Genomic DNA, 71,844 nt, shown 5'->3' with positions numbered 1-71,844 from the left:
TCTTGTGCAACTTGAGGGTCCTGTGACTTCTGAAGAACTTCCCGCACTGTTTGCACTCGTAGGGCTTCTCTCCCGTGTGGATCCGCTCGTGTAACTTGAGGGCTCTGCTGTACCGGAAGGTTTTCCCGCACTGCTTACACTCGCACGGCCTCTCCTCGGTATGAATTCTTTCGTGTAACTGAAGGGCGCTGAGATACGTGAAGGCTCTGCCGCACTGTTTGCACTCGTAGGGTTTCTCCCCAGTGTGGATTCTTTCGTGCAAATGAAGGGCGCTCAGGCCCCGGAAGGCTTTCCCGCAGTCTTTGCACTCATAGGGCTTTTCTCCAGTATGGATCCTTTCGTGTAACTGAAGGGCGCTAGGATAGCGAAAGGCTTTGCCGCACTCTTGACACGCATAAAGTTTCTTTCCAGCAGCAATTTTCTCTTTCTGAAGGGAACCTTTGTCGCACTGATTACCTTCACAGTCGGTCTCCTCAGCCTGGCCGCCTGCTAGCTCCTTGTAGTCATAGCCGTGATGCCCGTTGTAAGTCAGGTGATAGAGTCCGAAGGTCTTCAGACACACCTCGCACACCGAAGGGCCGCTCGAGGCCTGCGTTTCCGCGCAGCCTTCCGTACTCGGGGGATTATCAGAGTCACGTGGCTTCTCTTCGGGTTCCTCAAGTTCGTGCTGGGTGTACTCAGGGTGAGATATGATGTGCCTGGTAAAAGATGAAAGACACGTGAAAATTCCTCCCCCCACACTGCTGCTCATATGGAGACTGGCGTGTGGGTACGGTTGCTCTACCCTGACGACCTCCGTCAGTATCATCAAGCCTGTAAATGTAACTCCCGTGAGGAGTGACGAGCGTATTAGTGACCGTTGTTCTACCGCTGTGGGCCTATTAGGCCATCCTGGACAGCCTGCCACCCCAAACAAGCAGAATGTGTGCCTTCACATGAAAGGTCTCTCGGTAAGTGGACTGATGTGTCCAGAACATGGTTCCCACAGGCCTAGGATCGAGATGGTGGCATTTGTTAATGCAGTGTCTCAGAATTGGTTCCAAAGGACTATGCAAGATCTGTATCTTATAAGAAGGTATACATTTGGAATACAAATGTTCTACTCAATCTGGCAGCTTCACAGGAAATTTGGAATAGTTCTACCTGAAGACCCAGCTATACCACTCCTGAGCATACACCCAAAAGATGCTCCACCACACAACAAGGACATCTGCTCAGTTATGTTCACTGCGAATGATTTATTGGTACTAGCCAGAAGCCGGAAACAACCTAGATGTCCCTCAACCAAAGAATGGATAAAGAAACTGTCTGATGGAAACAGAGGCAGAGACCCACAGCCAAGCAACAGTACAAGCACAGAGAGTTTTGTAGAAGAGTGGGAGGAAGGACTGAGGGAGCCAGAGGGGTCAAGGACTCCACAAGACCTGCAGAGTGAGCTAACCTGGGGACCCTACACGCATGTAGCACGTGTGCAGCTTGTTCTTCATGCGGGAGCCAGGGCTGTCCCTGACTCTGCTGCCTGCCTTTGGATCCCAGACTCCTGCCTTACCTGCCTCAGTGAGAGAGATGTGCTTAGACCTACTGCAACTTGATGTACCAGGGTAGTTGGTACCCATGGTGGGCCTCCTCTTCTCTGAGAAGGGGAAGGGAAAGTGGAGGGAGGGGACATGAGGGTGGAACTTGGAAGGAAGAAAGGGGCTGCCATCAGGCTGTAAGTGACTACCGTATTTTCCGGCATATAAAACAACAACCCCCATCTTTTCTGTTTGGAATATAATCACCGTATAAGACTACCCCTCTTCCAATGCACACCAAATAAAAATTTAAAAAATCAGACTTGATTCCAATATGGTAATTTTAATTCAAATGCTTATGACATGTACCAGCTTAGCAAACAAAAACAAACAAACAAACAAAAAACAAAAAAAAAACCCTGTCACTTATAAACATTAAGGCTGTTCATCATCAAACATGTAAACATAAATCAGTACCTTAAATTTTTCCTAATTCACTTTAAAGCTGAATGGAAGGATAAGACAATAAACCCACGGGAGCTGTCATGCTGTTTGTTTTCTAAGCTGTCAACCCACTGGAACTGATGATGATAGAAGGAAAAAAAAAATAGAGAGAAAACAAATGCCTGGCAAGTCCCTGGCGAGTTAGCAATGCCCGTTATAACCGCAAGCGACAGTATTTTTACAGATTTAGCTAGCATGACAGTTTCCCTTTAAAAGCCTTCAAAATCCTCCTGTTCATCATCTGATGTCATAAGTACATCGATGACATCTTGTGGTACATCTGTCAGGCAGTCATCGTACGGATCGAACTCCGTATCAGATGGTGACGTCTCAGCTTCCTCTTCCTCTTCCTCTGTGTAGTCATCTTCCACACCATCCAGTGGATTTGATATTCCACATTTCTTGAAAGACCTGATTACTGTTTCTGCATCAATACCATCCCAGGCTTTTATGACAAACTTGCACAGAACATCCAGCTGTGGAGCGCGCATGTTTCCTCCTTTTGTGAAGGACTTTTCGCCGCTGACCATCCATTCGTTCCACTGGTCGCGAATGCGGTCCTTAAACGGCCTGTTTAGGCACACATCCAGCGGATGCACGAGCGACGTCAACCCCGCAGGAACGACGGCGGCGTCTGTCTTCAGTCTCGCCAGCCTTTCCTTGGTGCGGGGAGTTAGGTGCGCCCTGAACATGTCCCACACCAGGAGGCTGCGCTGCTGAATGAGCCCGCCTGGCCGCCTGCTCCACACGTTGTCAAGCCACAGCCCCAGGCCCTCCTCGTCCATCCAGCCCTTTTCATTCACGTGCACAAAGCAGCCAGCGGGGAACGCGAGCTTCGGCATTGTTTTTCTCTTAAAAATAATCATTGGTCTCAGTTTGGCGCCGTCAGCTGTGCATCCTAGCACGACTGTGAAACTGGACTTCTCCCGCCCTGTTGTCATTTTACCTTTTTGACAGACAGTTTTATTTCCAACCATATGAAAATTCATTGGAGTTTCATCCATATTTCCAATACTGCTTAACGCATAGCCATGTTTAGTGCGCTGTCGTATTATGTACCGATGGAAACTATTTACTTTGCTATCAAGATCTGCAGGTAATTTTGGGGCAGTTTTCTTCTTTTGCCTCAGTACCATATTATGCCTTCCCATGAATCTAGTGCACCAGGACACAGTGGCCTTAAATCTGCTGCTGCGGTCGGGGTTAGATCTGGCCCACTGAAGTGCAAACAGACGGATCTGATTTCGGGTCACGACGTAACCGTTTTGACGATGCTCATTCACCATGTCTGCTACTTGTTTTTCGAGTTCCGGCCAATGTGGGGTGCCTCTTCTTAACGCACACTTACCCCTCGGCATACTCTTTAATGTTTTTTCATTTGCTTTCCAGTCACGGACCATCTTTTCTGTCACTCCATATTGTCTCGCAGCAGCGCAGTTATTATGCTCCATGGCAAAGTTTACAACTTTGAGTTTGAAACTGGCTTCATATTTCCTTCTTCTGGCTGGTGCGGCCATGATGGGGTTCTGACTGTTGGACATACGGCGACTATATGAAGCAAGCTTTTGTTTAACATATGGAATTTCCCTTTCTATATAAAATGTCCTCTCTTAAGCCTTCACATAATATACCGTATATTTTATTATACAATCCATCCAGGGATAATAAACACCACACGCTCCCAACTACTGAAATCTCAGCAGAGGGTCAGCATGAATGAGCAGCCACACTATGTCCCAGAGTGGCCTCAGTCACTCCCCTGTGCAGCAGACTCGGGCATGTGTCTATTTGCAGGCAGGGCACAGACACCCAGATGCTCTATTAAATGCCAGCAGCCAGTGCCAGCCTACACTGCCCCTTTAAGGTGCATTCCACACTCAACCCAAAAGTGGGCGGGTTCTGGTGGAGAGCCAGCCCACGCTCACGTTCTCCTCCTCCTGGAGGTACAGGAAAGGGAAGCAGGCTGCAGGTAAGTACTCAGCACATAAGACGACCCCTCACTTTAGCACAGACTCTTTAGGGTTAAAAAGTTGTCTTATACGCCAGAAAATACGGTAGGTGAATAAAGTAATGGAAAAAAAAATCTACTGATGAATGAATTTGAAGTTGGACTTATTTGTTTTGTTAGTTCTTAAACTTTCATAGCACATTAAAATTTCAAGGGGTATCTGCTTTTGCTCCCACTTGTGCATGCAAATTACCTTAGATTTACTCCCGGATCTTCATCATCGTCTTCAGTGGCCTCGTCTTCCCACTCGTACCCTGAAACACAGTCCCACAGTGTGTGGTGAATTACTACCACGCGCGCTGTGACTACACCTAGTTTCCTCACCATTCTTCCCTTTCCACATCCAAATCGCAGCGACCATCCATAACCAGAGACATGTGTCCTCTAGTGTACAGTGACAGGGGACAGCGAGAGGCTCCCTTACCTATGGCAGTGACAGGGGACAGCGAGAGGCTACCCTCACCTATGGCAGTGACAGGGGACAGCGAGAGGCTACCTCACCTATGGCAGTGACAGGGGACAGCGAGAGGCTACCTCACCTATGGCAGTGACGGGGACAGCGAGAGGCTACCTCACCTATATGGTAGTGACAGGGGACAGCGAGAGGCTACCTCACCTATGGCAGTGACAGGGGACAGCGAGAGGCTACCTCACCTATATGGTAGTGACAGGGGACAGCGAGAGGCTACCTCACCTATGGCAGTGACAGGGGACAGCGAGAGGCTACCTCACCTATGGCAGTAACCGGGGACAGCGAGAGGCTACCTCACCTATGGCAGTGACAGGGGACAGCGAGAGGATACCTCACCTATGGCAGTGACAGGGGACAGCGAGAGGCTACCTCACCTATGGCAGTGACAGGGGACAGCGAGAGGCTACCTCACCTATGGCAGTGACAGGGGACAGCGAGAGGCTACCTCACCTATGGCAGTGACGGGGACAGCGAGAGGCTACCTCACCTATGGCAGTGACAGGGGACAGCGAGAGGATACCTCACCTATGGCAGTGACAGGGGACAGCGAGAGGCTACCTCACCTATGGCAGTGACGGGGACAGCGAGAGGCTACCTCACCTATGGCAGTGACAGGGGACAGCGAGAGGATACCTCACCTATGGTAGTGACAGGGGACAGCGAGAGGCTACCTCACCTATGGTAGTGACAGGGGACAGCGAGAGGCTACCTCACCTATGGCAGTGACAGGGGACAGCGAGAGGCTACCTCACCTATGGCAGTGACAGGGGACAGCGAGAGGATACCTCACCTATGGCAGTGACAGGGGACAGCGAGAGGCTACCTCACCTATGGTAGTGACAGGGGACAGCGAGAGGCTACCTCACCTATGGCAGTGACAGGGGACAGCGAGAGGATACCTCACCTATGGCAGTGACAGCGGACAGCGAGAGGCTACCTCACCTATGGCAGTGACAGGGGACAGCGAGAGGCTACCTCACCTATGGCAGTGACAGGAGACAGCGAGAGGCTACCTCACCTATGGCAGTGACAGGGGACAGCGAGAGGCTACCTCACCTATGGCAGTGACAGGGGACAGCGAGAGGCTACCTCACCTATGGCAGTGACAGGGGACAGCGAGAGGCTACCTCACCTATGGTAGTGACAGGAGACAGCGAGAGGCTACCTCACCTATGGTAGTGACAGGGGACAGCGAGAGGCTACCTCACCTATGGCAGTGACAGGGGACAGCGAGAGGCTACCTCACCTATGGCAGTGACAGGGGACAGCGAGAGGCTACCTCACCTATGGCAGTGACAGGGGACAGCGAGAGGCTACCTCACCTATGGCAGTGACAGGGGACAGCGAGAGGCTACCTCACCTATGGCAGTGACAGGGGACAGCGAGAGGCTACCTCACCTATGGCAGTGACGGGGACAGCGAGAGGCTACCTCACCTATGGCAGTGACAGGGGACAGCGAGAGGCTACCTCACCTATGGCAGTGACGGGGACAGCGAGAGGCTACCTCACCTATGGCAGTGACAGGGGACAGCGAGAGGATACCTCACCTATGGTAGTGACAGGGGACAGCGAGAGGCTACCTCACCTATGGCAGTGACAGGGGACAGCGAGAGGCTACCTCACCTATGGTAGTGACAGGGGACAGCGAGAGGCTACCTCACCTATGGCAGTGACAGGGGACAGCGAGAGGCTACCTCACCTATGGCAGTGACAGGGGACAGCGAGAGGCTACCTCACCTATGGCAGTGACAGGGGACAGCGAGAGGCTACCTCACCTATGGCAGTGACAGGGGACAGCGAGAGGCTACCTCACCTATGGTAGTGACAGGGGACAGCGAGAGGCTACCTCACCTATGGTAGTGACAGGGGACAGCGAGAGGATACCTCACCTATGGTAGTGACAGGGGACAGCGAGAGGCTACCTCACCTATGGCAGTGACAGGGGACAGCGAGAGGCTACCTCACCTATGGTAGTGACAGGAGACAGCGAGAGGCTACCTCACCTATGGTAGTGACAGGAGACAGCGAGAGGCTACCTCACCTATGGTAGTGACAGGGGACAGCGAGAGGCTACCTCACCTATGGCAGTGACAGGGGACAGCGAGAGGCTACCTCACCTATGGCAGTGACAGGGGACAGCGAGAGGCTACCTCACCTATGGCAGTGACAGGGGACAGCGAGAGGCTACCTCACCTATGGCATTGATGGGGACAGTGAGAGGCTACCTCACCTATGGCAGTGACAGGGGACAGCGAGAGGCTACCTCACCTATGGCAGTGACAGGGACAGCGAGAGGCTACCTCACCTATGGTAGTGACAGGGGACAGCGAGAGGCTACCTCACCTATGGTAGTGACAGGGACAGCAAGAGGCTACCTCACCTATGGCAGTGAGGTTCCTGCAGGTCTCCAGCATCACATCTCCGTACAGACTCCTCTGAGAAGGATCCAGCAAATCCCACTCGTCCTGGGTGAAGTGCACGGCCAGATCCTCAAAGCTCAGCAAACCCTAAAGCGTTCCACATGTGGACAGAAAAGAGTGGGTGAGAACGACACATCTGTCCACGTCTGACAGCACGGCCACGTAATTCTGTGGTTTCCACCAGTCACTCCATATATACGAGTTCAGTAAGAGCACTGAGAGATGTTCAGAGATGAGACAGACAGATAGACAGACAGACAGACAGACAGACAGACAGACAGACAGACCACTCTCCACACTACTGCACCGGGAGGCCTGCCCCGCTCACTCCCTTTCACCAGCGACCTGCACTTCTTATCCCAGGCACAGCCTGTCATTTCAACACTCGGCAGCGGTGCCACGAGGACCCAGGAGGCTGGCTGTCCTCGGAAGCTCCGAATTTGACCTCTGTGGCCTGAGAGCACATGAACACAGGTGGCCAGGGCAGAAGGCTCGGCATGGCTGTTACATAACCAGGGCAGCCTGCAGCACCTCTGTTCTCCTTCTGACAGCCTATCCATCCATCAGTACTAACACAGAAACACCTAGTGGACCAGTCACATCCTCCCAAAACCGAGTGCGGACAGTGGGGTGGCTTTTCTGCCTGGATCTTCTGTATAAAAACCACGCCTGGACTTTATCTATCCTCTGCTCAAATGACTCTAAGTTTATTTTTACTGGTTTTGTCTTAGTCCTCCCTTATTCCTTTCTCAGTGTTCAGAAATGTCAAATGTCAAATATCAGGAATATTTGAGGGCTCTAATCTTTGCTCTGGTTCCTAAATGATTCTTCACAGGAAGAAGCAGTAGAGTAGCGTTGATGCACCATTAAGGGAAAGCTAGTGTCTTCCAGTCAAATAAAGTCTAACTCTGAGTAGAGAAGCATGCCACTGTGCCTGCCCTTAAGAGTTAATACAGGGGAGCAGGAGACATGGCTCAGAGGTTAAGAGCACTGCCTGCTCTTCCAAAGGTCCTGAGTTCAATTCCCAGCAACCACATGGTGGCTCACAACCAGCTATAATGAGATCTGGTGCCCTCTTCTGGTATTCAAGTGTACATGCAGATAGAGCACTCATACACATAAAAATAAATGAATAGGGGCTGGAGAGTTGGCTCAGTGGTTAAGAGCACTGTCTGCTCTTCCAAAGGTCCCGGGTTCAATTCCCAGCACCCACATGGCAGCTCACAACTGTCTGTAACTCCAAGATCTGACACCCTCATACCAATGCACATAAATTAAAATTAAATAAAAATATTTTTAAAAAATGAATAAAAATTTTTAAGTGATCTAAAAATAATATTTCAGCCGGCACAGTAGCACGGGCCTGTAATTCCAGTACTCAGGAAGCAGAGGCAGGTAGGTCGCTGTGAATTCAAGGGCAACCTGGTCTACAAAGAGTGTCCAGAACAGCCAGGGTTCACAGAGAAACCCTGTCTCGAAAAAATAAAAATAATATTAATACTAATATTTCAGGTGAGCTCATAATAAAAGGAGGAGAACATAGGTGGCAACCGAACAAATTAGGGTCCATTAGCAGAACAGAACTGTTAGAATTAATATCTACCACAATGTGTGCGTATTAGATTGGCTTACCTGATCCGGCCTGGATAGCCCAACGATGGCTCTTTCCATGATGGAGAGGCTCTGCCCACGCAGGCTGGAAGCCTCAGGAGCTTCAGTCTGGTGCCAAAGGCCTGGAAGACACCTGGACAGCTTCTTCAGTGGTCTTCCATCCACACTGGGAGGCACAAGAAGCTGAGTTCCAATGTCAGTGACAGATGACAGCAGCGGCGGCAACGGGACAGATGCACTCACCAGCAAGAAGTGAAGGCAGGCAGGAAAACAAACACTGCTTCTTCTGCTTCTTCTTGGGACTTCTCAATAGAGGCCACCACTCAGAGTGCCACCCACCGTAGGCCAGGGTCTTCTTGCTTCAGTTAATCCTTCCTGAAACTTCGTGGGACACCTGCACAGAGACAGGCCTCTTAGTTGATTCCAGAGCCAATCAAGTCAACAGTGAAGATGGCAGATCAGCCATCACATGAGCAACCAGCAATATTCAGGACCTGGGTGCCCACTGAACACTTGTGTTAGCCTCACAACTTCCGGGTCTGTCTGGCTCCGCCCACAGGCTCCTCCCACACTAGTCTCAGGCTCCATCATGAGCAACTGCACCCTCCCTAACTACGGTTTTCACATCTAACCTTGGCCATTCTTCCCCATCACACTGCTGGCCAAATTCTCAGGCACAGCCTTGCTGCAAGCTCTGCTAATGTCCCTGGACTCAAAAGGGCGCTCGCAGCTGAGTGGGGCTCCTAGGGCTGAGGCCCAAGTTCACTGAAGCCACATATGGGAAAAGTTTCCAACCTGACCTTTTGAAGCGGTCAGCTGTTTTTATTGTTTTCGGCATCTCCTGTATCTTAGGGAGCACAGAGTTTTCTAAAAGCCTACGTGAAGGCGAGGGACTAGGCTCTATCTTTATCTTTCTATTGTCCGGGTTCTCAACCCTTGACTCAATCCCCAGAGCTCCAAAGAAAAATTTTGAAATCAATGTAACATAAAAAAACAAGTTAGACCCCCCCGCAAAAGTCACATGATAATACCAATAAGTCAGGGCAAGGCTATGGCTGTAAGAGGGGAGATGCAGGGATGTTGAGATTGTGGAAAAGAGCATTCTTTACAAAACCAAGGCACTACAAAGAACTACTGACAACATTTATGAAACATCAACATACAAAAGACCTTCACTTTCTTACAACAGAGATGCATACAGCACCTCACATTAAAAAAGAAAAAGAGGGCCGGGCGTGGTGGCGCATGCCTTTAATCCCAGCACTAGGGAGGCAGAGGCAGGTGGATCGCTGTGAGTTCGAGGCCAGCTTGGACTACAGAGTGAGTCCAGGACAGCCAAGGCTACACAGAGAAACCCTGTCTCAAAAAAAAAAAGAAAAAAAAAAAGAAAAGAAAAAGATACAGAAGAGAAAAGCCTTTATGCAAGAACCAAACATTTCTAACAAGAAGTCACCATCAAGGAGGATGAGAAACCTCAGCATTGTAAGAAATTATGTATCTTCCATCTGCAATATAAATCTAACACACTCTTTAACACATTCCGACAGGGTGAGGAGAAAAAATAATGCTCAACACAACGCGGGGGTGGGGGGGGGGGCAGGGGGGATTGTACACACACTGGCACTACTTGACTTTTAAGACTTCCTATAAAATTGATACTATCATGAGTGTGTACACACATCTGGTAAGCAGTGAAGAGATCGCTGGAGCAGAAAACCCAAAAACAAACCCACAAAGATAGAGCCAGGCAGCTGGGCGCAGTGGCACACACCTGTAATCCCAGCACAGGCAGGTGGGTCTCTGTGAGTTCGAGGCCAGCCTGGTCTACAAAGAAACTCTAGGACAGCCAGGGATACACAGAGAAACCCTGTCCTGGGGGAAAACAAAACAACAACAAACCCCAGATAGACCCAATTTTGGACAATGGAGCCAAAGAACCTCAAGGAAGAGCTGGCCTGCCTCAGCGGAGCAACCAGGTTGTTCCCAGCACCCACACGGCGGCTCACAACCACCCGGAACTCAGTCCACGGGCTCCGACACCCTCTTCTGACCTCCTTTGGCGCCAGACACACACAGGACACAGACCTACATGCAGCAAAGCACTCATACACATAAAATAAATATAATTTTTAAAAAAATTATCAAAACATAAACAACACCATGTATAAATGCAGAGAGCTATTGAACTGTAGTAGAGTGATACCCTGAAGGCATGGTGGCATGTAACTGTGACTCCCCGCTGGCAGGAAGCAGGCTCAGAAAAAGGGTTTCAACTTCAAGGCCAGCCTGTGCAACCTATAAATTCTAGGTCAGCCTGGGCTACCAAGTAGGCCTATCTCCAGAAGACAAAAAAAAAAGATTAAAAATAAAAGCAGTAAAATCGGTAATTATTCAGCATCCTGAAATTGAGAACATCACAAATATTGAGAATCAGAATGTTTTATTATCTGTATAGCACAAGAAAAAGAACTTATATATGGACCTTCGCTTGGCTAACAAAGTAGTGGTGTCCGTGCGCTTTTCTGAGCATCCTTGGTTTTGTGACCTCTCCTTCCTTTGCCCTGCACCCCACCCCCATGCATAAACCCCTCATCTCCAATTCTTCCCGCTTTATTATCTGCGCAGCAGCTCCCTGGTGGGCCTTGTCCTTAGCCTACCAGTGCTGCGAGACACACCGATCTAAGGATGCGAAGCTAACACCCGTGGGAGACAGAACACAGGGTGCTCACCTTCTCAGCCCAGTATTTTTATGTGGTTTCATGCACAAACCTGCAAATTTCAGAATTCGGATTTTCTTCACAACTGAATGGAAGCCCTTCGTGTATACGCACCTTCACTATCCCCTCGCCGTCTGGGCTGCTCCCATTTCCCAGGTATTACAGACTAAGCGTGGCTATGAACATGGCTGAGCAAGCATCTCCTGCAGGAGGAGACGGAGTCCTCTGGTCATCTGCCCCAGAGTGCTCCAGCTAGGTCATGTGTAAGCCGAGACAATAACTCAGACAAGTTAGAAGGGAGACAGCTACAGAAAAGATGCTTCTGAAAAAAGATGCTTCCGAAAGCCAGCGGTTACCAAGCCGTAGCTCTAGCGCGGGAGTGAGTTACTTCCTTATTAGCTATTGGTCAGGAAGGCCTCAGAGGGTCCCTCAAGGCACACTGGCTCTTCTGCTCTTCTTGGTGGCCCGCCAGGGCTGGCTGTTATTGCTGCAGACACCACACACACTGGTCACAATGATGAAAGCTGGCGTTCACAGTGCTCACAGGTGCCACGCAGGCTGCTGGGGAGGAATGACATGTAATGTCTTACCAGCTGCGACCTCTATGACACACAATACCCACCTGCCAGCCGGGAGGTGGTGGCGCACGCCTTTAACCCCAGCACTTGGGAGGCAGAGACAGACGGATCGTTTTTGAGTTCGAGGCCAGGCTGGTCTATAAAGTGAGTCTAGGACAGCCAGGGCTATTGCACAGGGACACCCTGTCTCGAAAAACCAAATAAATAAGTAAACACACACATATACACCAACCTGCCAAACAAAATATGTCCACCTGTGCAAGAGTGGTGTGACTGTTCCAAGGGTAACCAGACTGCTCTCTAATTGGGTCTGAGGCTCACTCCTTAAGGAGCTCCGTGCCCAGCCAGGTGTGGTGGCACCACCACTGCTCGGCTCAAAATATTCTTTATACATATGAAATTGTTTTGTTTGTTTTTGTTTTGGGGGTTTTCGAGACAGGGTTTCTCTGTGTAACCTTGGCTGTCCTGGACTCGCTTTGTAGACCAGGCTGGCCTCGAACTCACAGTGATCCACCTGCCTCTGCCTCCCAAGTGCTGGGATTAAAGGCGTGCGCCACCACGCCCGGCTGTACATATGAAATTGTTAAAGAAGACAAGAACTTCAGCTAGGGGTCTTAGTGCGCGCCTGTTATTTCAGCACCTGGGACCAGGCAGGAGAACTAGGGGTTCAAGGTCATTCTTGCCTACACAAGTCCCATCTCAAAAAATACACGCTAATTTTTTTAAGTGAGGCTAGAGGGGTGTGTGGTCCAGTGGTTAGTGACCACTGCTCTTTCAGAAGACCTGGACCCAATTCTCGGCATACACATGGCAGCCCACAACCATCTGTCACTACGGTGTCCGGCCATCTGATGTCCGCTGCTGGCCTCTGCAAGCACTAGGACACTAGTGGTGCACGGACATATATGCAAGCAAAACACTCATACACAGCCAGGGTGGTGGGGGTGCACACCATGAAGCCTAGCACTTGGGAGACAGCCAGGAGGAACTTCGTGAATTCAAAGCCAGCCTAGTCTACAAGACAACCAGGATGACACAGAGAAACCCTGTCTCAAAAAGCCAAAAATAAATAAAAAACATATATAAAAAAATAAGTTAAAATTAATTTTTTTAAATTATAAAAGTATGGTGTCGTAGAGGTGGCTCAGTTAGGAGCACTAGCTGCTCTTTCAAAGGACCCAGGTTCAATTCTTAGCACCTACTTGGTGGATCACAATCAATAACTCCAGTTGAGACCCTGTCTAAAAAAACAAAAACAAAACAAAACAAAAAAACCCTAAATGTATAAATAAAAAAAAAAAACAACAAACAAACAAAATCCCAGCACTGGGGAGGCAGAGGCAGGCAGATCGCTGTGAATTCGAGGCCAGCCTGGTCTACAAAGTGAGTCCAGGACAGCCAAGGCTACATAGAGAAACCCTGTCTTAAAAAACCAAAAAACAAACAAACAAAAACCTAATATAAATATACCACAAGCAAGTAGAGGTTCAGGCAGATACAACGGAAACCTCAGGACTGGAGCTGCAAGTGACCCTCACTGGTAGAGCACATGCCAATCCCCACACTCAGAAAGAAGAAACTAACAATCAATGGAATCCACCATATTCACAAGTAAAAAAAAAAAATCGTATGATCATACAAACACTTGGGGAAAAAACACAAACAACAAAACAAAACCATATATCAAGGGAAGGTCACAACACCATCGTTGCCCACAGAAAACCCCAAGACTAACAGGAATTCAAGGAACAAAGCCCCATTTCCCTGTACATCAGCAATAAACACCAGATGTGGAAATAAACATATTACACTGTTTTGTACCAGCAAGGAGAGAAACAGAAATACATAGAAACAATGTAACAGAACTGCAGACATTAACTACTATGTAACCCTAAGTGTATTTATTATGTATACAGTGCTCTGGCTGCATGTACACCTGCAGGCCAGAAGAGGGCACCAGATCTCATTATAGATGGTTGTGAGCCACCATGTGGTTGCTGGGAATTGAACTCAGGGCCTCTGGAAGAGCAGCCAGTGCTCCTAACCTCTGAGCCATCTCTCCAGCCCTAGCTACAAATGTGTAATGAAAACAACTGACTCAATAAAGGGAGAGCTAGTGCAGAATTGCCAATACAAGTTCCAGGTCACCTAGGGCTACATAATCCCCAGCAAAAATTAATTTAAAAATAGATATATATATAAAGATATTTCAGACAAGGATGCAGCTCCCTCACCTGGCCTATAAAGTGATGGACATCTAGCCCTAGGATGGGGCACGGCCCAAAGCCAACCTATCATCTGATAGCCGATGTAAATGCCACTGTTCCAGGCAAGGACTCCTAACTGTCGCCGCAGCTCAGCTCAACTGGGCCTTGTCTGTCCATAGGGACCAGGACCTCATCTCGGACTCCAGTCTGCTTTTGATCTCACAGCTGGACCCACCACACTACACTTTCAAACCTGACTCTCCCCGCAGGCTTCACTCAAAGTCCCGTCCGGTCTGGTCCCATCCCGTCCCCGTGCCCCACCCCCACCCCCGCCCTTCGGTTCTAATTTATCTCATCAACTCAAACACGACCTGCTTTTCTCTCAGGACTTTTAGGACTCTGAACTGTGCTGCAGCCTCCTTAACTTACAATTCTGCAAACGGCATGTGTGCATATAACTATCTATTTCCTGCCTTAGCCTCGGCCAGACTACCAATGGCGGCATGACATGTTTTAAATTTCTATCCAATAAATTCCGATATTGTGGAAAGACGCAAACATGCTTGTCTGTTTCTGGCACAACATGCTCATGACAAGAAGCCACAATCCTAAAATGTCAGTTCCCAGTTTCAATTATAGATTTAACGTAATTCCCATTAAAACGCTAAAAATGTCTTATCAGTAGCATCAAACAGATGACTAAAGATGCAGATGCTTACAACAAAACAAAGTGGTTAGCACGATACAGATGCGCCCACAGCACACACTTAACATTTCCAATCAAATAACAAGACAACGCACTGTTTAGGATGAATAAATAGATCCACAAACAAAATAAAAAAATAAGGAGACGAACTGACCTTTGATAAATTAGCAAAGGAAATCCAATGAGCACAATCTTTTCTAGAACTGTTCCTGAAACACCATTTCAAAGAGTCAGCAGAGAAGTCCTCAAAATTAACTACTCAGACTTCATCCTAGACCTATATATGTGAAATACAAAGTCCAGAACGTCTAGACCACAGCGCAGAGAACAGCCAGCCATAAGTGCGACAACAAATGCACAAACAGGGCGCCAGCACCGGCGCGGTGACGTCACCAACCCGGAAGCTACCCCCGCACAGGGCGGAGCCTTCCGCTCCCCGCGCTCGGCGTAGACAAGGCCGGAAAGGGGGGAAGTGACCAGAGTCCTCCGAGGCGGCCCAGGCTGGTGATGGGGCCCAGGTCGCCGCACGGACCTCATAGGGCCAGTCCGCTGGCCGGCGCCACCCCTCCGCCCAGCCCCGGGGAGGATGCATCACACCGGCTCCCGCGGCTCAGCCGGCCGCTCCTCCCCGTTTGGGGACAGCAGCCCCGCGCTCACCATGGCGCGGCTGCTGAGCATCCCAGCTCCCGGCAGCGGCGGTCACAGCGCAGCACACGGGACCACGCGATGCCAGCTTAGGACACGGAGGAGAGCCCGCAGCATGGCGGCGGGAAAGACCCCACCTCTCGCCTCGGGCTGATGCTCTGGATTGGACATCATACCCCGAAGCCCTGATTGGCTAGAGCTGCGCCACAAGTCTGATTGACAGGAGTCCCCTAGACGCTACTGCAGGGATGACCCGAATCCATTGCCCTAATTGGCTAGCAAGGCCTGAATGATGAAGCAGTTCCTTTAAGCGCCCCTGAGTGGCCTGGCCTGGAGGTCCTGATTGGCTAGCACTGCCCCCACGAGGGCCTGAGTGACAGGAGCAGGTTCCTTTGGTATTTGTGAATGAATGGCCTGCCCCAGGGCCCTGATTGGCTGGTGAGACTGAATGACAACACCAGCTCTCTTAGGTGGGCGAGCTGAAATTAAAAGACGCGGACCACTCAGCCCTGGCTTCTGCCCAGGTTCGTGCAGATCAGCTCCAGGGAGATTTGCACTGAGGCTGAACTTGCTTTTGCCTTCCCGAACTGTCAATACTGGCTTGCACTCAGTAGATACTTAACCGTTCTTCTTGGACATAGGCTTGTTTGTGCGCACAGTCCCATTACACACAATGCCCTTTGCCTCACAGCTAGAGCAGCGCCCAGTTCACCCTTTACCACACTGAAACAGGACTTGATGTCCTGGGGGGGGAGGGGGGGCGGGAATCAGGAATTTCAGCAAGTCACGCCATAAATTGTTCAAACGTTAACAAGTTGCACATTTTTTCTTAACCATAAAACCCATTCCAAGCCCGACTTAGTGTTGCTTTTCCTGCAATCCCAACACCAGGGGGTGGAAGAAAAAAACAAAACAGGAATTCAGGATATACTTCATTAAAAGCTCCTCCTAACAATCGCAAACTGAACGAAATCCGCACCACTATGCCAGGACAACATAAGGTATTTGAGGAAGCCTTACACACTGAAAACACACACATCCATGAAGCCACAGGAATGCTTAAACTACACTATACACCAGAATGGAAGAGTGAAGGAAGACAGGAAATAGTTGATTTTTTTTGTTGTTGCTTTGTTTTTCTGTTTTTGTTTTTGTTTTTCGAGATAGGGTTTCTCTGTATAGCCTTGGCTGTCCTGGATTCACTTTGTAGACCAGTCTGGCCTGGAACTCACGGAGATCTACCTGCCTCTGCCTCCGGATCGATGGGATTAAAGGCGTGCCCACCACACCCAGCTCAGCCAGGATTTAAACGGGGCTGACAGGCCTCAAAAAAGATAGAGGCGTAGCTACGACTTTCCCATAACAAATATGACAGTTAGTCATGTGATTGCCCTCAGTCAAGATGGTGACAAAGCCATGGCTCCATCCCCTTTATCCCAAAATCAGCATGGAGATCAGCCACAAGTTGTGAGCAGCCAGCAGTGGTGCTGGGGCCACCAAGGCGCCCAGCCGCTGCCACCGCTGCTGCCAGGGCCACAGTCACTGTCATCAGCACCCAAAAAACCACGCATGGGTGTGGGGCAGTGGGAATGCGGGAGGCAGGACCTGCAGCGGCACGAAGTGGAGGGCAGCTGGAGCCAGAGCTACGTGGAAGGCTCTCTAAGTAGAATTTAGGATCAAATTTAACAAATGGTCGAGGCATACCTGTAAAAGTGGCAGAAGCAAGGGGTGAATGGGCCAGAGGCTGCTGTGCCGTGCTGTGGCTGCAGCGATGGTGGCGGCACAGAATATGTAGCCCTGAGGTTCCTGGGCTGTTCGAGAGTGGTCAGATTCCCAGCTTGGTCTGTAGCTGGTGGTGGGATCGGGCTGCCTAAACCACGGTTTAGAGCAAGAAAAGGGCATAGGAAAGAAACGTTTTTTTGTTTTTTTTGTTTGTTTTTTTTGTTTTTTTTTTTGGTTTTTCGAGACAGGGTTTCTCTGTATAGCCTTGACTGTCCTGGACTCACTTTGTAGACCAGGCTGGCCTTGAACTCACATCGATCCGCCTGCCTCTGCCTCCCGAGTGCTGGGATTAAAGGCGTGCGCCACCACGCCCGGCAGGAAAGAAACGTTTTTAATGCTCCCCTTCCTTCACGTGTGCCGCGTCATTTAGAAGATACACATCTCCAAAAAAAGCTTGGAGGTCTGAGCTGGGGGACTCTGTTCCCATGGGTGGGTGAGGAAAGAAATAAATCAGTCACAAGACTGACTGCTCGGGGGACTAGAAATGAGTTGGCACCATCTGGACAAACCTATGGTCACACCGTTTGCCAGTGGCCAGGGCAGACGCCTGAGTGGGATGATTTCACCTGGTACCAGGATTTTTGGCGTGTGAGAAAGAAGGAAAGACTACCGTGCCAGTAGAAGAGTCTCATGCTGGGCGTGGTGGTGCACGCCTTTAATCTCAGCACTGGGGAGGCAGAGGTGGGTGGATCACTGTGAGTTCGAGGCCAGCCTGATCTACAAAGTGAGTCTAGGACAGCCAAGGCTACATAGAGAAGCCCTTTCTCAAAAAAGAAACAAAGAAGAAGGAGAAGGAGGAGGATGGGGGGAAGGAGGAGGAGGAGGACAAGGAGGAGGAGGAGGGGGAGGAGTCTCGCCTGAGAGGTGACCATATTAAGGTCAGTAAAATGGCGACCTATTGCAGCTTGCACTGGCCAGGAAGGAAAAATATACCAAGTCAATCAGTGTTGCCTAGCAATCAGTGGAACAGAAGGCAAATTGTTGTGGGCAATGTGGCGGGCAGAGTCTAGCATGCCGAGAATTTACTGAAAGAGTTCTTCCCAGCCAATGTACCAACTGTTATCATTTAAAATGAGATGCCAGGGGCTGGAGAGATGGCTCAGAGGTTAAGAGCACTGACTGTTCTTCCAAAAGTCCTGAGTTCAATTCCCAGCAACCACAAGATCTATAATGAGATCTGGTGCCCTCTTCTGGTCGGCAGGCACACATGCAGGCAAGACATTGATACTTAATAAGTAAATAAATCAATCAATAAACAATGAGATGCCAGGCAACACATAAGATATGGAGAGATTTTACTTGAGAGAAGGTAAGGGGAGAGGAGTTAGGCCCCACCATGAGGGTGATGAGGGACAGAGACAGAGAGACAGAAATGGAAAGGGAAAGGGAACACCCTTTAAAAAAAAAGTGCAAGAGAGAAAGTAAGAGAGAGAGGAAGTGGCATGTTTGTCCTTTTACATCTGGTGCATGCCTCTGGCACACACCTGGTGGTAGGTGTCGGATGATGAAGTCAGAGGTTGCTAAGCAGCCTAAAGGCCGATCAGACAGGCTAGCAGGTTGGCTTGTGAACTCACACATGGTGCACATACATACGTGCGGACAAAACAAATGAAATAAAATGATTCAGTCAAGTATGGTTGGCGCGTGCCTGTAATCCCAGCACTCGGGAGGCAGAGGCAAACAGATCTCTGTGAGTTCAAGGCCAGCCTGGTCTACAAAGGGAGTCCAGGACAGCCAAGGCTACACAGAGAAACCCTGTCTCAAAGAAAGAAAGAAAGAAAGAAGGAAGGAAAGAAAGAAAGAGAAAAAAAGGGAAACAAAAAAATGGTTCACCAAGGACACAGAATTCCCTTTCTGGATGCCACACCCATCTGTGGTAGCAGGTGGCTTGGCTCTGTGTAGGCCTGTGCTTTTTATTTATTTATTTATTTATTTTAAATTCACTTTACATCCTTATCACATCCCCTCGCTCCTTCCCTCCCAGTCTTGCCCACCCACTCCCTTCCCTCTTTCTCCTCTTCCCTTCTGCTCAGAAAAGGGGAGCCCCCCACCTCGATCCCCACCACCACCACCAACCTACCTAGTATAGCAAGTCCCAACAGAATGAAACAAGTCCTCTTCCACTGAGGCCCAACAAGGCAGCCCAGCCAGGGAACAGGGGTCCATGTCCGAGCCAGCATCCACTCCACCTCCCAGGGGACCCTCCTGAAGACCAAGCTGCCCATTGGCTACACGCGTGCAGGGGCCCACGTCCAGTCCAGGCATGCTTTTTGCCTTGTGGGTCAGTGTCTGTGAGCTGCCATGGTCCCTGGTTAGTTGACTCTGTTGGTCTTCTTGTGGGAGTGTGCTCTGTGTGTGTGTGTGTGTGTGTGTGTGTGTGTGTGTGTGTGTGTGTGTGTGTTTGATTTTTCGAGACAGGGTTTCTCTGCATAGGCTTGGCTGTCCTGGATTCACTTTGTAGACCAGTCTGGCCTTGAACTCACAGCAATCCACCTGCCTCTGCCTCCAGAACAGCCAAGGCTACACAGAGGACAGAGAGAGGAGGGCGGGGAGGGAGAGGAAGAGAGAGAGAGAGAGAGAGAGAGAGAGAGAGAGAGAGAGAGAGAGAGAGAAAGAAGAAGAAAAAGAAGAAGGAGGAGGAGGAGGAAGAGGAAGAAGAGGGAGGGAGGGAGGGAGGGAGGGAAGGAACACAGTTTCTAAAGGAGGAGCTCACAGCTCAGGGCTTCCTGAACTGACCGACCCCAGCAGAGCAGCAGGCCTCCAGTTGGCTGCAGAACAACAAAACCTGATACAAACCCCAGAGAGGCAAAGCAGAGGCAGTTCCTTTAAGTAGCCCTTGATAAAAATAAAAATAAAATAAAAAATTTTTAAAAAGTTAAAAGTGGCTCTGTAACACAAGCAAGCTCCTCAGAGCCAGACTTTGTCAGTCAAGGCCGAAACCTCAGTCCCTGAGAGGGGGCTCTTGCTGGCCTGATTCTTGCAAGCAGAAGAGCAAACATTTGTGGAGTCAATAACTTCCCAGAATGGAGCTTCCTTCCCTTGAGGAAGGGGGAAAGAAAAAGCTTCTTCCTAGAAGCAGGAGCCAGAGGCTGAGAAGCCTCCAGCATCTGACCTGGTCAGGTCTAAAAAGGAAGCTGGGTCTAAGAAAGTCAAGTCCTAAAAAAAAAAAAAAATAATAATAATAATAATAATAATAATCCCAGCACTTGGGAGGCACAGGCAGGCAGATCGCTGTGAGTTCGAGGCCAGCCTGGTCTACAAAGGGAGTCCAGGACAGCCAAGGCTACACAGAGAAACCCTGTCTCGAAAAACAAAAAAAAAAAAACAAAAACAACAACAACAAAAAAAAAAAAAACAAAAGAAAGAAAGAAAGTCAAATCCTTAAAGACAAGTTTTGAGATGAAAGATTATTGACTATGGTGAAAATGGAGGACAACACAGTAACACAGCCCTCTGGGTTCCATTTGAGTAGGTTGTTTTTTGTTTTGTTTTGTTTTGGTTTGGTTTGGTTTTTCAAGACAGGGTTTCTCTGTGTATCCTTGACTGTCCTAGACTCACTTTGTAGTCCAGGCTGGCCTCGAACTCACAGTGATCTACCTGCCACTGCCTCCCAAGTGCTGGGATTAAAGGCATGCGCCACCACGCCCGGCCTTTGAGTTTGCTTCTTTCAGCATACAAATAATTTTCCAATGACAGTTTCATTTTTGTATGTCCTCTTTGGGAGAGATCAAGACAAGACAGACTTGAAAAATGAAAAGGCTAGTAAATTAGATGCTAAGTTAAAGGTCTTGGAACCAAGGTTAGAGAAATCTCTAATCAAAATAGAAAACCTGGGCTGGAAAGATGGCTCAGTGGTTAGGAGCGCCGCCTACTCTTCCAGAGGTCCTGAGTTCAATTCCCAGCAGCCATATGGTGGCTCACAACCATCTAGAGTGAGATCTGATGCCCTCTGCTGGTGAGCAAGTGTACATGCAGACAGAACACTGTATATGTAATAAATAAATACATCTTAAAAAAAAACAAAAACAAAAACAAAATAGAAAACCAGATGAAGAAGTAAAAATACAGTAAAGTAAAGTAAAAATACAGATGCTGTTTGTTGTTGCCTTGGAACAAGGTCACACCGTGGCATGTGTGCTCTACTTTGCAGAGATTAAAGAGCTGAGATCCATGCACCGTGCCATAGGTTCAGTGCAGAATCCCAACGGGCCTTGCCTTAGATTCTGGAAAGCAGGATTCTAAGGTTATACATTTGTTAGGTGACCGGACCAGCTCGTGGGACAGAGACATCTAAGGACCCGTCCTGCAAAACGGATTCCAGAAGGTTTACTCTTCTGTCCCTTTAACCTTTTTTTTCCTTCTTGTATATGCTAGTTGGGTTGTATAATAAAGTTTAATTGTTAATAACAGAGCCAACATCTGGCGCCCAATGTGGGGCCTGATGGGTTCACAGTCCCTAATGATATGAGGAAAGATTCAGTATTCCAAGGGATAAAAATGTTGTTTCAGGCTATTGACAAAATTGCAACTGCTGTTGCAAAACTCTTTCCTACCTTATACTTAGAGGGAATTCTTTGTTTTCTCGTTGTCCTTTTATTACAATATTTCGTGCTTAGAAGGATTAGAAGACAGGCTAATGGCATAGAAAAGCTGGAAGGGTCAGTAAGTTCTATCCTTTTGGAAAAGATTGCAGATTTGACTGGACAGATAGAAAGGCTGAGGTATGAAAATGAAGGGATGGGAAAACAGATAGAATTTTTGGCATTTGGTAGTGATGAAGGACAGAAAATAGAGAGACCGAAAAGCCAAAAAAACCAGGAAGAGTCAATAAGCTCTATCCTTTTGGAAAGAATTACTGACTTGACTGAACAAATGGGCAAAATGCAGAGAAAACTGGAAGGGCTGGAAAAGCAGAAGGCACCTTTGGTTAAAAAGGGTGGAGAAGGTCAGAAACCAGAGGCAAAGGAAGCCAGACCGACCAAAAGGTCTTTGGAAGTAAATGTACCAGTGGAGGATACCTCCACAGTCACCCAGGCACCTTCAGCTTTTCCAGTCACTGTAAGACATGTAATCGAGCCAAACGGTGCTGAGGGTCATGACGAAATAGCCTGGTGTCCTGTAGACATGATGGATTTAAAACATTTTAAGGAATCCGTCGTCAGATATGGTATGCATTCTAACTTCGTTAAACAAATGTTAAACAGCTGGGCCTATCAAAATAGACTTGTTCCCCAAGATTGAAAAATTTAGTTTCAGCGGTATTGGAAGCGGCACAACAGTTACAGTGGTTATCATGGTGGCGAACAGAGACAATAAAAATAGAACAAGAAAATATCACACAGGGAATAAATATTAATAGAGATCAATTACTTGGTGATAGACCATATACTAACATGGCCTGTCGTAAGGCAGCCTTGAGAGCTTGGGAGCTGGTAAAGGAACCTGGGAAAACAACTATTCCCTTTACTAAGGTGTTCCAAGGACCTCTGGAGCCCTTTACAGAATTTTTGCAGAGATTAGGATCTGCTATAGATAAGGCGATGCCAGATTCTGATAACAAAAAGGCATTAAAACTTATCATGGCTTATGAGAATGCAAATACTGAATGTAAGAAGGTGCTTAGACCGTTAAAGGAAAGAGGCGCTCCATTAGATGACTGGGTAAAGGAGACAGTTAATATCAACTCTCAGGAATATCAGAATAATATTGTGGGACAAGCTTTAGTCAGAGAGCCCAGATATCATAATACTCGGTGCTTCAATTGCGGTCAAATTGGTCATGTGCAAAGAAACTGTAGAGATAGAAGGTGCAATAACCCAGAAGAAAACGTAACTCATAGAAGAGAACAGGGGGGTTCTGGTTATGATAGTAATGAGGTACCAAGACTCCCAGGGTACTGTAGTTGCTGTGGAAAAGGGAAACATTGGGCACGGGATTGTCAATCTAAGCGAGATGTGCAAGGCAATATCTTGCCGACGGGAAACGGCAGGAGGGGGCCATCGGCTCGGGCCCCCGTAAACAATGCCAGCCGAATTCCTTTGGCCAGTCAGGAAGTGACAAACCCGCAAGAAAACGGGAACTGAGTGTCAGCGATCTAATGCATGCTACTGAAGGCAGTGCAGCCTTGGATCTGGCTTCAAATATGTCTCTTATCCTAACTCCTCAGGTTGAATGTTACAAATTAAATACTGGTGTTTTCGGACCTTTGCCTTCAGGCACAGTAGGATTGGTTCTGGGAAGAAGCGGGCTGACTTCTCAGGGTTTTATTGTACATCCTGGTATTATAGATGGAGATTCTAAAGGGGAAATAAAAATCTTGGTATGTGTGAAAAAGGAGATGAAAATCGATGCCGGGGATAGGATTGCTCAACTCCTACTGTTTCCTTACATTAAGGGCAAAGCCGCTCCAGTGGAAAGGACTGGTGCGTTCGGGAGCACCGGGACACGTGTGTTCTGGCAAACAGTAATTAATGATCAGAGACCTAAGTTAATTATACAATTGAATGGTATTAAAATAGAAGGCTTGGTAGACAGTGGAGCTGACGTCTCCATCATTTGCCAGAAGTCTTGGAACCAAACTTGGCCACTTAAAAAGGTTTATACGGAAATTGTAGGAATTGGCAAGTTATCTCAAATAAAACAAAGTGTACAGTGGCTTGAGTGTGTGGGACCAGATGGGCAGATAGGGAGGCTGAAACCCTATGTGGCTGACATTCCTATAAATCTATGGGGAAGAGACCTTTTACAGCAATGGGGTACTCAGATTACTATTCCTGCAAATACTGAGATAAACAAGGTTGAAACAATGGGTGAATTGGTATGCGCTTCTAGGGAAGAGATTAACGTAAGTGATCAGAGGCGACCACAAGCTATGCCCATTGTCCAACCTCAGAATTCTTCAGATTTAGAATGTCAAAATTTATAAGAGGGGCCACTGCTAAGATACCAACCGCCTTGCCCCTAAAATGGATTTCAAACAGACCTGTATGGCAGGAGCAGTGGCCCTTAACAAAAGAAAAGTTACAGGCGCTTCAAGGTTTAGTGAAAGAGCAGCTGGAGGCTCAACACATCAAAGAATCTTCCAGTCCCTAGAATTCCCCTGTGTTTGTGGTAAGAAAGAAATCAGGTGGATGGAGAATGATAACAGATTTGAGGGCCATAAACAAGGTGATTCAACCCATGGGTTCGCTTCAACCTGGAATTCCTTTGCCTTCCTTGTTACCTCGGTCTTGGCATATAATTACAATTGATTTAAAAGATTGTTTTTTTTTTACCATACCTCTACACGAGAAGGACAGGAAAAGGTTTACTTTCTCAGTACCTACTCTAAACAGTAATTCTCCAATAAAGAGATATCATTAGAAGGTACTTCCACAAGAAATGTTAAATAGCCCAACTTTATGCCAGTATTTTGTACAACAACCTTTAAAAATACTTCGTAAGCTGTTTCCTCAATCTATCATATACCATTACATGGATGATATTCTGCTAGCTGATTCTGATCCTAATATTGTAGAAAAAATGTTTCAGGAAGCACAAAGAATTCTGCCATGCTGGGGATTACAGATTGCTGTGAAAAAAATACAAAAAGGAGATTCAATTACCTATTTAGGCTATAAAATAACTGAACAAAAAATTCGACCACAAAAGGTACAGATCCGTAGAGATCAATTACAAACTCTTAATGACTTTCAAAGATTATTGGGCGATATTAATTGGTTAAGGCCTACAATCGGGTTAGCTACCTATGAGTTAAGTAACTTGTTTCAGGTTTTACAAGGGGATTCGGATTTAAACAGTCCTAGGTGTTTAACTGCTGAAGCAGAAAAGGAGTTAATTCTGGTGGAACAAAAACTTCAAAAGGCATATGTGGATAGAATTGATCCTAAACTTGGTTGCATTTTGGTTATTTTGCCTTCAAAACATTCTCCTACTGGGCTTCTCATACAAAGGGAAGACAGGATTATAGAATGGATATTCCTGACAAATAAACAAAACAAAAAATTAAAAACATATATAGAGAAAATTTCTGAATTGATTACAAAGGGAAGAATAAGGTTGCGTCAACTGTCAGGGATGGACCCGGCAGAAATTGTAGTGCCTCTTACTGATTCTGAGATTATGTCACTATGGGTAATTAATAAAGATTGACAAAAAGCTTGTAGTGATTATTTGGGAGACATTAACAATAGATACCCAAAAAGCAAACGTATACAGTTTATAAAAAGAACTAATTGGATCCTTCCAAGTATTGTAAAGAGGTCACCAATCTCAGGGGCACCCACCTTTTTCACTGATACAAATAAATCAGGTATGGCTGGTTATAAGTCTGAGAAAATGACCAAGGTGATTAAAAGCCCCTTTACATCAGTTCAAAAATCAAAATTATGTGCTATCCTTATGGTATTGTTAGATTTTCCTGAACCTCTTAATATAATTACTGACTCTCAATATGCTGAAAAGGTTGTTTTGCATATAAAAACTGCTGAATTTACTCCTAATAACACAGAATTGACTACTTTATTTATAGAACTGCAACAGGTCATCAGAAGCAGAAATTATCCCTTGTATATTACTCATATTCGATCCCATACAGGTTTACCAGGTCCATTGGCACAAGGAAATGAAGAGATCGACAAATTATTGATAGGTAATGTATTCAAAGCCTCCAAATTTCACGAAAAACATCATGTCAATGGTAAGGGGTTAAAGAAAAGATTTTCTATCACTTGACAACAAGCTAGAGAAATAATTAATAAGTGTCCTACATGTTCCTTATATAGTCAACTACCATTACCCTAGAGGTAACAAAAAGAATAAAATTTGACAGATGGATGTGTTTCATTTTGCGGAATTTGGAAAAATGAGATATGTACATCATACCATTGATACCTATTCAGGTTTTCAATGGGCAACTGCCTTAAGTTCTGAAAGGGCTGACTGTGTGATTACTCATTTACTAAAAATAATGGCATTTATGGGAATATCTGCACAAATTAAGACTGACAATGTTCCTACATATGTGTCCCTTAAGATGAAAAACTTCTTTATGTATTATAATATAAAACATGTTACTGGTATACCTCACAACCCCACAGGACAAGCAGTTGTGGAAAGAGCTAATCGTACCTTTAAAAAAATGCTTATTAAACAAAAGGGAAGGGTAAAGACACCCAGGAATCGATTAAATAATGCTTTGTTGACTCTAAATTTTCTTAATGTAAATGATAAAGGGACATCGTCTGCGGAGAGACATTGGATAATAAAAAAAACTGAAGAATTGGGGCAACCAATATTCTTCAAGGACTTGGAAAGTATGAAATGGAAACCTGCAGTAGTTTTGAGATGGGGTCGTGGGTATGCGTATGTTTCCACAGGGAGTAAAAATATATGGCTACCAACTAAACTTATAAAGATTAGATCTGACCATATAACAAATAAATCTTAAGAGCTACCTGGTTCTTTACAGCTTGACATTGTTCCTTACAGCTTAGAAAACTAATGCCCTCTTCTGTCCTATTGGTGTATATACAGGTAGAGCCCTATATTTACAAAAAACAGGACAATGCTAAAGACAGCAGGCAGCATGGGTGATTTAACCCCAAAAACATGCCTCTGGCACCTAGAGCAAGATGCTTCAAATGATGTTCCCTTAAAAAATTATATATGTACTAACATACCTGTACTAATAATTTCTAAAGTCTGCTTACTTTCAGAACAAAAAACAAGACAATTATGAAGATCGAACTTCTGCCTTTGGCACTACTGCTTCTTCCAAAAATTGCATACATATTAACAATAAATCGGCTAGCCGAAAGGATCGATCCCAAAAAGACTGAACAAAAACAGCTAGCTTTTCCAGCGCTTGGCCAATATATTATTTTTCTTGGGTACCCAAAAAATATTTTTTTCTCTTAAACAACATCAAGTAATTTTGAGAACATGACGCCCCCATTCCCAGTAGGTGGGATGAGTGTTTTTGGTGGGTTACCAATGCTCATCTTTGCCTAACGGGGTTATTTACAATTAATAAAAGTTCATTTGGGGATTTCTTTCTTCTATCTTTCTTTCTCTCTTACTTTCTATCCCTTTTAATATTAAGGAAAAGGGGGGAAGGAAGGGAGGATACAGGGTTGTAAAATAAAGGTAGATTATTGACTCTACTAACTTCAAAAATTCTACATTGGTATTGTAGATTGATGGAAATTTAAGACTTTTGATTGATGGAAATTTAAGACTTCAACTTTTGCTTCACATTGATATGAACTTAAATTGTATATTCCTTTCATTTTTACTTTATGTATTATATGTTATATGTTGACAAAATATTGTATATTGTATGTTAAAAAATTTACGTTCTTTTTATTCAATGTTTATTTGATGTATTATTCATATACCATTAATGTCTTATAAAAAACTGTTTGGAATCATCGGGGATAAAAGTTGGTATTTAGTTACGTAGAAATCCTATTAGATACTCACTTTGTTATAGAGCAGGTTTGTTTAATAGCTCGTATATGTCTTCAAAGGAATAGATTGATAATTGTAAGAATAGATAGATTTGCTCTTCAAACTCTTCAGAGATCCACAGAATATGACATTTAATGATGAGGGCTTTCCTGACAGAGAGAGACATCCGCTCCTGGCCACCTCTCCATTTACATCATTAAAGATGGGGGCTTCAAGAGACGCTGGTGACAGAATGGTCACTAGACGAAAAAACTGCTCTACTACTGCTCTTATCTCTACTGCTGATGACAGGATGATTGTCTGCAATGATCAACAATGATGCTGAAAAGATGACTGTCCAGCTTTAAAGAGAATAGATGGACCAGACCGTCGGATTTCCTGCTTCAAAAAGCAGTTCATTGGATGTTTTGGGCCGATAAGGCTGAAGACTGATTGCCCCAATAAAGGAGAGAATTCGGTGACTATCCAGGCAGTCAGCTCTCTCTGTACTCTGCAACTTGAAAGTTGCCTGCCAGCACTTCCTTTATTAGCTAGATTTTCCTTCTTGGGTCTCTGATGGGATTGAAGACTAGATAGCCACAGTGCTACTAGAAGCTTTAGTAGATTAATAATTACAATTTCTCATGAAAAAAAAAAAAGACTCTCTTTGGTAGGATAGTGGTATACTTTCCCTTAGGTTAACAAATATAAAAGGACTTTGTTATGTCTTTTTGTATGTCCTGATGAGTATGTATATATGTGTATATAGTTCTTAATTTTTTAAAAGAAAAAGGAGATGTGTGAGAAAGATTAAGCTTTGTCACAAGTGGAAACAGTCTTAACAGGCTTTACCCTTGGGGCAAGCCATAAATACCTTGTGACAGACTGTTTGGAGCCTTCCTGAGCTTGGAATTCAGGAAGCCGACCTGGGAACCCCACCGTGGCTATTGTTTTCCTAATTGACCCTCGAAGGGAGAAGGAGACTGCCCTTTGCATGTGACTGGGAAGGTGGTGAGGAGAAAAACAAGAGGTAGAGAAGAAAAGGAGAGGCACGGAGAGAACAAGGGACCGGACCAGCTCGCGGGACAGAGACACCTAAGGACCCGTCCTGCAAAATGGATTCCAGAAGGTTTACTCTTCTGTCCCTTTAACCTTTTTTTCCCTTCTTGTATATGCTAGTTGGGTTGTATAATAAAGTTTAATTGTTAATAACAGAGCCAACAGTTAGGGATGGGGACTGTCTTGGAGACGCCTTTGTAAACTGGGGCTGATGGTGCTTTAGCATGTGTATCCATTGGAATACAAAAGTCTTTTAGATAGTATGACATGAAACCTGTTACAGGGGCTGGAGAGGTGGCTCAGAGGTTAAGAGCACCGGCTGTTCTTCCAGAGGTCCTGAGTTCAATTCCCGGCAACCACATGGTGGCTCACAACCATCTATAATGAGATATGACACCCTCTTTTGGTCTGCAGGTGTACATGCAAGCAGAGCACTGTATACAATTTAAAAAAAAAAAGCCGGGAGTGGTGGCACAGGCCTTTAATCCCAGCACTTAGGAGACAGAGGCAGGCGGATTGCTGTGAGTTTGAGGACAGCCTGGTCTACAAAGCAAGTCCAGGACAGCAAAGGCTACACAAAGAAACCCTGTCTCGAAAAACAAAAACAAAAACAAACAAACAAACAAAAAGAGATACAGATAAAAATTGTAATCCCATAGGTCAAACAATTATAAAAATATTTAACAATAATTTTAAAGGGGTGGTCATAAAATAGAAGGGAAATATATCTCTAAAAAGAGATTAAATAATGATTTATTGATTTTAAATTTTTCAAATGAGACAAATACCACACCTGCTGGAATATACTGGATTTTAGGAAGGACTGTTGAATTGGATCAACGGATAAAGGTCCTAATTCCAAAATGGAAGACAGAAAATATGTTATGTTGGGGAGGAAAATATGCTCTTGTGTCAACAGGAAACAAAAAGCTATGTATTCCATCTAAACTGTTGGAAATAATATTTGACCGGGGGAGACCTCCTAAAGATCGTGGTTCCAGAAAGAAGGTGAGAAATCAAGAAAATCAAAACAGGACAAGTAACATCATTTGCTGAACAGCTCTGAGACTGACTGAGGCAGGGTTTCAGTTATGCATGGCCAGTAAGTCTTTGGCTACAAATTCCTCAGGACTTCTCATGTTATGTTTAAATGGCAGAGATTTTGGTATATTACCTGATCAAACAGAGAGCAGAGGATCATCTTTCATTGAATTGTGCTCAGTGCATAGCCCATACATATATTAATACGAGAATGTTTAATACCTTTGAACATTTATATATTTTGCAGAGCAAATGGACCAGACACACACACACACACACACACACACACAGAGAGAGAGAGAGAGAGAGAGAGAGAGAGAGAGAGAGAGAGAGAGAGAGAGAGAGAGAGAAGTAGACCAGGTGGCTAAACCTCACAAATGGCCTAAAAAACTGTTTCCACAAAAATCTACATCCAGGAGGCTGGAGAGATGCTTCAGAGGATAAGAGCACTGTCTGTTCTTCTAAAGGTCATGAGCTCAATTTCCAGCAACCACATGGTGACTCACAACTATATTGTAGTGTGCAAGCACACGTGGGCAGAATACTGTTCAAATAATATATAATGACATTGTTTATTTTATTTTATTTCTGGTTTTTTGAGACAGGGTTTCTCTGTGTAGCCTTGGCTGTCCTAGACTCATTTTGTAGACCGGGCTGGCCTCGAACGCACCGTGATCCGCCTGCCTTTGCATCCCGAGGGCTGGGATTAAAGGCGTGTGCCACCATGCCCGGCTAATTACATTGTTTAAAATCTGCATCTGGGAGAATTTCAAATGGCTAGCTAGACTGTCCATCATCACAGACTGTTCCTCAGGACTTCAGTTAAGTTTTGAACTTTCTCAGCATTCAGAGACTGGACAGCAAAATTTACAGCTAACTTTCTTTCTCTTTTTAAATTTTTATATTTATTTATTTATTTATTTATTTAGGTTTTTCGAGACAGGGTTCCTCTATGCAGCCTTGGCTGTCCTGGACTCACTTTGTAGACCAGGCTGGCCTCGGACTCACAGCAATCCACCTGCCTCTGCCTCCTGAGTGCTGGGATTAAAGGCATGCGCCACCACTGCCAGGCTTTTTTTTTTTAAGATTTATTTATTTAATGTATATGAGTGATCATCTGCATGTACACCTGCAAGCCAGAAGAGGGCATCAGATCCCAGTATACAGATGGTTGTGAGCCACCATATGGTTGTTGGGAATTGAACTCAGGACCTCTGGAAGAACAGACGGTGCTCTTACCTGCTGAGCCGTCTCTCCAGCCCCTAGCATCAGGCGTTATGCAGGTTGCAGACAGAGAATTTTCACTAGCAGTGTCACTCGGCTGTAGACCCTGTGTGTTATGGTACCAAAAAGCTAAGCAAGCTATGCCTGTTGGTGCAATAGTGTCATGTCTATCATGGGTACAACAAGCTTTCCCATTGGATTTAAGGCACCTCTATTGGAGGAAATTCATGTCTGATACCATAAGCCAGGACAAAGTCTTATGGTTGGCGGCATCACAGGCTCCCGCTGCAAAGTAACTGCTACTGTCTTAATTGATGGAAATGCTGTGTCCGGCAAACTGCCTTATAAATGTCCACATTTTTGCACACGGACCTCTGTTACTGTCATCTGCAGTTCATCCTGGGGTTACGCTCCTTTTACAATGATGGTGTACCCCAGAACCTCATAACCACCTGTGAAGTTTCTGACATCAACATCACCGCCTCCACGGCTCAAAAAGTAATTAAAAAGAAAGGTAAGAGTCACAGAAAGAGGGGGATTGCCGTCCAGCTGTATCCTCTGAATTGAAAGTGCTACTCACTTTCCTAGTAGGGTAGCAAATGGCCCATCAGACTCAGGAAGTAAACAAATTAACTTTTTTGTTGTTGTTGTTGTTTTTGGTTTTTCGAGACAGGGTTTCTCTGTGTAGCCTTGGCTGTCCTGGACTCACTTTGTAGACCAGGCTGGCCTCGGACTCACAGCAATATGCCTGCTTCTGCCTCCCGAGTGCTGGGATTAAAGAAGTGCGCCAACACACCCAGCCAATTAGTTAACTTCTAAATTCCAGAAAGCTGAAGCTTAAAACCTTCAGAGCACCTCCCAGGCTATGGAACAGTAATCAATTGCTAGGAGACTCTGGCTGGCTAAGGTCCCTCCAAGCTGTGCAGACCTACAGGGCTGTAGTCAACAACGCCAAGGCTGTCGGGTGGTGGGGTGGGGTGGGGGCGTGGCTGGCGACTTGTGTGCTTGTGAGCTGTCCATGGTCCTGTAAGTAACGCCAAGAAAGTCAACTGGTTCAGCAAGCTCGGCTTTGAAAGACCCATTTTTTGGTTCTCATCTGAGGTAAGTAAACATTTTTTCCATGTTTCCCCCAATTAAAAGTCCCACACAAGACTGTTGATGAAACCATGACAGGTGACGGATGCCTTTTCCACACTGTTTACATTCTTAGAAATTTATTGAGTATGAAAGAACTGAAAAGATCTCTTGTACACAAAGGAGAAATATATAGATAGATAGATAGATATTACATTTATAGGGTTTTCTCACATACAGGCTATGCCTTGTCTGTGGTGGGTGACCTTTTGGCCACACTATTTACATCCAGAGGACTTCCTTCCGGGATGCGTTCTTTTCCTGTCCCTTCTCCGGCATAAATGTCTTTATGAAACTGAAGATAGCGGTCACATCTAAAGGCCTCACCACAGTGTCTACTTCAGGGTTTGCACCTAATATGCTTGACTTCGTGTAAGTGCAAGGCATTCTCACACTGTTCACACTGGCAGCAGGTTTCCCTCCAGTACGCACTGTTTCATGTAACGGGAGCTAACTGTGCCGTGTAGAGGCTTTAGCATGTTATTTACACGTGTAGGGTCTCTGCAGCGTGAGTCCGCTCGTGCCGCTGAAGGTGGCTGTGCCGCCTGAAGGCCTTCCCGCACTGTTTGCAGTCGTAGGGCTTCTCCCCGGTGTGGATTTTCTCATGTAACTGGAGATGGTAATGCCGCCGGAAAGCCTTCCCGCACTGCGAACATTCATACGGCTTTTCCCCGGTATGGATTTTCTCATGTAATGGCAAGGAACCAGGGAATCTAAAGGCCTTCCCGCACTGTTTACACTCATAGGGTTTCTCTCCGGTATGGATTTTTTCATGTAGCGGCAAGGCACCAGGAAATCTAAAGGTTTTACCACATTGCTTACATTCATAAGGTTTCTCTCCCGTATGAATTCTTTCATGCAGCCGAAGATACTTGGGATATCTAAAAGCTTTACCACAATATGTGCACTCATAGAGTCTTTCTGTATGAATTATTTCATGCCTCTGAAGGGAAGAGGAAGAACTCAAGGCTTTACCACATATATTACGTTGATGAAATTTCCCCATAGCGTGTGTTCCTCCAGTTGTATACACAGAGGCCTTTCCACACTCCTTGTGTTGATGGGGCGGTTTTCCGCCATGAGCCTCCTGATGTATTCCTAACGACTTTGGAAAACAGAAAGATTTTAAACATACCTCACATCCACAAGGCCCATTCCCAGCGTGAGCTCCCACACACCTCCGGAAGCTGGCGAGAGAGTTCAAATCATGTTGCTTGGCCGCACATGCCTCATGTTCACGTGATTTATAACGAGGGTGAGATGTGACATGCCTATCTGAGGATGCGTGACACATGGAAACCTTTCTGCACAGAGTGGCGTCACATGGTGTTAGCCCAGGAAGGGCTGTCCCGCTTGGGTGGAGATGTGCTAGCCACGCCATGGTTTCCTCACCCCGACCATCGTCTGTGCTCCCACAGGGGGTCCCTAACACGGAACTGAGAAAGGACAAGCACGTTAGCGACAGACGCTTTACTACTAACTGCGTATTAGACTTACGTCATACACTGCTCCCGAAATCAGCTAAAGTGTGTGCTTTCTGACGCCTCTGAACAGTATAAAACTTAATGGGTTGATGGCTCTATAGCGTGGCTCCCACAGAGCGATAATCAGAAGAGTTGCATTCACCGATGCAAGTTCCTAAGAGCATTTGCAAGGGAAGGCCCCCTGCAACCCTGCAAACACTGATTGGTGCCCTTACATTTCAGCACAGATTTTTTTGTTTGTTTTGTTTTGTTTTTTTCAAGACAGGGTTTCTCTGTGGCTGTCCTAGACTCACTTTATAGACCAGGTTGGCCTTGAACTCACAGCGATCCTCCTGCCTCTGCCTCCCAAGTGCTGGGATTAAATGTGTGCGCCACCACGCCCAGCTCCAGGACACATATTTTTAGAGCCATAATTTAGGTACAATTTTTGTTTTTTGTTTTTTTTTTTTAAGATTTATTTACTTATTATTATACAGTGCTCTGCCTGTGTGTACATCTGCAGGCCAGAAGAGGGCATCAGGTCACATTATAGATGGTGGTGAGCCAGCATGTGGTTGCTAGGAGTTGAACTCAGGACCTCTGGAAGAGCAGGCAGTGCTCTTAACCTCTGAGCCATCTCTCCAGCCCCAGGTATAATTTTTGTAATAATGAAATAACTTAAAAGCTTTTTGGTTTTGTTTCCTTAAATGTCCATGGGACATTAAAATTCCTTCAAGTACCTTTGCTTCAACTTTTGATAGAAATTACCTCAGATTTCTCCCAGGAATTTTATAATGGTCTTCAACATTCTCCTCTTCCCTTCTGTTTCCTACAAGGCAGGCCCAGAAAATTAAGGGTAAATTATTAGAGATTACTGAAGGAAAAAAAAAAACAGTTTCTAACCTCACTGTCTATAGAAAACATGTCTGGTTTATTCACCACGTTCTTCCTTTCAGTAGCCTAAATCCTCGAAGAGCACTGGTACCAAGAGACACTTGCTCCCTAATTTATGAAGAGATGGCAGAATGATATCCGTACCTACGGCAGCGAGGTTCCTGCAGGTCTCCTGCATCACGTCTCTGTACAGACTCCTCTGGGAAGGGTCCAGCAGAGCCCACTCCTCCTGGGTGAAGTGCACAGCCACGTCCTCAAAGCTCACTGAGGCCTAAACATGGCACATACTTGATTGACAACAGGTTCACTCGGCTCTGTGGGACCCACACATCTCTCCCACGACAGGGAAGTCGGCACGCAAGCACTGAGGGATTGGAGAACAGCACTGCAGCAGCGCTGCTCTCACTGCGGGGCTCAGCACAGGATGCACGGATGCTCTGCCCTGTCCTTTCTACAGCGCATGTCTACTTCCTGTCTTAGAGGCCTCCCCCTGGTGTCTGGAATAGGTTTAACACCAGCATGCCAGAACCCGTTTGTCTTTAGAAATTCCTCCTACATTTAAATTTTGATGGCATGAGGAAATTAGTATTTTGATAGAGTTTGCGTGAATATAAAGGATAAATCACTCAACATAAATGATTTGTGCAGATACTATGGAACTTTCTAGACTTCCATTGTCCTTCAGAAAGAAAATAGTTGGTAATGAGTCTAATGAGCTTCTCTAGCGGACACGTCACAGGTGCTATCACGACAGTTAAAACAGGTGAGTATGTGAGACTGGCTGTGGCAGCACAGGCCTTTAATCCCAGCACTCAGGAGGCAGAGGTAGACAGAGCTCTGTGAAGTCACGGCCAGCCTGGTCTACATAATGAGTTCCAGGACAGCCAAGGCTACACAGAAAAAATGCTACCTAAAAAAAAAAAAAAAAAAAAAAAAAAATAATAATAATAATAATAATAATAATAATAATAATAATAATAAATTTTAAATGATGAAATCATTTATTTATAGGCTGCCAGGTAGCCACTCTCTCCAACGTGAAGCATTTCTTTCTGACGGTGGATGAAGCTCGGGAGAGTTGGGAAATGTCACCTCTTTGGGGAAGCAGGAACCTACAAGACTGATGGGCCACTCCCCAAATTTATAGCTGTGGCAAACAGGACTGCCAGGAGGAGACCCGCCCAGCTGCCCTGCAGAGTGCTCTGGGGAGGCGGCTTTCTTCGGCCACCGGCTGTGTGGGGATGGGCTTTTCCATGACCCTGCTGACCTTTACTCATCCCCACTCCTCTAGGTAACCCCCCTGCCATACGCCACTAAGGAAACTCAAGAGGCTCACTAAGACACTGGTGGAGCCGGGCGTGGTGGCGCACGCCTATAATCCCAGCACTTGGGAGGCAGAGGCAGGCGGATCGCTGTGAGTTCGAGGCCAGCCTGGTCTACAAAGTGAGTCCAGGACAGCCAGGGTTACACAGAGAGACCCTGTCTCAAACAAAACAAAACAAAACAAAACACTGGTGGAACTGGTACTTTGGTCCGTCCTTGGTTCCCTATCTGGGGAGGAACAGAGTTTGTGTCATGTCCCTGCAGTCTCACATAACACGCTTGGCGACAGCACAGGGGATTGAAGGAGATGGTGGGTTGTGGGAGAGCTGGCCTCACGGTCTCGGTGACGGGTGACAAGGCCTGCGGCTGAGGCTTTCCAGGCTAGGGAGGCGGGGAAGGGAGCTCTGACATGCTGTCCCTCCCCGCGTGTTATGTGGTAGTGCACTCTCTTGCTATGGTGGACTTGACTGTGTCGCAGGACAGGCAGTGACAGCCGTGAGTACAATGGAACCCCTGAAGAACATCTGGCAGAGTCCCAGGCTGGTGGTCTTCTGCCATGTGACAGAGTGGCATGCCTGCCTGATGAGTGGTGAGCGGGGTCTGCCATCTGAGTACATACACTCTCTAAGAAAAGTTGCCAGTCTGCCGGGGGGGAGGGGGGGGTGCGCCTTTAATCCTAGCACTCGGGAGGCAGAGGCAGGCGGATCAATGTGAGTTCGAGGCCAGCCTGGTCTACAAAGTGAGTCCAGGACAGCCAAGGCTACACAGAGAAACCCTGTCTTGGAAAAAAACAAAGAAAAAAGAAGAGTTGGCAGTCTGGAGCGAATACTGCACAGCAGCATGCAGGACAAGGTTGCCAGCGAGCTGCCCTCGAAGTTGCCCGGCTACTGCTTTGCCTGTGTCTGAGGCGGAGATGGCTGCTCGAAGTGAACATGCCGTGGAAGAGGAATAGTACCGGAAGGACATGTGTTTGCAAGCCTCTGCATTAGCCTCTGACGTGGAAAAGAAAGTAGAAAAGACAGAATGTGGGCCAGCCGACGCCTCTTAAAGTTGGCTAGCTAGGGGGAAAGAGCATACATGTCAGATCGAAGCTAAAGAGCCCTTTCCGGGACCGAAACACTGGAACCCATGAGAAGAGTCCGAGGAAAACTCCAGGGAAAGTGCTACTGAAAGCAAAGGGAGTGACAGGTGCTCTATGATGCCCGCGCACCAGGCAACGCGGGCGCTGAGTTCACCAGAGTTAGGAAGTTAATTCACGGAGGACCCTGATACTGGCGCGGGGCTTTCGAGAGCTGCTCAAAGGGACACGAAAAGTTCTGATGGAGCTAGAGGTGGGTTACAGTGGGTGTGTAAGGCATTAAAGCCACGTAGAGACCGGCAAAGCCGAAGCCATGGTCTACCCACACCACTCAAGGAAAATGAGGCAAGACTGTGGAGCTGGAGCTCCTGAAGCGGACAGAGAGCCAGATGCTAAGCTAGTGAGCTTCTGGAAGGCTGTAAAGCCTTAAGAATGTTCAAGAACGCAAAAATGACAAGATAGCACAAATGAAAAGCAGAAAAGAAAACTAAGTTGGTCCCATGGGTATGAAATGATAGCCCCACAAGTGAGCTGTGGCCTTTTGTTTCCAGTGTGAAAGCATGCCACAACTGGAAATTGCTCACCTAGCCAGAGTCACAGAAGCTAGGCATGACTAAGGGAGAGACAGCGGAAGTGGTGTGGCTACCAGAGCCCACAAGGGCACAGGCAGGCAGACCCGGTACAGCCAGGCAGACGGGGCACAGCCAGGCAGACTGGGCACAGCCAGGCAGACAGGGCACAGGCTGGCAGACGGGGCACAGGCAGGCAGACGGAGTACAGCCATTGTTGACTGGCCTTGGGTTAAACCAGTCAGCTTGAGCCACACCACACCAAGCTCACGGGGGCTAGGAAACGCATGAAGGCTAGATGAAGATGACACAACTAGCAAAAGAACAGGAACAAGGGAGCCATTGAGATTTTTAAAAATACAAGTCTTGGGCTGGAGAGATGGCTCAGAGGTTAAGAGCATTGACTGTTCATCCAGAGGTCCTAAGTTTAATTCCCAGCAACCACATGGTGGCTCATAACCATCTATAAAGTGATCTGGCGCCCTCTTCTGGCCTGCAGGTGTACACGCAGGCAGAGCACTGTATATGTAATAATAAATAAATAAATCTTTTTGTTTATTATTTTTTGTTTTGTTTTGTTTTTTGAGACAGGATTTCTCTGTGTAGCTCTGGCCAACCTGTACTTGCTTTGTAGACCAGGCTGGCCTCAAACTCACAGCGATCCACCTGCCTCTGCCTTCTGAGTGCTGGGATTAAAGGCGTGCGCCACCACATCCAGGCTAGTTCCGTGGGGTCTTGTTGGTCTTGGAATTTTCTGCTTGGTGAGACATGTACTGTACATTAAAATTTTTTAGTTTTGAGATTATGATAGAATTAAACATTTCTCCCTTATCTTTCTCCCCTCCAAATCTTCTTCCATATCCCCCTCTGTCCTCCTTCAAATTCATGGCCTCTCATTCGTTGTTATTGCACTACAGTATTGCACTACGTTGTTATATATACTACATATATGCCCAAATACAGCCCGCTCGGTAGTAGCCCTTGTGTGTTTTCAGGGCTGAGAGCACAGCTCTCCCACTCCCAGCCTGCCTCAGTTTCCGGCAGCCCTTTGTGGAGGGCTAAGGCTTTGGCTTGTCCTTGTCCATTGCTGTTGTGTTGTTGGTTCAGCTCATGTGGGGTAGACTTTATGAGTGTAACTTCTCACATCACTAGGAGACACAGTCTCATAGCAAACCCTCTGATCTTTCCCCCCAAGGCTTGTTTTTTGTTTTGTTTTGTTTTAAGATTTATTCATTTAGCTGGGCGGTGGTGGCGCACACTTTTAATCCCAGCACTTGGAAGGCAGAAGCAGGAAGATCCGCTGTGAGTTTGAGGCCAGCCTGGTCTACAAAGCGAGTCTAGGACAGCCAAGGATACACAGAGGAAAAACCCTGTCTCGAAAAAACAAAAACAAAACAAAAAGAACCCAAGGAACTAATAAGCTACTAAAACAAACTTTTGGAATAAAAGATTAATACAAGAAATCCAGTATAACTAAATGGTTAGCAATTTCAGAGTATATAGACCACAAATCAAAGGGGACACAAAGAAAACATATAATAAGTGTAATAAAGATACATTTCATTTTCACAAAAAGAACCAAGCAGGGCATGGTGGCACAGGTCTTTAATACTAGCACCTGGGAGGCAGAGACAACAGATCTCTGTGAATTCAACCAGCATGACCGACACACCAAGGGCCTGAACAGCCAGGTGTTGGGGGATAATCTGCTGTATTTTGATGCTAATTACTGCTTGCTGTCTGACCCACCATTTGCTTAATAAATAGGTAGGGCTTAGAGAGAGAGGAATTCTGGGAAGAAGAAGGGCCACCACCAGGAGAAGGAGAAAGACCTAAAGTGAAGAGCGGAAGGCAGCCATGGTTAGCTGGAGGAGAAGCACATGGCCTGCAGCGTGGATGGAGAATCCAGATGAAGAACACTAGCACGTATTTGGGATTATGGATGGGAGGTAGCTTGATAGAAATTATTAGAAGCAGGTGGCACAGGATTGAGGCAGGGATCCCATGCCTGCCCCACTATGGGAAGTAGTTTAGAGGATTGATATCTGCCCTGCCCCACGTTAACTAAGGCTATTTTAAAATATAACAAGTGTCTTGGGCTGGAGAGATGGCTCAGCGGTTAAGAGCATGGACCTCCTCTTCCAGAGGTCCTGAGTTCAGTTCCCAGCAACCACATGGTGGCTCACAACCATCTATAATGTGATCTGATCATATTGTATACATAATAAATAAATCTTTAAAAAAAAAACAAGTGTCTTGATTGATCGCTAGCTGGGCCTATAGATAATACAGATAATTAAAAAAAAAAAAAAAACAAGAGCCAGGACTACACAGAGCAGTGGTTTCAACCTTCCTAGTGCTGCAACCCTGACATAGTTCCTCAGCCTGGCAGTGGTGGCGCACACCTTTAATCCCAGCACTCGGGAGGCAGATGCAGGCGGATGGCTGGGAGTTAGAGGCCAGCCTGGTCTACAAAGTGAGTCCAGGACAGCCAAGGCTATATTATAGAGAAACCTTGTCTCCAAAAACCAAACAAACAAAAAACATAGTTCCTTCCTCATGTTGTGGTGAGCCTCAACCATAAAATTATTTTCATTGCTACTTTGTAACTGTAATGTTGTTACTAAGCAGTGTCTCAGTTCACCAACAGAAATACAAGTTTCCCATGGCCTCAACCTGAGTCTCAAAAAAACTGTTTTTCAAATAAGTCAAAAAATTTTGAGGGGGCAGTGGTGGCGCAGGCCTTTAATCCCAGCCCTCGGGAGGCAGAGGCAGGCGGATTGCTATGAGTTCAAGGCTAGCCTGGTCTACAAAGCTAGTCCAGGATAGTTAAGGCTACATAGAGAAATACTGTCTCGAAAAAACAAAACAAAACAAAAAAATTGAGATATTCAATATGCAATGGTCCTGATAAAAAGCACATTAAGATGTTGCTTCCCTCAATTTAAACTATAAATTCCAAACACAATCCCAGCAAGAATCCTAACATCTTGTGTAACAGCAGAAAGTTGCCCTAAAGTTTATATGTAAGGGGAAAAATCAATATTCAACACAATTCTAAATAAATAGCACACAAATTAACACTAATTTAGCCAGGCGTGGTGGCACACGCCTTTAATCCCAGCATTCGGGAGGCAGAGGCAGGAGGCTGTGAGTTCGAGGCCAGCCTGGTCTACAAAGCGAGTCCAGGACAGCCAAGGCTACACAGAGAGACTCTGTCTCGAAAAACCAAAAAACAAAGAAACAAACAAAGAAACAATCAAAAACCCCACTAACTTTATCTTTACAAAAATTTTAATAATCGTGATAGTGTACGAATATTTGTAAGCAAATCTATCTACAAAACGTTACAAAAAGACCAAAACCAAACCTACAATATGGTCAGTTTTGGTTTTTTTAAGAGCAAATGAAACTTAATGAGTACGCGGTCTTCACAAATATCCAACAACCTAGGCATGCGTAAACAAAAAAAAAATTATAGAGTTTACAACTTCCACAGAATCAACTCAAAGAGGACTCTCCACCAAAACGCGAAGACAGCTCAGGGAGCCTACAGGACCTTTGGGGTTAACAACCTGCCTCCCGGTACAACAAAAACCGCTTTGTGGCCGTGACGTCAGCGGCACGGGGGGCGGGGCCTGCTCTGGGGCGCTCTGCGCAGACGCGGCCGGGGGGCGGAGCTGCGCGGCCGCAGCCCAGGCTGGTCGCCGCCAAGCGCGGCGGGTCATCATAGCTGCCGCTTCCCCCGCGTCTGCGGACAGCGGCCCCGCGCTCACCATGTCGCGGCTCCCGAGCTCGCCCGCGCTCCTCACAGGCTCGGCAGCGGCGGCCGCGGCGCAGCGCAGCACACGCGCCTGGAGGCCTCCCTCAGCCGCGGAGCTCTAGCCACAGCATGGCGGCCGGAGGGAGCCCGCCTCCCGCCGCCCTAGGGCGCTTTTGATTGAGCAGTGAGAGGGGAAGCCCTGATTGGCTAAGGCCGCCCAGCGACTCCTGAGTGACAGCAGGAGCTGAAGTGATGGACTGGCACAGTCCCCTGCCTTTTGCTCCAGCCCAAACTTGGCTCTGTTCAGGGGAGATTTACATTTAAGCAGAACTTGGCCCTTGGAGAGCTGGGCCTTGCTGGCGCGATAAACTCAGCAGGCACTGCCTAGTCTAACCGGCCACCAGACTGTTCTTGTTTTGTTTTGTTTTTTTGGTTTTTCGAGACAGGGTTTCTCTGGGTAGCCTTGGCTGTCCTGGACTCCCTTTGTAGACCAGGCTGGCCTCGAATTCACAGCGATCCGCCTGCCTCTGCCTCCCGAGTGCTGGGATTAAAGGCGCTTCTTGTAAACCATCCAGGTACCAACACAGTGTCCAATATAATGTCCCCCACCCCCCACCCCTTGCCTCAAACCTAGGAAGGCAGCCAGCCCATCCCTGGTTCCAATTGGTCGTGGAGGTAGCTGTAGAGATGGCTCAGAACCCATATTAGGTGGCTCCCAACTATCTGCGACTCCAGCTCCGAGGCATTCTCCGCCTTGGGTGGGCACCTGCACGCGACATGTTGTCCTAGTTCGGGTTGTTATTGCTGTGATGAAGCGGCATGGTAAAAGCAAATTGGGGGCGCTGGAGAGATGGCTCAGAGGTTAAGAGCCCTGACTGCTCTTCCAAAGGTCCTGAGTTCAATTCCCAGCCACCACATGGTGGCTCACAACCATCTGTAATGTGATCTGATGCCTTCTTCTGGCTTGCAGGTGTACATGTAGGCAGAGCACTGTATACATAATAAATAAGTAAATATTTAAAAAAAAAAAAAAAGCAACTTGGGGAGAAAAGTGTTTGGCTTGCACATCCTGAATCACAATCCATTGAGGGAATCCAAGGCAGGAACTCGAACATGGCAGGAACCTGGAGGCAGGAACTGATGCAGCGGCCATGGAGGGTGCTGCTTACTGGCTTGCTCCCCATGGTAGATTTGCTTAGTCTGTTTTCTTTTTTTTTTTTTTTAAAGATTTATTTATTTTATTTATTGTATATGAGTGCTTTATCTGCTGAAAAGGGCATCAGATCACATTATAGATGGTTGTGAGCCACCATGTGGTTGCTGGGAATTGAACTCAGGATCAGGACCTCTGGAAGAGCAGGTGGTGCTCTTAACCACTGAGCCATCTCTCCAACCCTAGTCTGTTTTCTTAATAGCCCAGGTATGGCCCCAAACACAGTGGGCTGGGCTCTCCCCCGTGAGTCACTAATTAGGAAACTGCCCACAGGCTTGCTTACAGACCAGTCTCATGGAGACATTTTCTCAGTTGAGGCCCCCTTCTCTCTGTGATTCTAGCTTGCGTCAAGTTGACATAAAAATAGCCAGTAGCCTGGGCGTGGTGGCGCACGCCTTTAATCCCAACACTCGGGAGACAGAGGCAGGCAGATCTCTGAGTTCGAGGCCAGCCTGGTCTACAAAGCGAGTCCAGGACAGCCAAGGCTACACAGAGAAACCCTGTCTCTAAAAACAAAACAAAACAAAAAGCCAGTACACATATACATACCCATTGCAAACGCGTGCTCGCGCGCGCGCACACACACACACACACACACACGCACGCACACACACACACACACACATAATTAAAGATAGGAGCTAGAGAGCCGGGCGTGGTGGCGCACGCCTTTAGTCCCAGCACTCGGGAGGCAGAGGCAGGTGGATCACTGTGAGTTCGAGGCCAGCCTGGTCTACAAAGTGAGTCCAGGACAACCAAGGCTACACAGAGAGACCCTGTCTCAAAAAAAAAAAAGATAGGAGCTAGAGCCCAGGTGTGGTGGTGCACACCTTTAATCCCAGCACTCCGGCAGAGGCAGGTGGATCTCTGTGAGTTTGAGGCCAGCCTGGTTGCTAGTCTAGGACAGCCAATGCCACACAGAGAAACTCTGTCTCAAAAAACAAAAACAAACAAACAAACAAACAAAAAAACCCAAGAACAAAAAAAAAAGGAGCTAGAGAGAAACCTCAGTGGTTAAGAGCACTTGCTACCTGACAAGGCTACTTTTCTATTGCTATGACATTCATAATGATCAAGCAACTTATATGAGTTTAACCGAGTTTATGGCTTGAAACTGTAAAAATTCATGTTGGTTGAGTGAAAGAAGGCTTGGCCACAGGCAGCTGGAGCCGCAGCTGAGAACTCACAACCATCTATAATGAGAGCTGGTGTCCTCTTCTGTCTGATGTTCTCTTCTGTCACGCAGGTATACATACAAACAGTGTTCGTATACATAAATGAATAAATCTTTAAAAAATCAATTTAGTCCAGCTTCAAAAGTCCCCATGGACTTTCATAATCTCAACACTATTTAAAGGTCCAAATCTCTTAAGACTCGAGGCAGTCTCATGTAAAAAAGCAAATTACATGCTTCCAACATACAATGGTGTTCCCTTGGCATCTCCGGTTGCCCTCCCCTCCCAATAAATCCCACCCCTTCCTCCAACCCTGCTCCTTTGAAGGAAAGCCTCCATTGCGGCTTTCCTGAGGACCGACGTTCTTGGCTTTCCTGAGGACTGCCCAACCAGCAGCCACCAGCTCTCCAAGCCCAGCAGGTGGCAGACTAGTCATCTTCCCGAGTCATCTCCCTTCGGCAAACCTTTTTTTTTTTTTAAGATTTATTTCTTTATTATGTATACAACGTTCTTTCTGCATGTACAGAGGGCACCAGATCTTGTTACAGATGGTTGTGAGCCACAACGTGGCTGCTGGGAATTGAGCTCAGCTCTGAGCCATCTCTCCAGCCCACCTGCAATCCTTAAAAACCCCTGCCCACCATAGTTGAGGTGTGACTTCTGGCCTCGTCCCCTGAGGCTGCTGAACTCACCCGCGAGCCTCAGTTCCCAAATAAACCTGCCCTTTTTAATACTTTTCATCTGGCTTGCTTGGTCAGCGGAGATAATCCATCATCTGGCACAGAATACAAATTATCTGAAGATGGAGGAAAAGGGGGCACCGTGAGGAAATGCTGGGCCAAAGCAAGAACAGAGCGAGAGACGCAGAGCAAGCCCAGGCCCTTCCGCTCTGTGTGCAGTGTCCAGAGAACCTAGGTGGCGCCACCTTTCCGGTGTGGCTGCTGGCAGCGTAGCTCCCTCTCCTGGGCTGGGTCCTCTCCCTATCTTCATCTCATGGCTCTGGCATCTCCCCTGAAATCCAGGCTTCGCTTCCACAGCTCCTCACGATGGCTTTCCGGGGCCTCCATGCAGGGACCACCCTGGCACACGTGTGGCCTCCGTGGCGCTCCGTAACTACAGAGGAAGATTCCACGAACACTTTACCAATGTTTCCTTCATGACTCTAAAACAAGGAGCACGTGGACAACATGGCCACGACCTGCTGCTTTCCTGGGACGGGGCCGGGGCCCACTGAGTCACGTTTGCAGCAGTTTTCCTTGTTGCTGCTTTTTAGGAATAAAGTTACTCCGACTTTTCATTTTTACATGCCAGAAGCTTAGGTGGGCGGGGTCTTGTCCTGAGGCAACTGCGGGAGCTTGAGTGAGAGGCCCTCATAGGCTCGTATACTTAAATGTTTGGTTCCCAGTCAGTGGACTGTTTAGGAAGGATTCGTGTGGCCTTATTAGAGGAGGTGTGTCACTAGGGGTGGGCTCTGAGGTTTCAAAAGCCTGTACCAGGCCTATATCTGTCTGGCTGCCCCCAAAAGACCCGCAGAAAGTGGGTGTGTGGTGTGCGCCTGCCTGGTAAGACGTAAGCTCTCAGCTACTGCCCCAGCACCAGACCTGCCTGCCTGACTGTTGCCACAACCGTCACAGACTCTAACCGTGCACCATACAGCAAGCCTGAATCCAGTGCTTTCTTCTACCAGTTGCCTTGGTCACGTGTCTATTCACTAGAATAGAACAGTAACTTTGTCCCAATACAGAAAAGGATTTGCCTCGATCTCCCCACCCCCACCCCCACCCCGTCTCTTGGATTTTTGAGACAGGGTTCATCTGTGAACCCCTGGATGTCCTGGAACTTGCTCCATAGTAGACCAAGCTGGTCTTGAACTCAGAGATACACCTGAGTTCTCTGCATCAGCTGACTCCCCACCTCCTCTCTCTTGGGTTATTTGAGACAAGGGTTTCTCTGTGTAGCCATGGCTGGCCTGGAACTCACTCTATAGATCAGGCTGGCCTCAAAGACATATTTTCACTTTATGTGTGTGAGGGTCTTGCCTATATGCGTATCTGTGCGCCACATGTGTGCCTGGTGTCTAGAGGCCAGAAGAGGGCACGAGATCCCCCGGAACTGGGGTAACAGGTAGCTGTGAGGAAGCCGGTGGGTGCCGAACTGGGTAATGTGTAAGAGTCGCCCGTGTGGTGTTAGTTTTGGCAGATGGAAGCTGCAAGGTTGAGGGAGACAGAATTAGCGCCACGTGGGAACCAAACCTGAGTCCTCTGCAAGAGCAGCCAGTGCTCTTCACCGCTGGAGCGTGTCCCCCGACCCCAGCCTGGTCCTCTGCAAGAGCAGCCAGTGCTCTTCACCGCTGGATCGTGTCCCCAGCCTGGTCTCCTTCTCCCTTTCAGCACAACCCTTGACTCCAAAACTAGATTTCCTGGTGCTCTTTTCCTCTTGAAACTGCATTTTTAAGTTTTCTTTCTGCCCTAGTTGCTCTTTTTCATTGTATATCTAAATAAGAGTGATCACTAATAACCATACAACAGAGTCAATAGTTTATTATCTTTTTTGGACCAGGCATGGTGGCATACCTTTAATCCCAGCACTCAGAAGGCACATGCAGACAGAGCAGATCTCAGAGTTCAAGGCCAGCCTCATCTACACTGTGAGTTTCAGGTCAGCCACAACTACACAGAGAAACTCTGACTCAAATATATATTTTTTATTGTAATCTGCATAGGATATAATAACCACATAACAAAGTCATTATTAGGCTGTCTTGAAATCTCCTCTGCCAACAAAATTAGCTGAATTTAAAATTTAGTCTCAGGCGAATTCTTAGGACAAGGGCACAAAGCAACCACAGTCTTTGCTAAAATATCTCAAGAATGGTTCCTAGCCCACGCACCAATATTGCTCCCTCCTGACACCTCTTGGGTTATGCCTGCACAGTCTGCAGCGCGCTCAGCACTGCTATTTCGCAAGCTCCTGTGTTAGGACCCGCTATTGAGCCCTGCTTACAACATACAGCCACTTTCCCACTCCACAGTGCCAACGTCTTCTGCATTCCTCCAAAACCCAACGTGGTCAGGGCTGTCACGCTAGTAGTATAATTTCTGGTACCAATTTTCAGTTACTATTCTATTACTGTGACAAAACACCGTGACCAAGGCAGCCTTTAGAGGTGAAGAGGGTTAGAATCTACGGTAGTGGAGCAAGGGCAAAGTGACAGGGGAAGTGGACGAGCAGCTTAGAGTTCACATCTTGCTCTGCAAGCAGGAGGTAGAGAACGGACACTCGGAATGACTTGCGTCTTTGAAACCTTGAGGCCCATAGTCTCAATCTGTAGCTCAGGCTGGCCTAGAACTTGCAATCCTCCTGCCTTAACCATATCCTAGAACTGTACCACCACGCCCATAGAGAAACCACCTTATTTCTCTCTTTCTTGAACTTGTTTTGTAGACCAGGCTGGACTTGAACTAAGGGATTCACCTGTCTCTGCTTCCCTAAGTGCTGGGATTACAGACATGCGCCATTGTGTCTACATGCTGATTTTGGATTTTTTATTTTTATTTATTTATTTATTTTGCACAGGGGTTGGGGGTGCCGGGGTAGACAGGGTTTCTCTGTGTAACAGCTCTAGCTGTCCTAGAAGTCACTCTGTAGACGAGACTGGCCTCGAACTCACAAAGATCCAGCTGCCTCTGCCTCCCAAGTGCTGAGATTAAAGGTGTGTGCCACCACTGGCCAGCACCTGACTAGATTTTTAGGTTTTGTGGTTGTTGTTTGGGATTTTTTGTTTTGGTTTTGGTTTTTTGAGACAGCCTAGCCTAGCCTGGAACTCACTAGCATCCACCTGTGATGCCTATCTTCTTTTACTTTTTTTTTAACTTTTAAAAATATTTATTTTGGGGATGAGGAGATGGCTTGGAGGTTAAGGATATTGACTGTTCTTCCAAAGGTCCTGAGTTCAATTCCCAGCAACCACATGGTGGCTCACAACCATCTATAATGAGGTCTGGTGCCCTCTTCTGGCCTGCAGGCACACACTCTGGTGGAATACTGTACAAATAATTAATAAATAAATTAAAAAATAAATAAATAAATAAATCTTTTTAAAAATTTTGTATTTTTTGAGACAGGGTTTCTCTACAGCTCCGGTAGTCCTGGACTCACGCTGTAGACCAGGCTGGCCTCAAACTCACAGCAATCCACCTATCTCTGTCTTCCAAGTACTGGGATTAAAGGTGTGCGCCACCATGCCCAGCCTAATTTTGGATTCTTAAAGAGAACTTGAACTTAATGTTTTCTTTTTCAGGGCTGCAGAGATGGCTCAGCTGTTAGGAGCGCTGTCTGTTCTTCCAGAGGTCCAGAGTTCAATTCCCAGCAACCACGTGGTGGCTCATGACCACCTATGTGGTCTGATGCCCTCTTCTGGCATGGACGTGTACATGCAGACAGAGCACTCATACATAAAATAAATAAATAAATCTTAAAAAAATAAAAAAGTTTGTGGGGGAAAAAGAAAAAAAGGGGGCCATGGTGGCATGCCCCTTTAATCCCAGCACTTGGGAGGCAGAGGCAGGCAAAGGCAGGCAGATCTCTGTGAATTCGAGACTAGCTTGGTCTACAGAGTCCAGGACAGCCAAGCTGTCTGTGAGCCGGGGGGAGTATAAAATTAAATAGAGGATACTTAAGATTTTAACTCATTTCTTTTTTTTATTTTTAAAGATTTATTATTTATTATTATGTATACAGAGCTCTGCCTACATGTACATCTGCAGGCCAGAGGAGGGTATCAGATCACACATTATAGATGGTTGTGAGCCACCATGAGGTTGCTGGGAATTGAACTGAGGACCTCTGGAAGAGCAGCTAGTGCTCTTAACTTCTGAGCCATCTCTCCAGCCCTGGTTTTTTGTTTTTGTTTTTGTTTTTTTGAGACAGGGTTTCTCTGTGTAGCCTTGGCTGTCCTGGACTCACTTTGTAGACCAGGCTGTCCTCGAACTCACAGCAATCCGCCTGCTTCTGCCAACCAAGTGTTAGGATTAAAGGCAGGAGGAGCCACCATCACTGGCTGTTTTTTAATACCCAGAGCCAGCCTCCTTCAGGATAGAAAGGATTAGAGAAAATTTGAGATAAACATGTTTGCATCTGAAAAAAGGGAAGGCGTGTTCCCTCTTAGTGTCAAGTAATGCCTGTTACAGGACAGCTGTGTGAACTTTCTCTACGGTCTCAATATCTGTTCATCTCAGACAAGGGCGCCACACACAGACACAAAAGATCTGACACCAGTACAGAAGCAATTGATGAAGCAATTACTTTAATTAGGGTTACTTACAGGAGCATCGGTGACAGAAACATGGGACACTTGTGGGGGGGAAATCCGCTGAAGAAAACGTTTCTCCCGCTACCAGCAACAACCATCTGCTTTACATGCAGAGGACCAGGAGGCCTTGTGAGACCCTCCTGTCTAAGGACCATTAACCATCTCAAGACACTCAGAGATAAGCTGGGTGTGGTGGTGCACACCTGTAATCTCAGCACTCAGGAGGCACAGGGAGGCGGATCGATCTCTGTGAGTTAGAGGTCAGCTTGGTTAGTGAGTTCTAGAACAGCCAGGGCCACAGAGTGAGACTCTGTCTCAAAAAAACAAATATATATTCAGGGAAAGGCAAAAATCCCTCAGAATATGAACTGTGAGTACATCGTCAGAGAAGGGGCCAGGGCTCCACGCCCACGCCTCCACAGGAACACTCAAGTTCTCAGCTTCGCGAAGGGCTCCTGTAGGTCATCACAGGCACTGAGATTTCACAAAGGTTGGGAACGGCATTCCAACACACGCCATCCTTTCCTCTGGCATTCCACCCCCTTTCCTAGATGTGCCAAGACTAGGAGGGGGTGGAAAATCTCATCAGTGACTATTGCCTACAGCAAAAAGAAGCTTCTCTGTCCAAAAGTGACTCAAACAATCACCCATAGGCATACACACAGAACTTGAGAGCCATCTCACAGAAATATATCCATCCAGCAAATCTCGAGGGCCTTAGGAGTGCCCGGGCCTGGGTTGAGAGTGAGCCTTCAACCCAACCAGGAAGCAGGTGGCCACTCTGAGTCAAGCTACTACAGTACTAGATCGTATTGCACGTCTCTGTATGTTGTGGGGAGGTGCATGCCATGGCATGAGTGATGTTGTGGGGGGAGGTGCATGCCACAGCATGAGTGAGGAGATCCCAAGACCACCTGGAAGACTTGATTCTCTTCAAGAATCTTGTAGTTTCAAGATCTAAATGCAGCTGCCAGCCTTGGCGGCAAGCGCCATCACACCAGCCCTCGGAGGCACATCTTGCTTGGCATTTTAGTGACACACAGGGTCCACATGGGGTAGTGCTGCATAATAGCCTGCACCTACATATTCTATGACCGCTGGCCAGCGAGATAGAAGCTTCCAGCTCAGTCTCAGCTTGTTTTCTCCACGGTCAGCAACCAAAGCATGTGGTGTCTCCAGGAAGCTTAGATCTAGTTCTGAGGACACTTAACAGCGCTGGCAATAGCCTGTGCTGCTTGGGGGACTTCACGGGCATCCACAGCTAACAGCTCCTGGAGAAGCGCTCCACCTTGACACTGCATTTTCACTAAACAGCCCATCCTATGAAACTATCATTCCCGTCCGTGCTTATGGAGTGCCGTCACTCAAGCTCTCTGACTCATCTCTTAATGTTTAGTGTTAGCCACAGGCTGTAGAGGCTTCCCCTCCTTGCCTTGTGTGTCACCTGTGACAGTCCACCATAAAAATCCCCAGAGTTCCACGTGGGCCTGCCCTGTGCACATGTGTACCCCTTTCTACAGCCACTCGTTCAGCTCACCTGGATACTTTTCGAAGCCTGTGGGCCACTCACAGCCTGGCAGTATGCCAGCATGAGAAGAGGTTGGTTTTTTTGTTTTTGTTTTTGTTTTTTAAGATTTATATACAGTGCTCTGCCTGCATGTGCACCTGCAGGCCAGAACAGAGCATCAGACCACATTATAGATGATCGTGAACCATCATGTGGTTGCTGGGAATTGAACTCAGGACCTCTAGAAGAGCAGCCAGTGCTCTTAACCTCTGAGCCATCTGTTCAGCCCTGAGGAGAAACCCTCTTTTTTTTTTCTTTTTATTTTAGGTTTTCCAAGGCAGGGTTTCTCTATGTAGCCTTGGCTGTCCTGGAGTTGCTTTGTAGACCAGGCTGGCCTCGAACTCACAGCGATCCGCCTGCCTCTGCCTCCTAAGTACTGGGATTAGAGGTGTGCGCCATTACACCTGGCGGAGAAACCTTCTTACAAAGGGGTCTTAGGATCACTGAAGGGCCCCGCAACCTACCATCCCAAACAAATGCCAGCTGAACCGGAGTCAGCAGCTAAGGGGGCAATGAATAAACCCTTAGCAAAGTCCAACCGCATGGAAAGACTGTCACTTGTACCAAGTGTTTGCTTGGTACAGTGTTAACCTGATGACACAGTACAGCTGAAAGGGCATGTACACAGCCTCGGTTTGTCTCCGAGCACAGGAGAGCGACTGGGGAGCCCCACGCACACATCCCCAGTATCGGGGAAGTGCAAGCAGGAGGATCAGGACTTCCAAGATCATCTTCAGCTGCACAGTGAGTTTTAGACCAGCCCGGGCTACATAAGAACTCAAGAAAACAAAGACGAAGATCAACACTGGACACGGAGGTGTAGACGGGAGGTTCACCTTAGCCTGCGCCATCTGGTCCTCTCCGTGAGCCGTCCTGCGCCCTCATCCTGAGTGCAGCCATGCCTACTCCTCACCTCCAACAGGCCTGGTGGGGAGAGAGCTGGCTCTTGCTCTGATTGGTGTAGGGGGCCAAGGGAAGCCAGACACGCTCACCTGCTAGAGCCCCATGGACTGCCTGGGTCTGACCGTCTCTGGGCCCAAGCTGTAGCACACTGCTGCCTCTTCAGTGGATGCCCCTGGGCTGAACAAACAACTTAAACACACAAGCATCCTTTCCTGCAGGAGAGTACACAGCTTATTCTGGGGGAACAACTCTGGGGCAAACTCAGACTCTACTGGCTGCGCTGATTTACCGTATCTTCCTTCAAGGATGTTTTCCTCAAGCTTTTCAGCCTTCCAGGGGCAGACTATCTGCTGATCCTCACAGCTTCCTCACTGGGCTACTATTTAGGGCTCCATTTACGTGCAGAAGCACTGCTTCCTATGCCTCTGTATTAAGGGGCAGCCTAAGGCTGGATCGCTTCTCCTTCGCTCCCTGCCAATAGAGCATCCTCACGGCCCAAGGCTTTCCATGGGCTTCACGTCCCGGGTCCTGAGGGACTACTTGGTACAACTTCCAGCGCGCTCCTGTTATGCCCTCGCCAGCTGTCAGACACTGGAAGCCAGGAGCTGCATCTCACTCATCCCCCCACCCCCACCCCAGACTCCTTCCTCTTACTTCTCCTGCCAGTTCAGAGGCCAATACGGTGGGCAGCATGTGCACATGTTTTCTTCAAAGTAATTCTTGCGTTAGAGGGGAAGTCTGTGTTAGCAGACGGCTAAGCCTCACTTGCATGTCTTATTACCCAAAGTCAGGGCCGCGAGTGCACCTGATGCCTACTTCATCCTGTTCCACCCTGCTACTTACAGCAACTGGAATATGCGCACTAACCTGACGGCTGTATGGGGTATCTGTACATTCTTGTGGCGAGCCTCACCTGCCACCAAAGTAAAGCCCTCCGCGCTACCTGGAAGTGGTGTGGTACAGACCGTGTAACTGGCACTGCAAGAAGAAGGCACGCCGGTACAAGGCGTCCCGGAAAGGACAACTGTCTCAAAACCAACTCTGCAGATGCTGCGCCCACAGCGGCGTGCGTCATCACCCACAACAGCGGCGGGGCAGGGGCTCCTCTCAAACTCGTCTTTGGTTCCACTGTGCCCGACATTCAGACGTCAAGTGCCGTGGGAACATTTTCTGGCCACATGTGAACAAATGTCTATTCACCCTAGATAGGGCACCAAGGCTGGACGCAAAGGGATGAATCCACCCACGTGTAGCCTGGGGAACCAACGACTTTAATTGGGCTTATCTGAGCGCAGGCAACTTACAGGCAGCTACTCTAGTGATGAAATGCCTGTCCATCTCCCGGCAATCAAAACCTACCATATTCTTTATATGTATAAATAAGGCTTCGTGCCACCATTAATCACTGAACATCTTTGTAAGGAACCGTGAGCTTGAGGCGTCACTGCTTTGTTTCCACTCATAGATAGTGTTTCCAATAGGAGTTCATTCCAGGAATCTGAGACTAATGACATCTAAACATCCTGGGGTTTTGGGGTTTTTTTCCCTCTAGTAAGATGTCTTTCACGTTATCAAAAGGACCCGCAGCTCCTGGAGGCTTCAGCATACTGTTGACATTCACAGCATTTTGCACCCTAAAGGTTTTCTCATGCGTTTGAAGCAAGTAGGGATAAAAACTGACCGTATTCTTCCCATTCCTAAGGCATTTCCCCAGCAGAAGTCAGTGTCTGTGAACGGGAGAGCGGCAATAAAGGACTCAGCACAGGACGGCAGGCACTGAGCCGCGCCTGAACTCCTCTGCAGTCTAAACCGTATCACTAACGTGACTAAGGTTTACCGCATGACATCTTCGCTTCTTACGTGTGTTTTAGGTAGATAAGGACAGACACTGTAACACGCTGTTCATAGTCACGGTGGGTTTTACCAGTATGCACTGTCTGATGTATTCGGGGGAAACAGGGATAAAGGAATTAGATACTGCTGACAGTCATAGGGGTTCTCCACAGCATGAATAGACTTGTGTCTCTGAAAGGAACTGTGGCGGCTGAAGGCTTTCCCACACTCTTTGCACTCGTAAGGTTTTTCTCCTGTGTGTGTTCTTTCGTGTAGGCGAAGGTAACTGTAACGGATGAAGGCTTTGTCACACTGTTTGCACTCATAGGGTCTCTCCCCACTGTGAATTCTTCCGTGCAAGCGGAGAGAAGAATGATGTCTGAAGGCTTTGCCACACTCTTTGCATTTGTAAGGTTTCTCTCCGGTGTGAGTAATTTCATGTAAGCGGAGGGAAGTGTGGCGCGTGAAGGCCTTCCCGCACTGCTGACACGCGTAGGGCTTCTCTCCCGTGTGCGTCCTCTCGTGCAGGCGAAGGGAGGAGTGGTGTCTAAAGGCCGTGCCACACTGTTTACACGCGTAGGGCTTCTCACCAGTGTGAGTCCTCTCGTGCATCTGAAGTAGGGAAGGGTAAAGGAACGACTTGCCGCAGTCTTTGCACTTATACGGCCTTTCGCTGGTGTGAGTCCTCTCGTGCATCTGCAGTAAGGAGGGGTAGATGAAGAGGCGACTGCACTGCTTACACTCATAGAAGGTTTCTCCACCGTGAATGGTTTTATGCCTGTGGTAGGACGTCTGGCACCTGAAGGCCTTCCCGCACTGCTCGCACTCATACGGCTTCTCTCCGGTGTGCGTCCTCTCGTGCAGCCGAAGGTAGCTGTGGCACGTGAAGGCTTTCCCGCACTGCTGGCACTCATAGGGCTTTTCACCGGTGTGAATTCTTTCGTGTAACTGAAGGGCGCTGTGACATCTAAAGGCTTTGCCGCACTGGTTGCATTTATAGGGCCTTTCTCCCGTGTGGATTCTCTCGTGCCTTTGGAGGGAAGTGGAGGAACTGAGAGCTTTGCCGCACTGGTTACATTTATAGGGTCTCTCCCCTGTGTGGATTCTCTCGTGCCTTTGGAGGGAACTGGAGGAACTGAGAACTTTCCCACACTGGTTACACTCGTAACATTTCCTTCCAGTGTGAGCGCCTCCATGTGCGTACAGTGAGCTATGGTAGACAGAGGCCTTGCCACAGTCCCTGTAGTCACAGACGTTCTGTCCACTGTGAGTTGGGTGATACATTCCAAACGCACTTGGAAAACCTAAGGATTTTAAACAGACCTCACACTCACAAGGTCCATTGACAGTGTGAGCTCCCACGTGTCCCCGAATGCTTGGGAGAGAGCTGCAATCATACGGCTTGCTTCTGTCCTCCTCCTGCGCATACAGTGCATAGTCAGAGTGAGACACGATGTGCCTGGTAAAGGATGAAGGACACATGAAAAGCCTTGTCACAAACATGACAGTCACAGAGCTTAACTGCTGGTATTGAGGATTGGCATAAGGGTTAAGGTTTTTTCCCACCCTGACCACCCTCACCCTGACCACCCTCACCCTGACCACCCTCACCCTGACCACCCTCACCCTGACCACCCTGACCACCCTCACCCTGACCACCCTGACCACCCTCACCCTGACCACCCTGACCACCCTCACCCTGACCACCCTGACCACCCTCACCCTGACCACCCTGACCACCCTGACCACCCTCACCCTGACCACCCTCACCCTGACCACCCTCACCCTGACCACCCTGACCACCCTCACCCTGACCACCCTGACCACCCTCACCCTGACCACCCTGACCACCCTCACCCTGACCACCCTCACCCTGACCACCCTCACCCTGACCACCCTGACCACCCTCACCCTGACCACCCTCACCCTGACCACCCTGACCACCCTCACTCTGACCACCCTCACCCTGACCACCCTCACCCTGGCCACCCTCACCCTGACCACCCTCACTCTGGCCACCCTCACCCTGACCACCCTCACCCTGACCACCCTCACCCTGGCCACCCTCACCCTGGCCACCCTCACCCTGACCACCCTCACCCTGGCCACCCTCACCCTGACCACCCTCACCCTGACCACCCTCACCCTGACCACCCTCACCCTGACCACCCTCACCCTGACCACCCTCACCCTGACCACCCTCACCCTGACCACCCTCACTCTGGCCACCCTCACCCTGACCACCCTCACCCTGACCACCCTCACCCTGACCACCCTCACCCTGACCACCCTCACCCTGACCACCCTCACCCTGACCACCCTGACCACACTCACTCTGACCACCCTCACCCTGACCACCCTCACCCTGACCACCCTGACCACCCTCACTCTGGCCACCCTCACCCTGACCACCCTCACCCTGACCACCCTCACCCTGACCACCCTCACTCTGACCACCCTGACCCTGACCACCCTCACCCTGACCACCCTGACCACCCTCACCCTGACCACCCTGACCACCCTCACCCTGACCACCCTCACTCTGGCCACCCTCACCCTGACCACCCTCACCCTGACCACCCTGACCACACTCACTCTGACCACCCTCACCCTGACCACCCTCACCCTGACCACCCTGACCACCCTCACTCTGGCCACCCTCACCCTGACCACCCTCACCCTGACCACCCTGACCCTGACCACCCTCACCCTGACCACCCTGACCCTGACCACCCTCACCCTGACCACCCTGACCACCCTCACTCTGACCACCCTCACCCTGACCACCCTGACCACCCTCACTCTGACCACCCTCACCCTGACCACCCTCACCCTGACCACCCTCACCCTGACCACCTTCACCCTGACCACCCTCACCCTGACCACCCTCACCCTGACCTCCCTCACCCTGACCACCTTCACCCTGACCACCTTCACCCTGACCACCCTCACCCTGACCACCTTCACCCTGACCACCTTCACCCTGACCACCTTCACCCTGACCACCCTCACCCTGACCACCCTCACCCTGACCACCCTCACCCTGACCACCCTCACCCTGACCACCTTCACCCTGACCACCTTCACCCTGACCACCTTCACCCTGACCACCCTCACCCTGACCACCTTCACCCTGACCACCTTCACCCTGACCACCCTCACCCTGACCACCCTCACCCTGACCACCCTCACCCTGACCACCCTCACCCTGACCACCCTCACCCTGACCACCCTCACCCTGACCACCCTCACCCTGACCACCCTCACCCTGACCACCTTCACCCTGACCACCTTCACCCTGACCACCTTCACCCTGACCACCTTCACCCTGACCACCTTCACCCTGACCACCCTCACCCTGACCACCCTCACTCTGACCACCCTCACCCTGACCACCCTCACCCTGACCACCCTGACCACCCTCACCCTGACCACCCTCACCCTGACCACCCTGACCACCCTCACCCTGACCACCCTCACCCTGACCACCCTCACCCTGACCACCCTCTCTGACCACCCTCTCTGACATCACATGCTCATGGTCTCTAATATGCAACTTCTGTAAAAAATTACAAGCAGCCAGGCTTTGTGGTACATGTCCTTAATCCCAGTATTTGAGAGGCAAAGGCGGTGTATCTCTGTGAATTAGAGGCCAGCCTGGTCTACATAATGAGTTCCAGGCCAGCCAGAGTTACATGGTGAGTTCCTGTCTCAAAACCAAAAAACGACCAAATTAAGTTTCTACTGATTGCTTATTATTAAGGTGTAGGTCAGACACTGCTCTCAAAATTAAGCCAACTATATACTTTCTGCCATATCTGAACGGTGTGAAACTAAACAGACTGATGTTTGTACAATATGCCTCCCACAGAGCAATAAACAGTGACATGCACTAACACTGTATCCAAGTGAAATGTGCTGCAAACGTTGAATAGCATTCTTACGCTGAGTTCATATTTTTTGGTGAGACGTTTCTAATAATGAATAAACTAAAAGTTATTTCTTTTGCTCATTTTAAAATTTATATGGCACATTAAAGTTTCTACAAGAAGGTGGGCATGGTGGCACACGCTTTTAATCCCAGTACTCAGGGAGGCAGAGGCAGGTGGATCTCTGTGAGTTCAAGGCCAGCCTGGTGTATAAAGTGAGTCCAGGGAAGCCAAGGCTACACAGAGAAACACTGTCTTGAAAAAATAGAACAAAACAAAAGGTTTCTATAAGAGACATTTGCTTCCATTTACACACACAAATTACCTTTGATTTCTTTCAAAATTTTTGCAGTCATCTTCAACATCCTGTTCTTCCCATATGTATCCTAAAAAAGCAGTTCCAAAATTTATGATTATTAGAAATGAATGAAAACAAAGCTGGACAGGGTGGCAAAGGCTTTGCTAGTTGTCGTTGTTGTTGTTGTTTGGTCAGTTTTTTCTTTTTTTCAAGACAGGGTTTCTGCGTAGCTTCAGCTGACCTGGACTTGATTTGTAGACCAGGCTGGCCTTGAACTCACTGATATCTGCTTGCCTGCGTGCTGGGATTATAGGCATACACCACCTTACATAGCTGACAAATGTTTTTTAACCTCAGTACTCAGAAGGCAGAAGCAGGTGATCTCTTATGAGTTCAAGGCCAGCCTCATCTATATAGTGAGACCCTATCTGGGAAAAAAGAAAAGGCCAGCAATTTCTGAAAACCAGGAGTTGGAGATAAGGCTCAGTCCTTAAGAGCACCCACTGCTTTTGCAAAAAACAGCTTTGATTCTTATTGCTCACACTAACCTATACCTCCAGCTCCAGAGAAATTTGAAGCCTCTGCCCTCCATGGGCACCTGCACTCATACACACACACACACACACACACACACACACACACACACACAATTTTTTTTTTCGAGGCAGGGTTTCTCTGTGTAGCCTTGGCTGTCCTGGACTCGCTTTGTAGACCAGGCTGGCCTCAAACTCACAGCGATCCACCTGCTTCTGCCTCCCAAGTGCTGGGATTAAAGGCATGTGCCACCACTGCCTGGCCACACACACAATTTAAATAAATTATTTTTTGGTTTCTAGATCAGGCTGGCCTTAAACTCATAGACATCCACCTGCCTCTGCCTCCCAAGTGCTGGGATTAAAGGCATGTGCCACCATGCCTGGCTTTTTTTTTTTTTTTAAACATGTGTGCCTGCTCACCAGAAGAGGGCACCAGATCTCATTATAGATGGTTATGAGCCACTATGTGGTTGCTGGGAACTGAACTCAGGACCTCTGGAAGAGCAGACAATGCTCTTAACCTTTGAGGCATCTCTCCAGCCCCTCTCCCCACCTTTTTAATACATGTGTGCCTGCTCACCAGAAGAGGGCACCAGATCTCATTATAGATGGTTATGAGCCACTATGTGGTTGCTGGGAACTGAACTCAGGACCTCTGGAAGAGCAGACAATGCTCTTAACCTTTGAGGCATCTCTCCAGCCCCTCTCCCCACCTTTTTAATAGAAGAAAAGGGCTGGAGAGACGGCTCAGGAGTGAATATGCTTACTGTTCCTGCAGAGGAACTAGTTTGGTTCCCAACACCCACATGGCAGATAAAAGCCAGTTCCAGAAAATCTGATGCCCTATTCTGGCTTCCCAGGGCTCCTACATGCATAAGGTACAAATCTACTCACAAAGGTGTATGCAGACACACACACACACAGTTGTTGAAAAAAAATCACTGGAAGTAGTTTCTAATTTCAAAGTATATTATAATCATGTCATTTTTTTCTTAAAACATAAACTCTGTAAAAGCAGAGATCTGCAGTGTGTGTGTGGGGTGGGGGAGGTCTGGTGCACATGCCACAGCACACCTACACAAATGACAGGACAACTAGACGCGCTGGCTTGCCCCTTTCACCCTGTGGTTCCACCAGGCCTGCAGAGTGAGTGCCTTTGACTTCTTGACTCATCAGCCACTATTACATCATTTATTCACCAAATTCTTCCCTTTCTACACCCAAATCACAGAAGACCATTCCTAAGAGGAAAGCGAATTTAACCAAGGGAAAGAAACAGTATCCGTACCTACGGCAGCGAGGTTCCTGCAGGTCTCCTGCATCACGTCTCTGTACAGACTCTTCTGGGAAGGATCCAGCAAATCCCACTCCTCCTGGGTGAAGTGCACGGCCACATCCTCAAAGCTCAGCAAATCCTAGAACAGCCCATACACGTGTATAAAAGAACTGACGGGACTGCAAACGTATGCTCAACTGATGCCATATTCACATATTTCTGCAGTCTCCTCATGTACTTCATGAGAGACACTCTAATGCAAACTGACTAATTCTGAACAGAAATATCACGGTATAAACACTGAGCGGCCTGGGGAGTAGGACCCTGCAGTTCCACCCGACCCTCATTCATGCTGTAGAAAGTTCAGCCACCTGTAGCCAGAATAGAGCTGTCTGTCCTCAGACATCTACGTGCTCAGAGTGGAGAGAACAAGGCAAGGGGGAGAGCTCATGAGTGAACAAAGAACGAGAATAAGTCACTCAGCACAGTGGCTGGGGACTCAACTGTCACAACCTCAGATGAACTTAGAGGGTCAGACATACATACTCTCAAAGATAACGGACAACGTGTGGAACGAGCATCCCTGGTGAGCACGACTTCACTCGTGCTTTCACCACTTAAACAGGAAAGGAGCCCATCCTATGTGCGCGCAGAAAAAGCAAGCATCAAGATCACAGAGCACATGGGGAGGGGTAGCGCACGCCTTTAATCCCAGCACTTGGGAGGCAGAGCCAGACAGATCTCCGTGAGTTCGAGGCCAGCCTAGACTAGAGTTCCAGGACAGCCAGGGCTACATACAGAAACCCTATCTAGAAAACAAAAACAAAAACAAAAGAAAAAAGAAAGAAAGAAAGGAAAAGATCCAGAGTACAAATGTACTTCACGGTCCAGATGAGCTCCTGTTCATGAGAAAACTATCTCAGCCCCGGGCAGAGACATTCCAGCCTGGCTGATGAAAACTCTTCCTCTAAGGGACCACCCTAGCAAAGCAGGCTCATCATAAACCGTGCCAAAGAGACAGTGGCCCTCACTTCGTCAATGAGCACGCTGTCTCCCTTCCCAGAATCCCTGGCCCTAGTGCAGTCCAGTCATGCAGGGCCGCTAAGTCTGCCTACTTCTCTGAATTATTCAGAAAAGCATGTTTTCTTTTTATCCTTTTTTTAAAAGCATACTTAGGCTCTCCCCCTGACTGACACACACACACACACACACACACACACACACACACACACACACACACACACACTGTTTTCTTGATGCCATCTTTAAGCTTCCCTCCCCACTGTGAGGCTTGCTGGCCATGCATCTGACCTCCGTGCCAGCTTCAATGGCACTGCTTCCTCCCCTCGCCTTCAGGCAGCTCGCCTGCTCCACACTTCCTCTTTTAGACACATAAAATTATTCTTGGGCTTCCATGAGTCCATTCTGAAATTGTTTTATTAATGAGACAAAGAACCCCAAAGGGGGCCCCAATTTTCCCTCTATCACAAATTTAATCAAGCAGTACAAATACTAAATGATCAATATCTAAAGATCTCAGCCGGCATGATGGCAGACACATTTGATACCGGAGCTCTGGAGGAGGGTCACTGTGAGCTGGAGGGCACACAGGGAGGTCCAGGACAGCCAGGGACACAGAGTGGGACCCTGCCTCCAAACGAACAAACAAATAATTAAATCTCAAGGCAATTTTTAAGAAGAATTATTCTTCTACAAGGACCAAAAGAGAAACAATTCTCATCCCAAAAGGGGCCCTGGCCACATGCAGCCAATTCACTGAACTGACTGAGCCCACTGAGCCCCGACTGGCAAGCGCATTAACAAACTCATCTTTTCAAACAGTGGCCTCCAAGGCCATCTGAAACATTTCTTTTGTTGTTGGTGGTGGTGATGATTTTTCTTTTCTTTTTTTATTTTTTTTTATTTTTCGAGACAGGGTTTCTCTGTGTAACCTTGGCTGTCCTGGACTCACTTTGTAGACCAGGCTGGCCTCGAACTCACAGCGATCTGCCTGCCTCTGCCTCCAGAGTGCTGGGGTTAAAGGCGTGCACCACCACGCCCAGCTAGGAAACATTTCTGAAGCAAGTGTCTCAGATGCTGACAGGCTTTCCACATCTATGTCAAGCTGCACTACTGTGTGAGTGATGCCATTCAAAGCAAGGTGGTCAAGAATTGATCATGGGGCTGGAGAGGTGGCTCAGAGGTTAAGAGCACTGACTGCTCTTCCAGAGGTCCTGAGTTCAATTCTCCGCAACCACATAATCACCTATGTGATCTGGCGTCCTCTTCTGGCCTGCAGGTGTACATGCAGGCAGAACATTGTATACGTAATAAAATAAAAAATAAAAAAAAAGAACTGCTCATGGAGGCTGGGTGTGGTGGCGCACGCCTTTAATCCCAGCACTCAGGACGAAGAAGCAGGCGGATCGCTGTGAATTCAAGGCCAGCCTGGTCTACAAAGGCACGTTCAAAGACGCCTCCAGGGAGCATCTGAAAAGACCCTCATCTTGAGCGCTGCCTTCTCTAGGCTGGTTCAGCGGAACATAAGGGTGCAGCAGAAGGCTGAAGGCTGCGTTAAAGAAGGCACCTAACTCAGCCACCCACAAATCCCTCACAGGCAGCCCTTTTCGAGCACGCCTTTAATCCCAACACTTGGGAAGCAGAGGCCGGTGGATCACTGTGAGTTCGAGGCCAACCTGGTCTACAAAGTGAGTCCAGGACAGCCAGGACTGTAACTCTAGTTTCTTTCTTTCTTTCTTTCTTTCTTTTTTTTTTTTTTTTTTTTTTTTTTTTTTTTGATACAGTGTATCTCTATGTTAGCCTTGGCTGCCCTGGACTCACTTTGTAGACCAGGCTGGCCTTGAACTGGCCTCTGCTTCCTGAGTGCTGGGATTAAAGGCATGTGCCACCACACCCCACAACTCCAGTTTCATTGGACCCAGCATGCCTTTCTGGTCTCCATGGGCACCAGGTGTACACACACACACACACACACACACACACACACACACAGTGTACTTACATACAGGTAAAAAATTCATACATATTAAATAAAAAAACATTGTTCTTCCTCCTCCTCTTTCTTCTTGGCTTTTGGAGACAGGGTTTCTCTGTGTAGCCCTGGCTGTCCTGGACTCACTTTGTAGAATAGGCTGGCCTCGAACTCACAGAGATCCACCTGCCAAGTACTGGGATTAAAGGCATGTGCCACCACGCCAGCAAATTAAATCTTTTAAAAAGAGAGAAATTGGTCTTTTAAAAAAAACGCATGGAGGGCTGGAGAGATGGTTCAGAGGATAAGAGCACTGGCTGTTCTTCCAAAGGCCCTGAGTTCAATTCCCAACAACCACATGGTGGCTCACAACTATCTATAATGAGATCTGGTGCACAGGCACACATGCATGCAGAAGGCTGTATAAATAATAATAATAATAATAATAATAATAATATATATATATATATATATATATATATATATATATATATTAAAAACTGCATGGGAAGAGGGCCATGAACGGTGGGAGGATGCAAGTTTTTAATGCCAGCACTCCGAGGCAGACAGTTCTGTGAGTTCAAGGTCAACCTCGTCTACAGCGTGAGTTCCAGGACAAGCAGGGCTACATAACAGAATGAACCTGTCCCAAAGAAGGGGCGGAGGGATCCGATGAGCGAAGCATGGGGGCAGACAGCTTTAATCTAGCACTAGGGAGGCAGACTGGCAGTTCGCTATTGAATTGAGACTAGCTTCATTACACAGTAAGTTCCAGGCCACCCAAAGCTACATAGTAAGACTTTTTCTCAAAGAAGAAAAACAAAAACAGCCGGGCGGTGGTAGCTCATGCCTTTAATCCCAGCACTTGGGAGGCAGAGGCAGGCGGATCACTGTGAGTTCGAGGACAGCCTGGTCTACAAAGGGAGTTCAGGACAGCCAAGGCTACACAGAGAAACCTTGTCTCGGAAAAACAAAAACAAAAACAAAAAAACAGAACAAGACACACACACACACACACACACACACACACACACACACACTGTAAGAAAGGAGATGAAGTGTACCATTGGCAGCTACAGGTAGTTGTGAGCTACCTGAGGTGGGTGCTGGGAAACAAACAAACCAGGGTCCCTTCTCACAGCAATACCGTCTTAAGCACTGAAGCCATCATTATGAGCCATCCACCTCGCCTTTTTGAGAAAGGGTCTCCTATGTAACCCTGGCTAACCTGGACTCCCTAGCTGTGTAAACCAGGCTAGCCTCAATCTGCCTGCCTCTTCCTCCCAGGTGCTGAGTTAAGCAGCAAGATATATAGATACAGATATGATTTTTGGTGTTTTGACTGCATGTATGTCGGTGTGAGGGTGTCAGGTCTTGGAGTTACAGACGGCTGTGAGCTGTCATGTGGTGGTAGGAATTGAACCCGGGTCCCGGAAGTGCAGTCTGTGCTCTTAACCATCTCTCCAGCCCCAACATCTATATTTTTGTTGTTATTGTTGTTTTTTGTTTTCAAGACAGGGTTTCTCTGTGTAGCCTTGGCCGTCCTTGACTCACTTTGTAGACCAGGCGGGCGTCAAACTCACACAGAGAGATCCAACTTCCTCTGCCTCCCCAAGTGCTGGGATTACAGGACTGTGCTACCATTCCTGGACAAGAACTGTAATTTTTAACAAAACCAAAACCAAAAGTAAACAAACAAAAAACCATGAAGGGCAGTGGTGGGGCATGCCTTTAATCCTAGGAGACAGAGGCAGGTTATTGCTATGAGTTAAAGGCCAGCCTGGTCTCCAAAGTGAGTCCAGAACAGGCAGGGATACACACAGAGAAACTCTGTCTCGAAATACCAAAAACAACAAATAAACAAACACCCACAAAATAGTGATATTCCACACTTAGGGTGAATAGGAAGTGTCAGTATTAAAATGTTGGGTTTCCTCAATCTGCACTATAAACAATAGCAATACAAATCCTAATAATTTATGACCCAAGCCTTTAATCCCAGCACTCTGGAGACAGAGGCAGGCGGATCGCTGTGACTTTGAGGCCAGCCTGGTCTACAAAGGGAGCCCAGGCCAGTCAAGATAACATAGAGAAGCCCTGTCTCGAAAAAAAGCAAAAGCAAAAGCAAAAGAAAACCCAGAAATAAACACACACTATACATATATAGAATACATATGCTTTTTGACAAAGGAGCAAAGGAAACTCAACAAAAGGGGAAATGGTAAAATGTTATTGGCAGAACTGATGTGTCTATAGACAAAGAAATGAATCAGATGGACTTTTAGATTTTCAAAATATTGGGGCTGGAGAGACGGTTCAGTGGTTGAGAGCTCTCACAGCAGTTCCAAAGGATCTGACACCCTCACAAAGACACACATGCAGGCAAAACACCAACGCACATAAAATTTTTATAAAGTTTAAAATGTCTCAGTACTAACTCCAGCTGAATGTTTGACCTAGATATTAAATGCAAATCCAGAACTTCTAGAGAGTAACAGAAACTAGACGCGCTAGAGTTTTGCAACCTTCGGATACAACCCAAAGCAGGACTGTATGGTACACTGCACCGCCGCTTTGCAGTGCAGGGCGGAGCCTCCGCTGCGATGCTCCGCGCTCTGCGCAGACGCGGACGCCGGGAAGAGGACACAGGGCCGGGCTGGCACAGCACCGGACGCCGCGGCCGGCCCCGCCCAAGCCCCGGGGAGGATCCACCACAGCCGGCAAGGACAGCCGCCCTCGCTCACCATGGCGCGGCTTCCGGACTCGCCCGCGGGCTCCTCACAGGTCCCTGCAGCGGCGCTCACAGCGCAGCACGCTGCACCTCCCTCTGCCGCGGAGCCGAGCCCACAGAATGGCGACCAAGAAGAACCCGCCTACCGCCGCCCATCGGGGCTCCTGATTGGACGGTACACTCCCACGCCCTGATTGGCTAGCAAATCCTGAGTGACAGTTCCCAGGGGCGACGTGTAGGACTCAAATGACAACATAGGCCCGCCCTTCTAGGCCAAGCTTCCACTCCGGGTCAGACCTGGCCCTGCTCAGGGGAGATTTGCATTTAAACAGAAATTGTTCCTCCTTGGTAGAGCTGTACTCAGCACCTACAATTCCTACTCCTTTGCACCGAAATGTTCACACTGAATGTTCATTGCAGTAATCCTGCTGCCTCACAACTAGAAAGGCAACCAGCCCATTGAAATTAAACTGGGCTAGGACCTGATGGCCTCCAGGCATCGGGAATTGGAGAAAGGAACATCTCCTGTTCACACATCTCAGTCAGGGTGCACATTAATACTGTTAGGGTTCGAACATCAGACTGATGGAAGTGTACTTGAACTTGGAACAAGAACTGACCAGTCAGGGCCACGGTCTGGATTCGGGAATCAGACCCTGACATTGGTCGGCTTCTAAGGCAGGCTTTTTTTTTGGGGGGGGGGGGGCGGAACAAAAAAAGTAACAAGGTAACAACCAGGTAACCGAGTGGGAAGCCAGGAGGGCAGTATTACATCATTTTGACCAGCTAAACATAAAAAGAGTTGATTTTGTTCTAAGCACCGCACCTTTGCCTCCTTAGTGCAAGCATTGAACCTTCCTGGTTTCAGGCACTTGAACTCATTTTCACCTTATAATCAAAAATGGAAGCCAGGCGTGGTGGCGCACGCCTTCAATCCCCTCACTCGGGAGGCAGAGGGTGACGGATCTCTGTGAGTTTGAGGCCAGCCTGGTCTACAAAGTGAGTCGAGGACAGCCAAGGCTACACAGAGAAACCCTGTCTCGAAAAACTAAAAAACAAACAAACGAAAATGGAGACTTGGAGTCAAAGTGGTTTCTATTATGCTAAGAGCTGATGTTAACAGAGGAGCTACAGTCAGCTAAAGTAGGTCTCACCATAGGGGCCATAGAGTTTAAGCAGGTTACAACATTACAAGTATTCATTTCCTGTGTTTTCATAGCCCAAGTGTTCTTCCAGTTAAGATCTCCGTTCCTAAGCCAGGCATGGTGTCGCACGCCTTTAATCCCAGCACTCGGGAGGCAGAGGCAGGCGGATCTCTGTGAGTTCGAGGCCAGCCTGGTCTACAATGCGAGTCCAGGACAGCCAAGACTACACAGAGAGACCCTGTCTAAAAAAAACCAAAAAAAAAAAAAAAAAAAAAAAGAAACAAACAATTTTTCCTGTTCAAATTTACTAAAGATAGATATGATTATGCACTATGTAAAATGAAATAGATTGGTGGTCTTAAAAACCTCAGAGACCCACAGAATATGACATTTAAAGATGTTTTTATTGTTGTATGCTTTGGCTGTCCCAGACTCAATTTGTAGACCAGGCTGGCCTCGAACTCACAGCGATCCACCAGCCTCTGCCTCCCGAGTGCTGAGATTAAAGGCATGCGCCACCACCACCCGGCAAATTGTTTGTTTCTAGCTATTTATTATCTGTTCAATCTAGGATGTATATTTATTTTCTTTTTTTTCTTTCTTTTTGGTTTTCCAAGACAAGCTTTCTCTGTATAACAGCTCTAACTGTCGTAGAACTTGCTCTGTAGACCAGGCTGGCCTCGAACTCACAGCAATCCACCTGCCTCTGCCTCCCAAGTGCTGGGATTAAAGGCGTGCGCCACCACTGCCCAGCCTTTCTTCTTTTTTTGTAAGAGCAGCTTTTAAATGGACTGGAAGTAAAACCTTGTATTTATAAATGAGTTTTATAGGTCCAAAGCCTTATACAAGAGTAGAAACATTATACATATGTGTATTGATAAAAAGATTAAAGTCGGCTGTGGTGGCTCACACCTTCAGTCCCAGCACTTGGGAGGCAGAGGCATGCAGATCTCTGAGTTCAAGGCCAGCCTGGTCTACAAAGAGAGTTCCAGGATAGCCAGGCCTACATAGAAAAACCTTGTTTCAAAAAATGAAAAAAAAAAAAAGGTTAAAAGGTTAAAATTTGTATCAATATACAAAATTCTAGACCAATGTATCAAAATATTTAAGAATAACAATAGTTCTGTGCCTGAAGAGCCAATTTAATAATGTACCCATCTTTCCTATTATTTCTGTATTATATTCCTATACCCCATTTTTCCCTCAACTCCTTTACCCTTATCCAAGACAGAAAGAAAAATAGAGAAAAGAGAAATAAAGACAGAAATCACTGAGTCTATGCTCCTGTACCCTTTCCCCCTGATCAGGACCAATAATAGCGTGTAGCCAACTCCCCTACATGACAACAAACATCCACAGCCCATTAAATGACCAAAACCCACTCACTCCAACCTAAGGGAATGGGACAGTGTTCTTTTTTATTCTGCTCCCTATTGATTTGGGATGTAGGAGGTCTTTTGGGGGTCCTAGGAGAATTGGGAAAATAGTTAAGGAAGCTATCAGTAACATTTGTTGTCCAGTCTCTAAATGCTATGAAAACGCAGGCTTAAATTATGTACTGCTTGGAACAGCCTGAAAGGCTGGACCAAACGAACTAGCTGCTTTGATGTTGTCTCAGAAGAAAGTTTTGATGAAGTAGCAACTGAAGCAGTCTGAGGCTGGATCATGCAGGATGCTAGAATAAATGTCTCAGCATCTCAGCACCTCAGCATCTCAGCATCTCAGCATCTCAGCATCCTGGCGGATGAGTCTTGTCAAAGCCACCTCCATCCTATTGGTGTTTTGTCCTTTTATCTGTAAATACATAAGCTCTCATAAGAAATACAGTTCTGCAATTGCACATGTATGGGATGTGCAGTGCATGGATCAAGTATAGATGATTTTTTTGTTGTTGTTCTTTGTATAAATAGGGGAAAGTTCTGATTTTCTTTAAACCATCTGGATTGTATACCACTCTGTAATACCATTTTTTATCTATGTCATTTAAAAGGATGGCATGATAAATCCTGAGGATTTTTGTAGCCTACAAGATTTATTGGTTATGTATAGACTTTTATGCCTCAGCCAGTCTTAGAGTTGTTCCCATACAGGGAATGACATATACATCACCTGCTGTAGTTTTTATTTGTTTCTTCTTGTCCCATCCCCCCACCCCCACCCAAGACAGGGTTTCTTTGTGTAGCCTTGGCTGTCCTGGACTCACTTTGTAGACCAGGTGGGCTCGTACTCACAGCGATCCACCTGCCTCTGCTTCCCAAGTGATGGGATTAAAGGCATGCGCCACCACACCCAGCCTGATTGGTTTCTTCTTGTGTGTGGACAAGATCTTCAGGGAGGGTCTCCCTCTGTCAAACCTGACGTTCATCCGTTTGGATGGAATCCATAATTCTTCTCCTGGGTAGTGGATGTAAATATGTTTTTGCTTTGCTCCCAAGTGTGGGATGTGAAACAGATTTGTGTGAGAGTGTGTGATGTTTTTCCGCCAGAAACGACTTAGGAGAGAATTAGTGATGTTTGTCCACTAGAAGAGGACTTGCAGGGACATGGTCTTTGCCAATTAATAAACATCCTAGTACAGACTCTGAGGGGCTATATGTGTGTGTGTGTGTGTGTGTGTGTGTGTGTGTGTGTGTGTGTGTGTATGCCCCAAAACAAGAGGCTTGGGTTTTTGGTTTTTTTGGTCTTGGCATCATTTCTTATTGTTTGGCTGTACATCGCTCCCCTTTGATGCTTCAAATTTCCAGCTGCTGATCCAGGTTCTAGTGGCTGCAGTTACAGTCACCTCTGCTGAATGGCTGGTTTGTTGTTTAACTGGTCTGCTGGGATCCTGCTGACTACACTACAAGGAACTGAGTCAAAAAAGGTCTACTTCTCTTGCTGTTTCCATTAACTTATTTTCTCTCCTAACTAGGGTAGGAGGGTTGGAAGGGAGGTACAAGCATTTGAGAACCCCAAATAAAGTAGGTTTGAAAAAGTTAAAAGCCTACACTTCTGGATGAACATACACAGAAACCTTTCCCCCAGGGTAGCATATTCCCTGCTCTCCATCCTCAGGTTAGGAGATTTTTGAGATGCTTGAGATGCTCAGGCTGGTATAATCAACAGTTGTCCCCCCCCACCCCCCCACCCTCCCCAAGAAATCTAAAGCCTTAATGTAATCTTTCTCTGAGGTCTTTGACACCCCTCTCACGCAGGAGCTCATGGAGGCCTGAAAGGGTGTCAGACTCACTGGAGGGAAAGTTCCAGGAGGCTGTGAGCTGCCCACCCCATCCTGGAAATTGAATCCAGGTCCTCTGCAAGAGCAGTATATGCTCTTAACCGCTGAGCCATCTCTCTGGCTCCTGTGTGGCTGTTTGGATGAGAACGGCTCTCACAGGCTCTAATGAATTTGATCCTCAGTTGAAACTTTTTGGGAGGGATTAGGAGAGGTGGCTTTGTTGGACGATGTTTGTCACTAGTGGTGGAGGGGGGTACTTTTTCTTTTTTTTTAAACTTATTTATTATTTATTATGTATACAGTGCACATTAGATCACATTATAGATGGTTGTGAGCCACCATGTGGTTGCTGGGAATTGAACTCAGGACCTCTGGAAGAGCAGACAGTGCTCTTAACCGCTGAGCCATCTCTCCAGCCCCGGTGGGGAGTACTTTGAGGTTTCAAAAGACTTACAAGTTTTCTAGTGTTCTCCCTCTGCCTTCTACTTATAGATCTTACTGGTTCTGCTCCCATGCCTTCCCTCTACCACCATGGACCCTAACTCTCTCCAACCATAGACTCAGTTCAATGCATTATGTTTTAAGTTGCCTTGGTCAGCATAAGTAACTAATAGACCCTATTTTAATGTTTTGGTTTTCTGTGTATGTGTTTGTGTGTATGTATATTCATGTGTATGTTCAAAATATATGTCCACAAATGCACGTGTCCACATGCATGTGGAGATCACAGGACAACCTCAGCCTTTGGAGTTGCATTTAATACATTGTTTTGGAGGCGGCATCCTCATACATGAGATAGATCTTGTGCATCATGGAGACAGGGTACCCTGCACCAAGAAGAAGAAGATGGTCACCCTGGGATTCCCCCAGCAGCTATTTCATTCTCATACAGCTCAGACACGATGGCTTGGCTTGTCATCCACTGCAGGGAGCATGCAATTACCGCTGCAGTCGGGAGGTGTATCATTCTCCACCACAAGAGAAAGGTAGCCATATTGGGATTCCCCCTGCAGATGCTCTCTTCTCAGCACGCACTGAAGGGACCGTGCATTTACTTCCCCGTCTTTGGTTTCGTCAGTTCCTGTTTGTGCGGGCAGAGGACAGACGAACGTAATGAAAATACTGATTCAGAGTTGATTGGCGTTACTCACAGGAGTATGGCTTAGCGGTTGTTTAAAAGGGCAAGGATGACAGAAAAATAGGTACATCATGGAAAGCCCACCCCCCAAATGGGCGATGACTCCAAGTTGCCCGCCTGGAGTTCTCTGTGTGACTTGACTGCTTCCATAACCTTGCGGAGGAATGAACCTGTGCACCTGTTAAGTTTCAGGAACTTCATCAGGCTTTGAATTGTTATTTCCTGACTCTTTTTGTTGTTGTTGTTGTTTTGTTTTGTTTTGTTTTTCGAGACAGGATTTCTCTGTGTAGCATTGGCTGTCCCGGACTCACTTTGAAGGCCAGGTTGACCTCAAACTCACAAAGATCCGCCTGCCTCTGGGATTAAAGGCGTGCGCCACCACCGCCCAGCTATTTCCTGACCCTTACTGGACCTCTCTGTAGAGTCAGGCAGTGAGGTGGTTCAGCAGGCAAGGGCATTTGCTGCCAGGCCAAGGCCTGGAGATTGATCTCCTGGGGCTGGGTAGAGGGGAGAGAAGAGAAGAGAAGGCCTCCCTTTAGAACTTCCTTAGTCCTCTTATCAAGCTTTCCTCCACCTGTTTCAGTTGTGTTGTTTCAACTGAGAAAATTTTGCTACGCAACAGCAGGCTGCACAGTCGTGGGGCTGTGTGGGTTTTTTTCCATTTTGTTTGATTCACTGGGAATGAAACCCAAGGTTTCAAGAATGCTAAGCCAGCACTCTAACATTGAACTAGCCAACACTTTTATTACTCTTTTTTCAATTTGGAGAAAGTCCCATTAATTTCCCAGGATGACCTTGAACTTGTCATCTTCCTACTTCCGCCTCACTTGTACATGGGATGACATGCCTGCACTCCCAAGCAAAATAACAGTTAAAAAAAGAATAAAAAGGGCTGGAGAGATGGCTCAGAGGTTAAGAGCACCGTCTGCTCTTCCAAAGGTCCTGAGTTCAATTCCCAGCAACCACATGGTGGCTCACAACCATCTATAATGAGATGTGGTACTCTCTTCTGGTGTGCAGGTGTACATGCAAGCAGAACACTGTATACAAAATAAATAAATAAATCTTTTTAAAAAAAGAATAAAAATAATCTATGTTGGAACTGGGCATGATGGCGCACACCTTTACTCCCAGCACTAAGAAGGCAGAGGCAGGCAGATCTCTGTGAGTTTGAGGCCAACCTAGACTACAAATTGAGTTCCTGGACACCCAAAGGGACACAGAGAAACCCCATCTCAAAAAACAAGCAAAAACGAAAAACAAAAAGAGCTGGGCTGGAGAGAGACAGCTCAGCAGTTAGAAGTGGCTGATCGTCCAGAGGACCCAGGTGGGATGATTAGCAGCACAGCATCCACACGGTAGCTCACAACTCTGCAGCTCCAGTGCCAGGGCATCCATCCAATGCCCTCTTCTGACCT

General features: G+C 47.4%; 2 protein-coding genes across 2 annotated transcripts; both read right to left on the bottom strand.

The window, feature by feature from the left end:
- Nucleotides 1-32,135: 32,135 nt before the first annotated feature.
- Nucleotides 32,136-41,713, bottom strand: LOC311584070 (zinc finger protein 441-like). Its single transcript, XM_084758117.1, has 4 exons — nt 41,176-41,713; nt 34,574-34,700; nt 34,304-34,364; nt 32,136-33,508 (listed from the first exon to the last, which is right to left on the bottom strand). The coding sequence occupies exons 1-4, from the start codon at nt 41,176-41,178 to the stop codon at nt 32,557-32,559; spliced, it is 1,143 nt and encodes a 380-aa protein (XP_084614243.1). The 5' UTR covers nt 41,179-41,713; the 3' UTR covers nt 32,136-32,556.
- A 7,123-nt stretch (nt 41,714-48,836) lies between these two features.
- On the bottom strand, nt 48,837-65,612 carry LOC311584069 (uncharacterized protein). The gene is made up of 4 exons (XM_084758116.1): nt 64,940-65,612; nt 59,216-59,342; nt 57,419-57,479; nt 48,837-54,623 (listed from the first exon to the last, which is right to left on the bottom strand). The coding sequence occupies exons 1-4, from the start codon at nt 64,940-64,942 to the stop codon at nt 53,252-53,254; spliced, it is 1,563 nt and encodes a 520-aa protein (XP_084614242.1). The 5' UTR covers nt 64,943-65,612; the 3' UTR covers nt 48,837-53,251.
- Between the last annotated feature and the right edge of the window lie 6,232 nt (nt 65,613-71,844).

The sequence above is a fragment of the Acomys minous genome (genome assembly GCF_964271855.1).
Source record: "Acomys minous genome assembly, chromosome: 15".
Lineage (NCBI taxonomy): Eukaryota > Metazoa > Chordata > Mammalia > Rodentia > Muridae > Acomys > Acomys minous.
This window is presented reverse-complemented; position numbering and strand designations above follow the sequence as displayed.

What these genes read in the sequence shown, in the direction of transcription:
- LOC311584070 (XM_084758117.1), bottom strand. An exon ending in CAGGAACCTCGCTGCCGTAG is followed by an intron (nt 34,365 to 34,573) that starts GTACGGATATCA and finishes CCTGCCTTGTAG; the next exon opens with GAAACAGAAGGGAAGAGGAG. An exon ending in ATTCCTGGGAGAAATCTGAG is followed by an intron (nt 33,509 to 34,303) that starts GTAATTTCTATC and finishes GTCCTTTCTCAG; the next exon opens with TTCCGTGTTAGGGACCCCCT.
- LOC311584069 (XM_084758116.1), bottom strand. An exon ending in CAGGAACCTCGCTGCCGTAG is followed by an intron (nt 57,480 to 59,215) that starts GTACGGATACTG and finishes CTGCTTTTTTAG; the next exon opens with GATACATATGGGAAGAACAG. An exon ending in AATTTTGAAAGAAATCAAAG is followed by an intron (nt 54,624 to 57,418) that starts GTAATTTGTGTG and finishes ATCCTTTACCAG; the next exon opens with GCACATCGTGTCTCACTCTG.